At 45.7% G+C, this 72,089-nt stretch overlaps 1 protein-coding gene across 1 annotated transcript; it reads right to left on the reverse strand.

Annotated features, from left to right (window-relative positions):
* Positions 1 to 17,273: 17,273 nt before the first annotated feature.
* Positions 17,274 to 38,114, reverse strand: LOC144590095 (zinc finger SWIM domain-containing protein 1-like). Its single transcript, XM_078394959.1, is given in 10 exon segments — positions 17,274 to 17,326; positions 20,645 to 20,911; positions 20,914 to 21,467; positions 23,268 to 23,389; positions 23,391 to 23,705; positions 27,444 to 27,445; positions 28,255 to 28,495; positions 32,280 to 32,388; positions 35,258 to 35,569; positions 38,013 to 38,114. Coding segments are annotated over 10 exon segments (2,022 nt in total). The 5' UTR covers positions 38,060 to 38,114.
* Between the last annotated feature and the right edge of the window lie 33,975 nt (positions 38,115 to 72,089).

The following is a 72,089-nucleotide window of genomic DNA, read 5'->3' on the forward strand; positions in this document are numbered from 1 at the left end:
CTCGCTGTACAACTCCATTGGGTTCTGGCTCGTCTCGACCCAACCTCGGCAGCTTCTCCACTGGCTCACGTTGAACCTCCAGCCGGCCATCCGCCTGCTGTTCCGGCCACACCTGCGAACCCCACGCTGATTCTACGCCTGGCTTCACCAGATAAGTTCTCTGGAGACTCTGAGAATTGTAGATCATTCCTTGTACAATGCGATCTCCACTTCAAGCATAACCCTGCACACTTCCCCTCAGACCAGGCTAGGATAGCATTTATTGTGTCCCATTTGACGGGACGAGCCGCAACATGGGCCACTGCGGAGTGGTCTCGGGGCTCCACAGTCTGCCAGGATCTAGACCTCTTCCAAAGAACATTTAGCAGTATTTTTGATCACACTTCCTCTGCTAGGGAAGCTTCCCGAGACTTACTGCAGATAAAACAGAACACTCGCCCAGTGATAGACTATGCCATTGACTTCCGAACCCTTGCAGCAGACAGTGGGTGGAATATGCCTCCACAAGTGGATGCATTCATGAATGGGTTGTCGGAGGCTATAAAGGACAGACTTTCAACTTTTGAGTTACCCAGTGATCTAGAGACATTAATTACCAGGGCTACTCGTGTCGATAACAGGATAAAGGAAAAGGAAAGACACCAGGCTGCTGATCGTCCTCCCAATCACCAGGGGCGCTCCTCCGGGTCCTTCACACCGAAGAAGTCATCGTTCCCTGTCCATCGCTGGCCGGAGAAAACAGCGCCCTCTCAGCTGTCGGATGAACCCATGCAGCTAGGACGAACCAGGCTGACTCCGGAGCAGCGACAGCACCGCCTGAAGGACGGAGCCTGCTTTTACTGCGGTCAACAAGGACAACGTCTGGCCGACTGCTCGGTAAAAGGGGTGGCTCACCAGTGAAAAGGAGGACACTGGTGAGTCAATTCCCCGTTTCGGACTTACCTCCTCGACCTCTGACACAGGTAACCCTCACTCTGAATCAGCAAATTGTGACTCGGGGGGGGTTTGATCGACTCCGGAGCCGACGAGAGTCTCATGGACTGGACTCTAGCTCGATCGTGTAAGGTTAAATCTGTGCCCTTGTTGCACCCTATTGTGGCGAGCGCTTTAGATGGACGTCAGTTGTTTGAGATAACTCATCGTACAGAACCTGTCAAAGTCATGTTCAATGCTAACCATGTGGAGATAATGTCTTTTCACTTGTTTGACTCAGCTCAACATCCCTTGGTCTTTGGTTTCCCCTGGCTGCAGAAACACAATCCTCAGATTGATTGGCGATCTGGTAAGATCAGACGATGGGGGGTTGAGTGCACACAATCATGTCTTGTTGATCCAGTGAACAAAGGGGTGAGTTACGGGAAGATCCGGGCGGTTTTGGGAATAAATGTTCTTAAATCTGAAGAAATAAAGATTTCTAATGACGATGATGACTATCGCGATCTGTCGAAGGTTCCACCCTGTTACCATGAACTGAAGGAGGTGTTCAACAAGTCCAGGGCCACCACCCTACCTCCTCATCGACCTTTCGACTGCGCTATCAACCTGCTGCCGGGGGCCCCTATTCCCAAGGGGCGACTGTACTCCATATCCGGCCCCGAGAGGAAGGCGATGGATGAGTACATTGAGTCCTCCCTGAGGACGGGCATTATTCGCCCGTCCACCTCGGCAGCAGGCGCGGGGTTTTTCTTTGTGGGCAAGAAAGATGGGTCACTTCGTCCCTGCATAGATTACAGCCCCCTAAACGAGATTACGATCAAGAATCGTTACCCACTTCCTTTGATGTCTTCTGCTTTTGAACTGTTGCACAAAGCCAAAGTATTCACTAAACTAGACTTAAGGAATGCATACCACCTAGTGAGAATCAGAGAGGGGGATGAGTGGAAAACTGGGTTTAACACCCCTAACGGGCACTACGAGTATTTGGTGATGCCGTTAGGGTTAACCAATGCCCCCGCAGTCTTCCAAGCTTTTATGAACGAGGTCCTCAGGGAATTTCTCAATGAGTGTGTTTTTGTCTACCTTGATGACATTCTTATCTTCTCTCCAGACATACAGTCTCATGAGCGTCATGTCAAGTGTGTGTTGCAGAAGCTCCTAGCTAACCGTCTGTATGTGAAGGCCGAGAAGTGCGACTTCCACGCAGACACAATGTCCTTTCTGGGCTACATTATATCGGCCGACCACATCCAGATGGACCCTGATAAGGTCAGTGCGGTGGCCAATTGGCCCACCCCCACTAACAGAAAGAAGGTGCAACAGTTTCTCGGATTTGCAAAATTTTACAGACGTTTTATTAGAGACTTCAGAGCTGTTGCTGCTCCTCTGCACTCTCTCACGTCTTCCAAGACCCAGTTCCAGTGGAATCCTCAGGCCGAAGCCGCCTTCCAGCGCCTAACAACATTGTTCACCAACGCTCCTGTTCTGACCATCCCAGATCCCCAGAGACAGTTCATTGTGGAGGTGGATGCCTCCAACGAGGGGATTGGGGCGGTACTTTCCCAGAGAGCAGAGAAGGACAACCGGATTCATCCCTGCGCCTACCTGTCACGTAAGTTGACCCCAGCAGAAAAGAATTACGATGTCAGAAACAAAGAACTGCTGGCGGTCAGAGCCGCGTTGGGGGAGTGGAGGCACTGGCTGGAGGGGGCCGAGCAGCCTTTTCTGGTATGGACAGATCACAAGAACCTGGAATATATCCGTAAAGCCAAGAGACTCAACTCACGTCAGGCCAGATGGACTCTGTTTTTTAGTAGGTTCAACTTTTCTCTGTCTTACAGGCCCGGTTCCCAGAACACAAAACCAGACGCCCTGTCCCGACTTTATGACCCTGAACCTGATACCAGAGAACCCGAACCCATCCTGCCAATTAACCGTGTGGTAGGAGCGGTGTCTTGGCAGATCGAAACAGATGTGAAGCAGGCTAATGATGAGACTCCAGCACCGAGTGGCTGTCCTACTAACCGTTTGTTTGTTCCTGTGACATTACGCCCCCAGGTAATCCACTGGGCTCACACGTCCCTGCTCACATGCCATCCAGGAGCCAAGAGAACTGTTTTTGTGGTTAAACAGCGTTTTTGGTGGCCTTCACTTGAGAAGGATATAGCTGAATATGTGGCCGCCTGCCCTGTCTGTGCAAGGAGCAAGCCCTCCAGACATGCCCAAGCGGGCCTGCTGCACCCACTTTCAGTCCCTCAGAGGCCCTGGTCCCACATCTCCATTGACTTTGTTACTGGGTTGCCGGCCTCCAAAGGTAACACAACTGTCCTGACGGTGGTAGACCGATTTTCAAAGATGGTACATTTTATCGCTGTGGCCAAGCTCCCCTCTGCCAAAGAGACGGCAGAGTTAATGATGTCTCACGTTTTCCGTATCCATGGTTTCCCTACAGACATTGTCTCGGACCGAGGCCCTCAGTTTGTGTCCAAGTTTTGGAGTGAGTTTTGTTCCCTCATAGTTGCCACCGCCAGCCTGTCTTCTGGTTACCATCTGCAATCCAATGGCCAGACTGAGCGGATGAACCAGGAGCTCGAGACCTGCTTGCGCTGTCTGGTCGCGCAGAACCAGGCCACCTGGAGCGACCATCACATCTGGGTCGAGTACGCACGCAACACGCTTCCTACGGCTGCCACGGGACTCACACCCTTCCAGTGTGCCTATGGCTATCAGCCACCCTTGTTCTCGGCTTATGAGGGTGAGGTGACGGTGCCTTCTGCCCACGCCATGATCCGACGCTGTCGCCGAATCTGGGACGGAGCTCGGAGGGTTCTACTCCGGGGTCAGTCCTGGATGAAAGCGGCAGCCGACCGCCACCGCAGATCCGCTCCGCATTATCGCCCAGGCCAGAAGGTATGGCTGTCTACAAAGGACTTGCCACTTCACGTCCACGCCAGAAAGCTGGCTCCAAGGTTCGTGGGTCCATTTCCCATTTCGAAAGTCATTAACCCTGTTTCGGTCCGTCTACAACTCCCCAGGTCATTAAGGGTTCACCCTACATTCCACGTCAGCAAAATAAAACCGGTCAAGGAAAGTGCACTTGTGCCCGCCTCCAAGCCCCCTCCACCCCCGGCTCGTCGACGGTGGTCCGGTCTACACAGTTAAGGCACTTCTTGCAGTCCGCAAGAGAGGTCGCGGTCGCCAGTTTCTGGTCGACTGGGAAGGCTACGGTCCTGAGGAGAGGTGCTGGATTCCTGCCAGCCTCATTTTGGACAAGACTTTGATCAAGGACTTTGACAAGACTCATCCTGACCAGCCTGGACCTTCAGGAGTCGGTCCTAAAGGGGGGTACTGTAATGTCCCGTCATATCTGTTAGTCTTGTGTCATGTTCTGTGTTTAGATTCCCATGTCACGTCATGTCCACGTCTTGTCCTTAGTGCGGTTCGTCAAGTTAAAATCACTCATGTCAAGTCTCGTGCTCACTTCCTGTTTTAAGGTGAAACTTTTTTTTAAATTTTTTTTAAAAAAATTTTTTATTTAAATTTTAACAAAACAAATACATATATGAACTCATAGTACGCGATGGTACCTACATTATAAATTCGATTATACATTTAAATTCGATTATACCTGTATTGTTCTGTATTATCTCCCCACCCACAACCCCCTTCCCCCCACCCCCATTTAGAAAAAAGAGGAAAAAGGAGAAGAAGAAAGATAAAGAAATAAAAAAATTAAAAAGGAAAGAAAGAAAGAAGAAAGAAGGGAACCTGGAGACAAGAAGGAAACACTTCCGGCTAATTTCTTATTAAATTCTTTTTAGGGGTATCAAATCAATCCTGAAATTAAATATTTCCAATTCTTAATCCTCGTTTTAAAGTGAATGGGTTCCAAACTTTCAAAAATAAATCATATTTATCTCTCAGATTATAAGTAGCTTTTTCTAATGGGATACAACTACGCATTTCTGCATACCATCTTGCAATTCTTATTTCATTGTGATCTTTCCAAGTGACTGCCACACATTTTGTTGCTATTGCTATTGCTATTTTGAGAAATCTTTCCTGATATTTATCTAAAATTAATCTTGGTAATATTCCTTTAGTATCTCCCAATAAAAACAACCTTGAATCCAATGGTATGGTCTTATTCATCAATTGTTCCAAAAAGTTTTTTAGGTCTTTCCAAAAAGGAGTTACCTTAGGACATGCCCATGTGGAGTGTAAAAAAGTACCCACATCCTGGTTGCATCTAAAACAAATTTCAGGTAAATTTGGATTTAAATTGTTTAATTTTTTCGGAGTTAAATATAGTTGATGTAAAAAATTGTATTGTACTAAACTATATCTCACATTAATAGTATTTTTCATACTTTCTAAACACAATCTTTCCCAACTTGGTTCATCAATGCTAATATTCAGATCTGTTTCCCATCTTTGTCTTGATTTTTGAATTCCTGTCTTTGGACTAGATTTTTGTAACAATTTATACATTGAAGATATAATTTTTTTAGTTCCCTTGCGCTGAATCAGGGATTCAATTCCTTTAATTTGAAATAAATACATTGAATTACCTAACTTTTCCCTTAAATAAGATTGTAATTGATAATAGAAAAAAATACTATTCCCTGGAATTTGATATTTGTTTCTCAATTGAGAAAATGTCAAAAAATTATTTCCTTCGTAGCAATCTCCCATATGTTTAATACCCTTCTGTTCCCAGACTTGTAATATTTGATTATTCCAAGCAAACGGCAGTAATCTATTTTTTACTAATGGAGTTTTAGCTGTTAGAAAAAATCTTTTATCATTAGCTTTAACTGTTTTCAACAATATATTAATTAAATGTTTTAGCAAAGGTGACTCTTGATCCTTAACTAATAGCTTCGCTTCCCATTTATAGATAAATTCTTCTGGGCATAGTTCTTTTATTTTATCCATTTCAATGTTAACCCATGCTGTTTTTCCACCCTGTTGATAAAAGGATGAAATAAAACTCATTTGTGCTGCCCGATAGTATTTTTTAAAATTTGGTAATTGCAATCCACCTAATTCAAATTTCCATGTTAATTTTTCCATAGACACTCTTGGCATTTTACCTTTCCAAAGGAAATTTCTCACAATTTTATTCAATTCTTGAAAAAAATTATTTGGTAAAGGTGTAGGCAGTGTTTGAAATAAATACTGTAACCTCGGGAAAATATTCATCTTAATACAGTTCACTCTCCCTAGCAATGTAATTGGAAGATTCATCCATTTCTTCAAGTCCTCCTCAATTTTTTTAATTAGTGGTTTATAATTTAGTTTATACAGATTATTTAACTTCTTATCTACTTTAACCCCTAAGTACTTCATGCCTTCTTTTTGCCATTTAAACTGACTTTCTCTTTTACATTGATCATGATTACCTTCAGAAAGAGGCATTATTTCAGTTTTATCTTTATTAATTTTATATCCTGATACTTTCCCATATTCTTCCAGTCTGAAATATAATTTTCTTAAGGATTCCAATGGTCTAGTAAGACAAAGTAAAACATCATCTGCAAATAAAGTAATTTTGTGATTTTCCTGATTCACTTTAAATCCTTCAATGTCTAAATCTGATCTTATTAGCTCTGCCAGAGGTTCAATGGCCAATACAAATAAAGCCGGTGACAAGGGACATCCCTGTCTACTAGATCTTTCCAAATTAAATGATTGAGAAGATTGGCCATTTGTCACCACTTTGGCTTTAGGTTGTTTATAAAGAGCTTTTACCCAGTTAATGAAACCATTTCCTAATCCGTACTTCTCTAATACTTTAAATACAAAATCCCATTCTAACCTGTCAAACGCCTTTTCAGCATCTAAAGCAACTGCTACGCTCAATTCCTTTCTTTTCTGTGCTAAATGTAAAATACTTATAAATCTTGCTACATTATCAGATATTTTCCTTTTTTTGACAAATCCAGTTTGGTCCTCTTTAACCAGCTTCGGTAAATATTTTGCCAATCTCCTTGCCAAAAGTTTAGCAACTATTTTATAATCTGCATTCAACAATGATATTGGTCTATAAGAAGATGCATTTAAAGGGTCTTTCCCTTTTTTAAAAATTACGGTTATAATTGCCAGTGAGAAGGATTCTGGTAATGTAGACGTTTTTTCCGCTTGATGTATCACTTCCATATAAATACTGGTAACAACAAATCTTTACATTTTTTATAGAACTCAGGCGGGAAACCATCTTCCCCTGGAGATTTATTACTTGGTAAAGAATATAATACTTCCTCCACCTCTCTCAAAGTAAAGGAGGCATTTAATCCCATCTGCTCCTCAATAGAGATTGTTGGTAATTGTATCTTGGATAAAAAATTATTTATCTTAATTTCATCCTTTTCAGATTCAGAATGGTACAGATTAGTGTAGAATTGCTTAAATACCTCATTGATTTATCTAGGTTTATAAGTAATAATGTTTTGATCTGTTCTAATTGAATTTATTGTTCTTGATATTTGTTCTTCTTTCAGTTGCCATGCCAATACCTTGTGTGCTCTTTCTCCTAATTCATAATATCTTTGGTTAGTTCGTAATATTAGTTTTTCTGTTCTGTAAGTATGTAAAGTATTGTATTGAAATTTTTTATTTGCAAGTTGCGTTTTTTTCGTATCTGAAGAAGTTTTCTGTAAGTCTTTTTCTAATACGGTGATTTCTTTTTCTAATCTTTCAGATTCCTTCCTATAGTCTTTCTTTATCTTAGATGAGTAGCTTATAATTTGGCCTCTCAAATGAGCCTTCATTGCATCCCATACAATAAATTTATCATCAACTGAATTTAAATTTGTTTCCAAAAATAATTCAATTTGTCCTCGAATAAAATCACAAAAGTCTTGCCTTTTCAATAGTAAAGAGTTGAATTTCCATCTATAGACTGACTGTTCTTTATCTGGCATCGTAATTTTCATTAATAATGGTGAGTGATCCGATAACAATCTAGCCTTGTAATCTATTTGTATTATTCTACCCCTTAATTGAGCTGAAATCAAAAATAGATCTATTCCAGAATATGTATCATGTCTATTGGAATAGAAGGAGTAGTCTCTTTCCCTGGGATGACTTTTCCTCCAAACATCTATTAAATTTAAATTTTCCATTAAATTCAAGGTTGTCTTCGCTGCTCTTGTCCTTGTCGTTGTCCTTGATGATCTATCCATTACTGGATCTAAACAAAAATTGAAATCTCCCCCTATCAATATATTTTCATGTGCTTCCGCCAGATTTAAAAAGGTACCCTGCACAAACTTCTCATCGTCTATATTTGGTGCATATATATTCATTAAGATCCACAATTCTGAGAAAATTTGACAATGTACCATTACAAATCTACCTACTGGGTCACTTACAATATTTTGTATCTTAATTGGTAGCGTTTTCTTAAATAGGATAGCAACCCCTCTTGCTTTTGAGTTAAAAGAAGATGCGACCATACTTCCTACCCAATCTCTCTTTAACTTTTGATGCTCTTTTTCCGTTAGATGTGTTTCTTGCAAGAAAGCTATATCTACTTCCAATTTTTTCATCTGTGTTAAAATTCTCTTCCTTTTTATCGGTCCATTTAACCCATTCACATTATAGCTTAAAAAATTTAATGTGTTATCCGTTCATTCCTTTTTTTTTCGTTTCGTTACCTTGATACCTCTTCCGGTATTTACATTGTGCCGTATTTCAGTGTGCTCCCCTCCATAGTCCAGGTATAAAAACAGAAAAGAAATAAGAAAGATAGAGAAATAGACCCTCCCTCTAATGTTGTTAATAAATAGATTAGCAACATTACCCCCCTCTATTATACGAGGTGTGGTCCGCACTACACTTGTGCCCATGATTATGGTGGAGCATCCACATTCTCCAACCCCCCCGATATATCAAGTACTTCTAAAAATTAACAATCCTTAATACAGTTAATCCCCTCTATAGTATACAGATATTATTAATAATCAATCATTCATGAATCTTCTTAAGCATTTCTCGATGGCAATTCTTCCGCATACTCTTCTGCTTTGACAAAGTCTTTTAAAAAATTATTTTCTCCAGTGTTGATCATAATCTTCAAAGTAGCCGGATGCAGTAAAATAAACCTATAGCCTTTCTTCCATAGAATATTTTTGGCCTTATTAAATTCTTTTTTTCTGCTCAACAAGGCATTACTGATGTCTGGGTAAAAGATTATTTTAGTACCTTCATGTTCTATTGGTTTTTCCTCTCTTATATTATTCCCGACTGTTTTGAAAACCAATTCTCGATCTTGGTATCTTAAAAATGTAATCAACACAGATCTTGGCTTTTGATTAGCCGAGGGTTTCGGTCTTAGAGCCCTATGTGCTCTTTCTATTTCCATCGGACCTTGTTTATCTATTCCCAGAGTAGTCACTATCCAATCTTGAAAAAAGTTAATTGGGTCTTCCCCCTCCACTCCCTCTGGCAAACCAACAATTTTAACATTATTTCTCCTGCTATAGTTTTCCAAGGCATCCAACTTCTCCGCCGTCTTTTTGCTTTCAATTGCTGCTGCAGTAATACTGTCTTCATTTTTTTCCACTCTAGATTTTAACATTTCATTTTCCATTTGCATATTATCCACTTTATTTGTCACTGTTTGAAATTTCGCCTCCATTTCTTTCAAAGCCTTACGAAATTTCTTGTTATCTCTCCTCATTAATTGTTATCTCCTTCAATTTTCTTAAGCCTGTTAATAATTTCTTGAAGCATCGTTTTCATATTAGTCTCTGTATCTTCTTGCTTTTCTTCTTCTTCCTCATTTCCACTTCCACTGCTAGTGGGATCTCCCGTTACCTCATCGTCACTCGAGTCCGAAACTCCAGACACAACATCAGCAGCCTCTCGGCAAACAGTGGGCCTTTTTGGTAACTCACGGCGACTCCCTCGTATTTTGACCCGAGTCAAAGAGCGCTTGCTGGGAGTAGCCGACTCCAGCTTCATACCGGAGCCCTCCCCAGACTCACCGCCTGCCGAGGGGTCACCAAATCTAGTCCCCTGCTCCATCAGAGCTGTGGGCCTACCTTCGATTTTTTTTCTTGATTCCTTTGCTTGCTTCTGTGGCAGTTGTACTCCTCCTTTTACTTTTTTGGAAGGCATCTGTACGTTCTGTATTCTTTCTGATTGAATTTAAAGTACTTGATTCCTTTAGTTCGTCTTTTTTTAGCAGTTTAGGGCTTTGTTTTCGGGAGTGCTGAAAAGTTATGTCTACTCAGCCAAGCATTGGACACGTCCCCCCGTTTTAAGGTGAAACTTACCTCTTATCTCATTTCAGGTTCCTTGACTTCCTGCCATTGTAATTGTCAGCTCCGCGTTGAGTGTTTCCACCTGTGTGCCCTTACCTCATGTATATATAGTCTACGCCTCCCTTTGTCCTGTGCCAGTTCGTCTTGTGATTCATGTGCTCTCGGTCATTGATTCTCGATTTACCCGCATTGTTTCCCAGTTCTTGTCAAGCGTAGTATAGTTAGTGAGTATCCTAACTCTTGTGTGTGAGTCGTGCGTTTGAGTCCAGTTCCTGTGTGCCTCAGAACCTAACACACACACACACATACATATATCTATATACTATTAAAACTCAGATGTTGTGTATATATATATATATTCCACTAATGTCGGCTGAATACGGCAATTCCGGCAAAACGGTGAACCGTAGCGCCACGATTTTTGTACCGCCTTAATCAGCATGCGGTTCGCTGCTGGAAAATGATATTTTTATTTAATTCGGACGCATATTTTTTAAGTTACAGAGGTTTAAAAGTGCTGCCCCCCCTGATTTATCGAAGTTTTGACAGAAGGGGGGCGCTGCGGTGCGGATTGTGATGTCACAATGCCCCTGTGAGATGAACTCGAGCTGACCCCCCTTCCCCCCCCAGCGGTATTCAGCGTGTGACGTCACAATGCCCCTGTGCTACATTGTTGCGAAGAGCTGTCAAGTCAAGTCCATTTTATTTGTATAGCACATTTAAAAACAACCCACGTTGACCAAAGTGCTGTACATCTGATTAGGTACTAAGGGAAAAAATGAAACATACAGTGGCACGCAAACAGTTCACAGCGCCTCCTCAATGAGCCTCAAACGCTAGGGAGTAGAAATAGGTTTTGAGCCTGGACTTAAAGGAGTCGATGGAGGGGGCAGTTCTGATGGGGAGAGGGATGCTCTTTCCACCCTCCCCCTCTCTCCCTCCCCCCTTTCCCCCCTCCCCCCTTTCCGCCCTCCCCTTCCCCTCCTCCCTCCTCCCTCCCTCCCCCTTCCCTCCCTCCCCTCCTCCCGGTTACAATGGAATCCCTACGAGGACGGGCCCAACGGGGAAAGTGGGGTACTGGGAAAAGGGGAGAGCCCCCTCCCTCCCCCCTTCCCCCTCCCTCCCCCTCCCCCCTACCCCCCCCCCCTCTCCCCCTCCCTCCCCCCTCCCCCCTACCCCGTTGACACCTCTCCTCTCTCCCCCCCTCTCCTCTCCTCTCTCCCCCCCCTCCTCTCCCCCCTCTCCTCTCCCCCCTCTCCCCTCTCCTCTCCCCCCTCTCCTCTCCCCCTCCATTCTTTCCTCTCCCCTCTCCTTTCCCCTCCCCCCCTCTCCTCTCCCCCCTCTCCTCTCCCCCCTCCTCTCCCCCCTCCTCCCCCCCCCTCCTCTCCCCCCCTCCTCCTCTCCCCCTCCCTCCTCTCCCCCTCCCTCCTCCCCCCCTCCCTCCTCCCCCCCTCCCCCCTCCCACCCCTCCCCCCTCCCACCCCTCCCCCCCTCCCACCCCTCCACCCCTCCCACCCCTCCCCCCCCTCCTCTCCACCCCCCTCCTCTCCCCGAAGCGGAAGTGTAGTCGCCGTCGCCTCTCCCGCTGTTTGATTTCATTTATAACAAAGACATTTATTTTAAATGAGGAATGTGATTTTCATTAAGTTTGATTTTATTTATTTTTAAAAAGCTGCTGCTCTATAGATAAGTTTATTTCCTTTTCAACAAAGAACGCTGTTTATTTTAAAGTAAAAACGCGGTTTTTTTCATTGGGTTTCACCCTCCCTGTTTGCGCCCGATCGGTTGGGTCTTTACGTGGGGTACAGTGATTGGCTCCACCATCCCTGTTAGCACCCGATTGGCTGGGTCTGTACGTGGGGTGCAGTGATTGGCTCCACCCTCCCTGTTAGCGCCCAATTGGCTGGGTCTCTACGTGGGGTGCAGTGATTGGCTCCAACCTCACACTCGATGTGGGTGGAGCAGTTGATTTGAACTGACACCAACTGCCGTAACCAACAGTCCACCGTGCTGCTGCTGGTTGAGGACAGGCTCCAGCATCGCTCAGGAGGGCAGTTTAATCCAAATACAGAAAGAATATTTATAGATAAGTTTCTTATCATTTCCAACAGAAAAATTACTTTTATTTTAAACGGTACGAGATTTCCATTGCATTTAATTTTATTTTAAAAAAAAGATAAAAGACAGAGATTTCATAGATAAGTTTACTTTCTTTTTTAACAAAAGAACATTTATTTCACATAAGTTTAATTTCATTTATAACAAAAACATAAGCTGCTGCTCTATAGATAAGTTTAATTTCTTTTTCAACAAAGGATGCTGTTTATTTTAAAGTAAAATAGGCCCCTCTCCTCTCTCCCCCCTCTCCTCTCCTCTCTCCCCCCCCTCTCCTCTCCTCTCCCCCCTCTCCTCTCCCCCCTCTCCTCTCCTCTCCCCCCTCTCCTCTCCCCCCTCTCCCCTCTCCTCTCCCCTCTCCTCTCCCCCCTCTCCTCTCCCCCCTCTCCCCTCTCCTCTCCCCCCTCTCCTCCTCCCCTCTCTCCTCTCCCCTCTCCTCTCCCCCCTCTCCTCTCCCCTCCCTCACCCCTCCCTCCCCCTCCCCCCCTACCCCCCCTCCCCTGTCCCCCTCTCTCCCCCCTCCCTCCCCCCTCCCCCTCACCCCTACCCCCTCCCCCCCTCCCCTCCCCCCCTCCCCTCCCTCCCCCTCCCCTCCTCCCTCCACACCTCCCTCCTCCCTCCCTCCCCCTTCCCTCCCTCCCCCTTCCCTCCCTCCCCTCCTCCCGGTTACAATGGAAACCCTACGAGGACGGGCCCAACGGGGAAAGAGGAGTTCTGGGAAAAGGGGAGGTCCCCCTCCCTCCCCCCTTCCCCCTCCCCTCCCCCCTCCCCTCTCCCTCCCCCTCCCTCCCCCTCCCCCCTACCCCCCTCCCTCCCCTCCCCCCTCCCTCCCCTCCCCTCCTCCCTCCACACCTCCCTCCTCCCTCCCTCCCCCTTCCCGCCCTCCCCTCCTCCCGGTTACAATGGAAACCCTACGAGGACGGGCCCAACGGGGAAAGAGGGGTACTGGGAAAAGGGGAGGTCCCCATCCCTCCCTCCCCCCTACCCACCTCCCTCCCCTCTCCCTCCCCCCCTTCCCTCCTCCCTTCCCCCTCCCCTCCCCCCTCCCCTCCCCCCTCCCCTCCCCCCTCCCCTCCCCCCTCCCCTCCCCCCTCCCATCCCCCCCTCTCCCCCATCCCTCCCCCTACCCCCTCCCTCCCCTCTCCCTCCCCCCTCCCCCCCTCCCCTCCCTCCCCCTTCCCTCCCCCAACCCTCCCCCTTTCCTCCCCTCCCGGTTACAATGGAAACCCTACGAGGACGGGCCCAACGGGCCCACTTGGTCTAGTATACATATAAACTGTATATACAGTGTATATATATATATATATACTGTGTATATATATATATATATATATATATATACATACACATATACTCGAACCACACACACACACATATATATATACACATATATATATACATACACACACACATACTTAAACAAAATAATAATAATAATAATGTCTTCATCGTTCAGAGCTTATTTGAGGTTATAGTGTTTAATAGCCTGGTGGCTGCGGAGAAGAAGCTGTTCCTGAACTTGGACGTTACAGTTTTCAGGCTCCTGTACCTTCTTTGCCGATGTCAGGGGTGAAATGAGTGTGTGGCCAGGGTAGTGTGGGTCTCTGGTGATGCTGGCTGCCTTTGTGATGCAGCGACTCCGATAAATCCCTTTGATGGTGGGGTGGTCAGAGCCGGTGATGGTCTGGGTAGTGTTCGCAACTTTTTTCAGTCTTTATCGCTCCTGGACGTTCAAGTTGCCGAACCAGGTCATGATGCAACCAGTCAATCTGCTCTCTGCTGTACACCTGTAGAAGTTCAAGAGAATCCACTTTGACATGCCGAATCTCCGTAATCTTCTCAGGAAATCGAGGCGTTGATGTGCTTTATTTATAATTGCATCAGTGTGCTGGGTCCAGGAAAGATCTTCGGAAATATGCACGCCCAGGAACTTGAAGTTTTCGACTCTCTCCACCATATCCTGATGATATAAACAGGATTGTGGTCCTCATCCTTCGTCTTCCAAAGTCCACAATCAGTTCAGTGGTTTTACTGATGTTAACCTTTTTGGAATCCTGCACTTGCACTTCACGATTTTTGAATGATCTCCCCATTTAGAAAAATAGTCTTCTATGTCTTTATTACTACTTTCTCGGGTACTGTGCAAAAATCGCTATATTATATCTGATTGAATAATTCCACATTCTTTATTTTCATGTATCTTCATAGTTCATATATCTGCCCATTCAAAGTTTCGTTGGAATTTAAATTTGTAAGATACCAACACGATATTTTTTTCTAATTCATACAGATTGATTGAGTTTCATTAAAGCAATTCTTACTTGGCTGCATTGTTCTACTTGGCTGCTCTGCCCCGTTTCCAAACCATACGATTATTCTGTACATATAGTTGCTTTAATTCCATAATAATGCATCGAAAATAGCAAATATGTCCTGCTTGTATGATTATTTTCATAAAATAGAACAAGACTCATAGAGACATATAGCATGGAAACAGTCCTTTCATCCAATTCGTTCATGCCGATCAAGATACCCCATCTCAGCAGGTTCCATTGGGTCGTGTCACAGCACTCGAAACGTTTCTATCCATTCATATGATTTAATCCATACCGTTAACGATTTAGACGAAGGAAATACATAGAAACATAGATACATGGAAAATGGGTGCAGAAGTCGGCCATTCAGCCGTTCGAGTCAGCACCGCCATTCAATATGATCATGGCTGATCATCTATAATCCGTTCCGCATCCCTGCTTTTACCCCATATCTGACTCACTCTTGAAAACATCCAGTGAAATGGCATCCCCTGCCTTCGGTGGTAGAGATTTCTACACATTTAGAACTCTCTGGGTGAAAACGTGAAATGTAATATCTCCAAGTTTGCGGATCACACAAAGCTGGGCGGCAGGGCGAGCTGCGAGGAGAACGCTATGCGGTTGCAGGGTGACTTGGATAGGTTGGGTGAGTGGGCAGATGCAGTATAATGTGGATAAATGTGAGGTCATCCACTTTGGTGGCAAGAACAAGAAGGCAGGTTATTATCTGAATGGTGTCAGTTTAGGAAAAGGGGAGGTGCAAGGGGACATGGATGTCCTTGTACATCAGTCACTGAAAGTAAGGATAGAGATGCAGCAGGCAGTGAAGAAAGCAAATGGCATGTTGTCCTTCATAGCGACAAGATTTGAATATGGGAGCAAGGAGGTCTTACTGCAGTTGTACAGGGCACTGGTGAGACCACGGCTGGAGTATTGTGTGCAGTTTTGGTCTCCCAATTGGAGGAAGGACATTCTTGCTATTGTGGGAGTGCAACGTAGGTTCACCAGGTTAATACCCGGGATGGCGGGACTGACATATGTTGAAAGAATAGGTCGAGAGGGCTTATATTCACTGGAATTTAGAAGGATGAGAGGGGATCTTATAGAAACATTAAATTCTTAAGAGATCGGGCAGGGTAGATGCAGGAAAAATGTTCCCGATGTTGGGGGAGTGTAGAACCACGGGTCACAGTTTAAGAATAAGAGGTAGGTTATTTAGGACTGAGATGAAGAAAAACGTTTTCACCAAGATAGTTGTGAATCTGTAGAATTATCTGCCACAGAAGGCAGTGGAGGCCAATCCACTGGATGTTTTCAAGGGAGAGTTAAATATAGCTCTCAGGTCTAACGGAATCAAGGGACATGGGGAGAAAGCAGGAACGGGTACTGATTTTGGATGATCAGCCGTGATGATATTCAATGGCGGTGCTGGCTCGAAGGGCCGAATGGCTTACTCCTGCGCCTATTTTCAGTGTTTCTATGTTTCCACCGTAACTCTCTGGTTAACTCATCCCTTCCCAACCAAATCTTTCCCTGCAACCACAGGAGATGCAACACCTGACCCTATACCTCCTCCCTTGACTCTGTCCAGGGACCCCGTCAGTCGTTTCAGGTGAAACGTACACATAGGTTGAGGTTCACTTGCACGTACTGCAACATCATCTACTGTATCGGTTGATTCAGGTGTGGATTCCCATATATCGGCGAGACCAAGCGCAAACTCGGCGATCGTTTTGCTGAAGACAAGAGGTTGTACATAGTCAGACTGACCAGGGAACACATGGGTCTTGTTCCCATCCTGCAAGGAATCAGCCGATCTCAGTCAGTGCTCCCGCAGAGAAGACAGAGCTGTGCTCAGTTATCCAAACTTGAATCCTGTTTGCTGCTTAAAATTCCAACTGAATGGATGTCATGTTCCCACGGAATGTCAGAACCCGATTCAGGTCCCGTTGAAGAACACCATTAAAATCACTGAATCACAGGGAAAAATGTTGAGATTCATCGACCGCGACCGTCCGCAAACTAATTCAGCTTCAAAGCTCAATCAGAGGCCTACCGACAGTTCGGTGTATGGCAATCTTCATTGCATGCATCTATACATACACACACACACGTGTAACGCACACAGGGCCGACACACACACGTGCACACACACGTTCACTCACACATGTACATACATGTACACACAAATGCATAACGCACACAGGGCCGACCGACAGTTCACTATCAAAGGTGAGCGTTGTATGGCAGTGTTCATTGGATACATCTGTATACACACGTAACATAGACACACACGTACATACATGTACACACACATGCAAAATGCAGACAAGGCTGACCGTATACACACACGGACACTCACACACGTATGATGGATGCACCCGTACACACACACACATGTAACACACACAGGGCCGAGCGACAGTTCACTATCAACGGTGATCGATGTACGGCAGTGTTCATTGGGTACATCTGTGCACACACTCAAACACACACAAGCGTAACACACACGGGGGTATGAAGAGAAAGCAACTTCAGATCCTGACTCCTGGGATCGCGGTGAATCACTGTGACTGTAAGCGGCTCTCACTGTCTGTCGGTCAGTCAGATCTGAAATCAGTTCTTACGCACATCTTCAACTTGCCTCGGTGCCTGGAGACGACGATTCTTGCTCTGTTGCACCAGTCACTGAAAACAAAGGAACACAACTAGTGAGTGATGTTGGAGGGGGCACAGCCGAGAGGGAAACAGAAAGTAATAAATTATTGGGGGACGCACACAGTAATGTGTCCAGAGTACACATGGTGCAAAACAGTAAAACAATATTTGGGAGAACATTCAGTAATAAATCATGATAAGTCCCACTGAGTTGCTCCAGCATTTTGGTCAATAAGCATCAGAGGGCCTGTCTATCAGTGGAAAGGTAATCTTCTGATAGATAAAATGGTGAGAGGGGCAAAGTTTCAAGGAGATGTGCGAGGCAAGTTGTTTTTCTCGTTGTCACTTTACACGGAACGTACTGAGTGCCTGGACTATGCAAGGGTGGTGAATCTGTGGAATTCTTGGCCACAGAAGGCTGTGGAGGCAAAGCAGTGAATATATTTAAGGCAGAGATAGATAGATTCTTGATTAGTGCGGGTGTCAGAGGTTACGGGAGATTTCAATATGCAGGTAGACTGTGAAAGTCAGGTTGGTACTGGACCCTAAGAAAGGGAGTTTGTAGTGTGCCTCCGAGATGGATTCTTAGAGCAGCTTGTACTGGAGCCCACCAGGGAGAAGGCAATTCTGGATTTAGTGTTGGGTAATGTACCGGATTTCATAAGGAAACTCAAGGTAAAGGAAACATTAGGAGGTAGTGACCATAATATGTTTTAATCTGCTATTTGAGAGAGAAGGTAAAATCAGAAGTGTCAGTATTGCAGTTGAACAAAGGGGACTATGGAGGCATGAGGGAGGAGCTGGCCAAAGTTGACTGGAAAGGGTCCCTAGCAGGGATGATGGTGGAACAGCAATGGCAGGAATTTCTGCGAATAATCCAGAAGATGCGGGATCATTTCATTCCAAAGAGGAAGATTCTAAGGGGAGTAAGAAGCAACTGGGTCTGACAAGGGAAGTCAAGGACAGTATAAAAATAAAAGAGAAGACATAACATAGCAAAGATGAGTGGGAAGCCAGAGGATTGGGTAACTTTTAAAGAACAACAGAAGGTAACTAAAAAGGCAATACTGGGAGAATAGATGAAGTACGAAGGAAAGCTAGCCAAGAATATAAAGGATAATAAAAGCTTCTTTAGGTATGTGAAGAGGAAAAGATTAGTGAAGACAAATGTGGGTCCCTTGAAGACAGAAACAGGTGAATTTATTATGGGGAACAAGGAAATGGCAGACGAGTTGAAAAGGCACTTTGGTTCTTTATTCACTAAGAACGACACAAATAATCTCCCAGAAGTACTAGGGTACAGAGGATCTAGGGTGATGGAGGAACTGAAGGAAATTCACATCAGTCAAAATATCACGTTGGGAAGACCGATGGGACTGAAGGCTGATAAATCCCCAGGGCCTGGTCTGCATCTCAGGGTAGTCAAGGAGGTGGCTCTAGAAATCGTGGACGCATTGGTGATCATTTTACAATGTTCTATTGATTCTGGATCAGTTCCTGCGGATTGGAAGGTAGCTGATGTTATCCCACTTTTTAATAAAGGAGGGAGAGAGAAAACAGGGAATTATAGACCAGTTAGCCTGACATCGGTGGTGGGGAAGTTGCTGGAGTCAATTATTAAAGATGTAATAACGGTGCATTTGGAGAGCAGTAAAAGGATCGGTCCAAGTCAGCATGGATTTACGAAGGGGAAATCTTGTTTGACTAATCTTCTGGAATTTTTTGAGGATGTAACAAGTAAAATGGATAAAGGAAATATAGTGTATCTGGACGTTCAGAAAGCCTTTAATAAGGTCCCACACAGGAAATTAGTGGGAAAAATTAGAGCACATGGCATTGGGGGTAGGATATTGACATGGATCGAAAATTGGTAGGTAGACAGGAAACAAAGGGTAGGAATTAACGGGTCCTTTTCAGAATGGCAGGCAGCCACTAGTGGGGTGTCGCAAGGCTTGGTCCTGTGACCGTAGCTATTTACAATATATTTTCATGATTTAGATGAAGGAATTAAAAGTAACATAAGCAAATTTACAGATGACACAAAGCAGGGTGGCAGAGTAAACTGTGAAGAGGCTATGAGGATGCAGGGTGACTTGGGTAGGTTGGGTGAGTGAGCAATGTATGGCAGATGCAGTATAATGTAGATAAATGTGAGGTTATCCGCTTTGGTGGCAAGGACAAGGCAGATTATAATCTGAATGGTACCAGATTAGGAAAAGGGGAAGTGAAACGAGATGTGTGTGTCCTTGTACATCAGTCACTGAAAGCAAGCATGCAGGTACAGCAAGAGGATTTGAGTAGAGGAGCAAAGAGGTCCTTCTGCAGTTGTACAGGGCCCTGGTGAGGCCATACCTGGATATTGTGTGCAGTTTTGGTCTCCAAATTTGAGGAAGGACATTCTTGCTATTGAGGGAGAGCAGCGTAGGTTCACGAGGTTAATTCCCAGGATGGCGGGACTGTCATATGATGCAAGAATGGAACAAATGGGCTTGTATTCACAGGAATTTAGGATCAGAGCAGATCTTATAGAAACATATAAGATTATTAAGTCAAGTCAATTTTATTTGTATAGCACATTTAAAAACAACCCACGTTGACCAAAGTGTTGCACATCTGATTAGGAAAAAAAAAAAGAAACATACAGTGGCAGGCAGCCAAGACATTGGACAAGCTAGATGCTCCCGATGTTGGGGGAGTCCAGAAACAGGGGCCACAATTTTAGAATGAGAGCTAGGCCATTTAGAACTGAGATGAGGGAAAAAATTCTTCACCCAGAATTGTGAATTTGTGGAATTCTCTGCATCAGAAGGCAGTAGAGGCCGATTCACTGGATGCATTCAAAAGAGAGTCAGATAGGGCTCTTAGGGCTAGCGGAATCAAGGGATATGGGGAGAAGGCAGGAACGGGGGAGATTGTGGATGATCAACCATGATCACATTGAATGGCGGTGCGTACAGGCTCAAAGGGCCAAATGGTCTGCTCTTGCACTAATTTTCTCTGTTTCTCTGTTATGGGGAGAAGGCAGGAGAATGGGGTGAGGGAGAGATGAATCAGCCATGATTGAATGGCGGAGTAGACTTGATGGGACAAATTGCCTAATCCTACTCCTGTCACATGATCTTATGAACCATATGTTGCGGTAGAGGTAGATGTGATAATGGAGTTTACGAGGCAGTAGATAGGCACATGGATATGCAAGGAATGGTGAGGTATGGATGATATGCAGGTAGATAAGCGATGGTCTTGGCATCATGTTCATTGTGTGCTGAAGGGCCTGTCCTTGTGCTGTGCTGCTCCATGTTTTGTGTGTCGTTGCTTCACTCTCTCTGAGACTGCGTCGCTACAAACCATTGGTTTCGGTGACTTGCACCTGGCCACCTCTGGCCCAGATGTCGGTGACGGCCGTCATGACCGCCAGGCACCTGCCAAAGTCTTCGGCCGGACACCGGGCGGCGAGGGAGGAGAGTTTGCGAGCTACCTTGAGGGCCTGGCGGTATCGCTCCTGCTGCACCTTGGCCCGCTCCCTCGGCGACGCGGGCGGGAGCTGACCGCCGAGGAAGTGCTCCTGCGTCCAGCGAGCAGCGCAGAGTGAGGGCTCAAAGAGGTCGGAGCCCAGCAGCCGAGCCTCATGGAGGTGCGGAAAGCACACTGGCAGCTGGCCTGGTCCGTCACCAGGGCCCGGCGCCGGCACACGGGCCAGGCCCTCTCGGCCTCCACGCTGAGAAAGGAGACCGACTCCGCTTCCTGCAGCTCCGTCCGCACCCGGCGGAAGGCGAAGTCGGTGAGCAGCGCCCGGTAGGAAGACTCCGCGGAGTTGTCCTCTGGCCCTGCGGGGGGCTCACTCTGCAACACCCGCTGGTCGCACTCGGCCCGCACCGTGTCCACGGCCTTCAGGAGGTCCCGGGTGAAGGAGGTCACGTCGGCGAAGTCCTCGACGACCGCCGCCAACCTCTGGCTCATCACCTGCACCCACTGGAGGGTGCTGGTGAGGTAGCTCTCGTTCTCGTGCTTGAAGCCCTCCACCCACTGGCGGCGGGACCCGTGCCACGTCTTGTGGAAGTAGTCGACGGCGCTCTCCACGTTGGAGTCCAGCAGCTGGCGGTACAGCAGGTCGTAGTCCTCAGTCGACGTGGCGTAACACATACTGTGCAGGATCTGCAGCAGCTGGCTCCTGGCGGGAAGAAAGGGAAGAGGAGACAAGGTGAGGAACCTCCCGGTGCAGCACGGTGGCGTAGCGGTAGAGTTGCTGCCTTACAGTGCCAGTCCCAGGATCCATCCTGTCCACAGGCATTGTCTGTGTGGAGTTTGTACGCTCTCCCTGTGACCATGTGGGTTTCCTCCGGGTTCCCCCCAAGTTCCAAAGACGTGCAGGTTTGTACGTTAATTGGCCTCTGTAAATTGTCCCGTGTGTCGCCCAGAACTAGTGTGAACCAAAGATACTAGAGGAACAAGATGGACCACTCCGTTGAATTCGCCTATACTGAAGTGTAGTGTGTAAAGGAGCGGAACATCCGCCATTTTAGTAAGCAAACCCCGCCGTTCGTTCTGCCTCTCGCAGTGTAATCAGTGTTTTGGGGGAACAGTATGTGTGATGATACCATTAAAATGCAGAAAATAACTCATCTATCAATTCATACATTTTTGTTATTTTTTCTTTTTAAATGTTTCTGCAATTTTCTGCCCACTAAAATGGCGCCATGTCCTTCTACGCTTTTTAACGTCGAGTGGTCTATCTTGTTCCTCTAGTATCTTTGGTGTGAACGGGTGATTAATGGTCAGCGTGGACTCAGTGGGGCAAAGGGCCCGTTTCCAATCTGTATTTCCGAAACTAAACCAAACTCTCACCTCAACAGTTCCCAGCGGCTACAAGAAAAACACCACCGTTTCTTTCCCTACGAAAAATAAAGTGACCTCCTCAATGACTACTGAACAGTGGAGTCAAACAGCACGGAAATAGGCCTCTCGGCCCAACTCGTCCTTGCTGACCAACATGCCCATTCTAATGCTGACCAAGATGCCCCATCTAATGCTGACCAGATGCCCCATCTAATGCTGACCAAGATGCCCCATTTAATGCTGACCAGATGCCCCATCTAATGCTGACCAAGATGCCCCATCTAATGCTGACCAAGATGCCCCATCTAATGCTGACCAAGATGCCCCATCTAATGCTGACCAAGATGCCCCATCTAATGCTGACCAAGATGCCCCATCTAATGCTGACCAAGATGCCCCATCTACAGAAAGGGGAGAGGAGGGGGCAAAAGGGGAAGGAGCAGGCAAAGGGGGAGAGGAGGGTGGAAAGGAGGGAGAGTGGGGCAGGGGTAGACTGGATTGTGCAGACCATGTTGAGGAATGAGTCGCACCCTTATCTGACCCACGCCGTGACAGGAGGAGGAATATTTGGGATAAACCAACCTCCCCCTCCCCCGCCCACTCCGGTCCCAGGATGGAATCACAATGCCAGAGCTTATTGTTGCCCGATGGTGGAGGAGAGGGGAAAGGAGGAGAGTAGAGGGAAGGAGAGGAGGCGGGAGGAGGAGAGTAGGGGGAAGAGGGGAGGACGGGGAAGGAGGAGAGGAAGGGTGAAGGAGGAGAGGAGTGGGTGAAGGAGGGGAGGAGTGGGTGAAGGAGGGGTGGAGTGGGTGAGGAGGAGGAGGAAGAAACAGGAGTAGGGGAAAGGAGAGAAGGGGCGGAGGAGAAGGAGAGAAGGGGCGGAGGAGAAGAGGGAGATGGAGGATGGAGGGGGAGAAAGAAAGAAGGGAAGGAGGAGCGGGTAAGATAGAAGGAAAGAAAAAAGAGAGAGAGGGCAGAGTGGAGGAGATGGGACATGGGTAGACTGGATTGTGCAGAGGGATGAGAGTCACAACTTTAACAAACCAACACAATCTGACAGGAGGAGGAATATTTGGGCCCCCCACCCGCCCGCTCCGCTCCAGCCCCACGAGGGAATGGCGGTGCCAATGCTTACTGTTGCCCGGCGGTCACGTGCAGCTTCTCGGCGGTCACGTGGTCCTGGAAGACGCTCAGGGTGTGGGCGAGGCAGGCCAGCGGCTTGCAGTGGGGCAGCACGTCGGTCACCAGCTCCCCGTCACCAGCACGCCTTGCCGCCGACCACCACCGCCCGCGTTCCCTCCGCCGCCGGGTTCTTCTGCCTGAAGATGCGCAGAAGCTGCCGGACGGTCTCGCGCTCCTCGCTCTGCAGGAACCACAGGCACGCCAGCTCGCTCTCCCCGTTGCCGTCGATGGCCAGCAGCAGGTAGGTGGGCAGCCACAGGCCCGCCCAGCTGTAGGTGGCGCCCACCAGCAGCACCTCGGGGAACCTCTCGAAGGTCTGCTTCATGCGGCCGTCCTGGTAGTAGATGGCCTGCAACACGTTGGCCTTGTTCACCACCACCACCACCGTGCCCTGCAAACAAACGCAGACAAGAGTTATAGAAACACAGAAAATAGGTGCAGGAGGCCATTTGGCCCTTCAAACCAGCACCGCCATTCACTGTGATCATGGCTGATCATCCACAATCAGTAACCGGTGCCTGCCTTCTCCCCATATCCCTTGATACCACTAGCGCCTAGAGCTCTATCTAACTCTCTTTTAAATTCATCCAGTGAATTGTCCTCCACTGCCTTATGTGGCAGAGAATCCCACAAATTCACAACTCTCTGGGTGAAAAAGTGTCTTCTCACCTCAGTTTTAAATGGCCTCCCCTTTATTCTTAGACTGTGTCCCCTGGTTCTGGACTCCCCCAACATTGGGAACATTTTTCCTGCATCTAGCTTGTTCAGTCCTTTTATAATCTTATACGTCTCTTTAAGATCCCCTCTCATCCTTCTAAACTCCAGTGAATACATCCCCAGTCTTTCCTCATATGACAAGAACAGGCAGAACAAGGGACTGACCCACTCTCACCCTGGCCACAAACTCTTTGAAGTAGAAACACAGAAAATAGGTGCAGGAGTAGGCCATTCGGCCCTTCGAGCCAGTACCGCCATTCAATATGATCATGGCTGATCATCCAGAATCAGTACCCTGTTCTGGCTTTCTCCCCATATCCCTTGATTCCATCAGCCCTAAGACCTACAGTGCATTCAGAAAGTATTCAGACCCCTTCACCTTTTCCACATTTTGTTACATTACCGCCTTATTTTAAAATGGATTAAATTCTTTTTTTTTAAATCGTCAATCTACACGCAATACCCCAGAATGAAGAAGCGAAAACAGGTGTTTAGAAACTTTTGCAAAGTAATTTAAAAGAAATAGCTGAAATATCACATTTACATAAGTATTCAAACCTTTGCTATGACGCTCAAAATTGAGTTGAGGTTCATTTTGTTTCCATTGATTATCCTTGAGATGTTTCTACATCTTGATTGAAGTCCACCAGTGGTAAATTAAATTGATTGTACATGATTTGGAAAGGTACACATCTGTCTATATAAGGTCCCACAGTTGACAGTGCATGTCAGAGCAAAAACCAAGACACGAAGAAGAAGGAATTGTCCGTAGATCTCCAAGACAGGATTGTGTCGAGACACAGATCTGGGGAAGGGTAGAAAACACTTTCTGCAGCATTGCAGGTCCCGAAGAGCACAGTGGCCTCCATCATTCTTAAATGGAAAAAACTTTGGAACCACCAGGACTCTTCATAGAGCTGGCCACTCGGCCAAACTGAGCAATCAGGGGAGAAGGGCCTTGGTCAGGGAGGTGACCAAGAACCCGATGATCACTCTGACATAGCTCCAGAGTTCCTCTGTGAAGATGGGAGAACCTTCCAGAAGGCCAACTTTCCTGCAGCACTCCACCAGTCAGGCCTTTATGGTTGAGTGGCCAGACGGAAGCCATTCCTCAGTAAAAGGCACATGATGGCCTGCTTGGAGTTTGCCAAAAGGCACCTAAAGGATTCTGTGACCAAGAGAAATAAGATTATCTTGTCTGATGAAACCAAGATTGAACTCTTTGGCCTGAATGCCAAATGTCATGTTTGGGGGAAACCAGGCACTGCTCATCACCTGGCTAATACCATACCTACGGTGAGGCATGGTGGTGGCAGCATCATGCTGTGGGGGTTTTTCTGCGACAGGAACTGGGACACTAGTCAGGATCGAGGGAAAAATGAACAGAGCAAAGTAAAGAGAGATCCTTGATGAAAACCTGCTCCAGAGCATTCTTGACCTCGGACTGGGGAGGAGGTTCACCTTCCAACAGGACAATGACCCCAAGCACACAGCCAAGACAACGCAGGAGTGGCTTCATGACAAGTCTGTGAATGTCCTTGAGTGGCCCAGCCAGAACCCGGACTTGAACCCGGACATCTCTGGAGGGACCTGAAAATAGCTGTGCATCGATGCTCCGCATCCAACCTGACAGAGCTTGAGAGAAGAATGGGAGAAATTACCCACATACAGGTGTGCGAAGCTTGCAGCGTCACACCCAAGAAGACTTGAGGCTGCAATCACTGCCAAATGTGCCTCAACAAAGTACGGAGTAAAGGGTCTGAATACATTTGTAAATATGATATCAGTTATTTCTTTTTAATTACTTTGCAAAAATTTCTAAACACTTGTTTTCACTTTTTTATTATGGGGTATTGTGTGTAGATTGATGAGTAAAAAAAAAATGAATCCATTTTAAAATAAGGCTGTAATGTAACAAAATGTGGAAAAAGTGAAGGGGTGTGAATACTTTCTGAATGCACTGTATATCTAACTCTCTCATGAAGCCCTCCCCTCTGGGCACATCCAGACACAAAAACAGCCTCTTCCCACGAGTGGTAGGTCTAGTTAACAACCACTCTACACCACTACATTCTGGTCTGTAAGCCAAACACTCATGAACTCTCCAAGTGCACTTTAGATATTTACGCGTGCAATATTTAGCAAAGCTGCCACTTATTACTCTTGCACTTTATTTTTGCATTGTTTAATTAGAATGTTTTTTTAAATTGTCTGCTGTCTCGTGTTTTTACCAGGTGTGAGCAATGCACCGTCAAATTCCTTGTTTGTGTACAAACTAGGACGATAAATTGAGTCTGATACTGAAATGGATTCTGAACAAAGCACTGGTAATGCACAGTGGCAGTGGTGAGGTACGTTTGCCTTCATCGGTCGGTGTACTGAGTACAAGAGTCAGATAGTCAAGATGCAGCTCTATCAAACTCTGGAGAAACAAGGATCTGCAGATGCTGGTTCATGACAAAAGACAAAGTGCGAGAATAACTCAGCAGGTCAGGCAATATCTCTGGAGTTTCCCCTCGCCCCTGACTCTCAGTCTGAGTAAGAGGCTTGACCTGAAATGTCTCCTATTCTTTTTCTCGAGAGATGCTGCCTGACCCGCTGAGTTACTGCAGCATTTTGTGTCCATCTCCAGTGTAAACAAGCATCTGCAGTTCTTTCCTACACATGTCTGGAAAACATGGATACGTGATATTTCAGGTCGGGACCCTTCTTCAACTAATTGTGGCAAGTCGGGGGGGGGGGGTGGGGGGGGGGAAGAAGAAAGCTGGAAGAGAGATGGGGGCAGGATAAAGCCTTGCAAGTGACAGGTGGAGGAAGGAACTGCAGATGCAGCCTGGGTGGGGTGGGTGGGGTTACAGGAGGGAAGAGTCATCTGAAGAGAGCGTGGCACAATCCAAGAGCAATCCCATGAGAAAGTATTGGGGACACAGCTGTAGAGTTGCTGCTTTACAACGCTACAGACCCGGGTTCCATCTTGACTGTGGGTGCGGTCTGTACGGAGTTTTTACTTTTATGGGTTTTCTCCGGTTTCCTCCCACACTCCAAAAACTTCCAGGATTGGAGGTTACTTGGTTTCAGTAAGTTGTAAAAAGAAATGGCCCCTTGTGTGTGTAAGTTAGCGTACAGGATCATCGCTGGTCAGCACCAACTCGGTGGGCCAAACGGCCAGTTTCCGCGCTGTGTCTCTGAAGTCTAAAAGTCATTGACTATCCCAGGGGAGAGGAGGGAGTGATCTAGTGACAAGACAGTGCACTATCATGAGATGGGGGAAGGAGGATCCACACCCAATCCTCATCCATTTATTTGGAGTATTGGGAGCAGTTTTGGCCCCATGTCTAAGGAAGGATGTGCTGGCGGTGGAGAGGGTCCAGAGGAGGTTTACCAGAATGATACCAGGAATGTCAGGGTTAACATCTGATCAGTGTTTGACGGCACTGGGCCTGTACTCGCTGGAGTTTAGAACGATGAGGAGGGGCTTCGTTGAAACTTACAAGATAGTGAAATGCCAGGGTAGAGTGGATGTGGAAAGGATCTTTCCATTCGTGGGAGAGTCTAGGAATCATGGCTGATCTATCTTTCCCTCTCAACCCCATTCTCCTGCCCTCCCCATACCCTTTGCCACCCTTACTAATCAAGAACCTGTCAATCTCTGCTTTATAAATAGCCACAGACTTGGCCTCCACAGCCATCTGTGGCAATGATTTCCACAGATCCATCACCCTCTGACTAAAGAAATTCCTTCTCATCTCCTTTCTAAAGGAACGTCCTTTTATTGTGAGGCTGTGCCCTCTGGTCCATGACTCTCCCACTAGTGGAAACATCCTCGCCACATCCACTTTATCCGGTCCTTTCACTATTCGGTAAGTTTCAGTGAGGTCCCCCCTCATCCTTCTAAACTCCAGCGAGTACAGGCCCTGAGCCATCAAATGGTCATCATTATCCCAATAAAGGGGTGATCCGCATTATTCCGGAATGAAGGAAGGATGCAGGATACCCCAGGACAAGAGAGGGAGTGGTGCAAACCTGGAGCAGCCGGTTAGGCCTGGGACAAGCGAGGACACCTTCACCTACCTTGATTCTTGATCAGTACGGGTGTCAGAGGTTATGGGGAGAAGGCAGGAAAATGGGGTTAGGGGAGAGAGATAGATCAGCCATGATTGAATGACGGAGTAGACCTGATGGGCCGAATGGCCTAATTCTACTCCTATTCCTTATGACCTTACCCTTGACGGCTGCCAGTGTGGGCACCATCATCTCCAAGTCGGTTTTGTTGGTCTTGAACTCGTCCCATTTCTCCTTGCGTGCGGGGCTATGGGCATCCTCATCAGTGAGCACCTTGCCGGCAACCTCCCCCAGCTGCACCTGGACACCAGCTCCATTACTCCGCAGCGAGACGATGGAAGTGGGGTCCACGCGCAGCGCTGTAACAAAGCGCCTTTGGTGCCGGAGCCTCTCCTCCTCTTCCTGTGGGGTACAAGCAAGATCCTAGGGTCAGTTCATCCGGTTTGGAGGTCAATTGTCCTCTGTAAATTGCCCCGAGCGTGTCGGGAGTGGATGAGAAAGTAGGACAACATAGAACCAGTGCACGTAGGTGGTCGATGATCAGCATGGACTAGGTAGGCCTATGTTTCCATGCTGTATCTGTAAACTAAGCTCAGATCCCATATTAGAACACAGAACAGCACAGGAATGGGCCCTCCAGCCTACATTATCTGTGCCAAACATGATGCCAAGTTGAACTGATCTCATCTCCCTGTACATGATACATATCGCTCAATTCCCTGAACTTCCATGTGCCTTTCCCAAAGCCTCTTAAACACCCCTATCGTATCTGCATCCACCACCATCTCTAGCAGTGCATTCCCAGCCCCCACCCCTCTCTGTGTAAAAATCTTGCCTCGCACATTAAACCTCCCCCCTCTCACCATATCACTCTGTCGTCTCGTGTTGGACATTTCCACCCTGGGCACAAGCCTCTGACTGCCGACCTTAACTTTATATACTTCCGTCGAGTCTTCCCTCAACCTCTGACGCTCCAGAAAAAATAACCCAAGTTTATTCAACCTCCCCCTGTAGCTGAAACCCTCTAATCCAGGCAGCATTCTGGTCAACCTCCTCTGCACCCTCTCCAAAGCCTCCACACCTTTCCTGTAATGGAGCGACTAGAACTGCAAATAATACTCCAAATGCAGTCTAACTAAAGCCCTATAGAGCTGCATCATGACTTGCTGACTCTTATATTTAATGCCCCTAGCACAGAAGACAAGCATACCACACGTTTCACCCATACTGGTTAACATATGATGATCGTTTGTCAGCACTGGGCCTGTACTCGATAGAGTTTAGAAGAATGAGAGGGGACCTCATTGAAACGTACCGAATAGTGAAACGTTTGGATAAATGTGGAGAGGATGCTTCCTCCAGTGGAAGAGTGTCGGACAAGAGGCCATAGCTTCAGAATTAAAGGACATTCCTTTAGGAAGGAGAGGAGGAATTTCTTGAGTCAGAGGGTGGTGAATTGGTGGAATTCTTTGCCACAGAAGGCTGTGGAGACCAAGTCAGTGGATATATTTATGGCAGAGATAGATGGATTCTTAATTATTGCTGGTGTCAGGGGTTATGGGGAGAAGGCAGATGAATGGGGTTAGGAGGGAGAGATAGATCAGCCGTGATTGAATGGCGGAATAGACGATGGGCTGAATGGCCTAATTCTGCTCCTGTCACTTATGAGGCCTTCTTCACCACCCCATCTACTTGTGCTGCCTCCTTCAGTGAGCTATGAACTTGAACTCCAAGATCCCTCTGCACATCAATGCTGTTAATGGTCATGCCATTAACTGTATCCTCTCTCCTTGCATTTAACCTGTCAAAGTGCATCACCTCACACTTGCTCAGGTTAAACTCCATCTGCCATTTCTCCACCCCTTTCTGCAGCTGGTCTACGTTCTGATATCTACTGACAGCATTTCTCGTTGTCTGCAACTCCTAATTTTGGTGTCATTAACAAACTTACTCACCAACCCATCTACATTTACGCCTCGGTCAGATATATATATATATAATACAAAATCTCTCTAACTCTGGCCCCAGCCCATTCCTGAACTTTTATCCCTGTCCAATTGACTTTGCCTTCAGCAGCTATTTGGAACTTTCTCCCTCTGTGTCTCTGCACCTCCACAACTACCATGGGGTAAAAACAATCGGACCATATTCCCCATCTAGTTTAGTCTAGTTTCTTGTCACGTGTACCAAAAAGCTTTTTTGTTGCATGCTACCAGTCCATAGAACGACTATCCATGATTACAATCAAGCCGTCCACAGTCGAAATGTGTTGGAAGGAACTGCAGATGCTGGTTTAAACCGAAGATAGATACAAAAAGCTGCTGTAACTCAGCGGGTCAGGAAGCATCAATCTGAAGATGGGTCTCGACCCGAAATTTCACCTATTCCTTTTCTGGTCTGAAGAGGGGTCTTGCCCCGAAACGTCATGTATTCCTTTTCTCCAGAGATGCTGTCTGACCTGCTGAGTTCCTCCGGATTTTTGTGTCTAAGCCGTCCACAGTCCACAGACACAGGATAAAGGGAATAATGTTTAGCATCAGATAAAGTCCAGTAAAGTCCAATTAAAGATAGTCTGAGAGTCTCCATTCTATGCCTCTCATGAACAGATATACTTCTCTCAGATCACCCTCAGACACTCTTGCCTCCTTAAACCCCATTATAAGACATTCCTTGAAATCCACCAACTCCACCTAAGTTATAGGTCATCTCCAGAATCCCTGCTAAGGCAGTTCACATCAATTACTTTGATAATGTCCCTGAAAGCTGGAGATATTTTTAGTGCGTTAGAACTACGTAAATAAAACTTGTTACTGTGAGGGAAATGACTAGTGATATCGAGTGTGACTCTGTTAAACAATGGCAAAGTTGTCAGAGTTCAGAGGCTGGATTGATATCCCAGTGGGGGAGTGTGATATCATCCCATAGAATCACACCGGCTCTTCCACCTACATTGCCGGCAATGACCATCAAGCACCCATCTTGTTCTATTCTATGTGTCGGGGCAGCACGGTGGTGCAGCGGAAGAGTTGCTGTGTTACAGCGCTAGAGACTCGGGTTTGATCCTGACTACGGGTGCTGTCTGTACGGAGATTGTACGTTCTCCCCATGTGTTTTCTTCGGGAGCTGCGGTTTCCTCTCACACTCTAAAGATGTACAGGTTTATAGGCTAATTGGCTTGGTAAAATTGAAAGTTGTCCCTGATGTGGGTAGGATAGCGTTAATGTGCAGGGATTGCTGGTCAGCCTGGACTCGGTGGGCTGAAGGGCCTGTTTCCACGCTGTATGTTTAAACTAAACAGCAGATTCTAGTTTACGCCAATTCTAGACACAAAAAGCTGGAGCAACTCAGCGGTTCAGACAACATTTCTGGAGAAAAGAAAAAGGTGACATTTCAGGTCGAGACCCTTCTTCAGACCAGCCGGGAAGGATCCGAAACGTCACCTATTCCTTTTCTCCAGAGATGATGCTTGACCCGCTGAGTTACTCCAGCTTGTTGAGTCCATCTTTGTTGCTAAGTTATCTTGAGCCAATTCTGCACAAATCCCATTTTATTGCAGGCTACAGCTTTAAGTCCCAACGATATGTGTTGGTGCCACAGGTAACATTCTCTCACGGGCAAAACCACGGGCAGAGAGACAGAGTTATGATAAACTCTTTATAAATAATTACGTGGACATATTCTGGACGGCACGGTGGCGCAGCGGTAGAGTTGCTGCCTTACAGCGCTTGCAGCGCTGGAGACCCAGGTTCGATCCCGACTATGAGTGCTGTCTGTATGGAGTTTTTACGTTCTCCCCGTGACCTGCGTGGGTTTTCTCCAAGATCTTCAGTTTCCTCCCACACTTTAAAAATGTAGAGGTATGGAGGTTCATTGGCTTGGTGCATGTGTAAATTGTCCCAAGTGTGTGTAGGATAGTGTTAATGTGGGGGATCGCCGGTTGGCGCTGACTCAGTGGGCCGAAGGGCCTGTTTCTGTGCTGTATTGCTGAACTAAGATATTCAACAGCCCAGGATCCAAGGCTGGAACCGAGCGTGTACAGGACTAGTCTAATGCTCTCTGAAAACGTGGAGAGGTGGGACAACACACACACACACCCCCCCACACACGCACACACACTGACCCGACAATCTGAAGCAGTGGCAGATCCAACTACTCTACCTGGCTGGTGTGTGTGTTCTGCTTTTACCTGCGGCACTGTGTGGTTATGCGATTCATTCATCTCTTTCACCACAAACTTGTTTCCATCCGCAGAAAGACGGACTTTAATGACACAGGGACACTTCATCTTGTTGGTTCTGAAAAAGACAGTGGGAGGCAGTGTGTAAGCCAACTGGGTCAATCGATAAGGCTACAAAATGCTGGAGTAACTCAGCGGGTCGTGCATCATCTCTGGAGAAAAGGAATAGGTGACGCTTTGGACTGAGACCCTTCAGTTTTGTTTAGTTCAGTTTATTGTCACGTGTTCCGAGGTACAGTGAAAAGCTTTGTTGCATGCTAACCAGACAGTGGGAAGGCAATTGAGCCATTTACAGTGTATAGATAATAATAATAATAATAACATTTAGTGCAAGGTAAAGTCCAAACAAAGATAGTCCGAGGGTCACTAATGAGGAAGATCGCAGTTCAGGACTGCTCTCTCGTTATGGTAGGATGATTCAGACCAGCAATGTATGGCGATCTTTTACAATCATCACAGAATCCAACAGAAATATTCCATTGACATTGGCCATGAAGCAGTGTGAGTGGGAAGACAAGATGGTGTGATGAATGACTGCCCTTTGACTGATAATAAACTCTTTCACAAACTGGGGGGACTTGAAGCAACAGCTGTAACAAAATGTGATTCATGCAGGATTGGTGTAAGATAACATAGTGCATAACAAAGGAAATGGACTCAAAATGCTGGAGTAACTCAGCGGGTCAGGCAGCATCTCTGGAGAAAAGGAGTAGGTGACAATAGGTGCAGGAGGAGGCCATTCGGCCCCTCGAGCCAGCACCGCCATTCAATGTGATCATGGCTGATCATTCTCAATCAGTACCCCGTTCCTGCTTTCTCCCCATACCCCCTGACTCCGCTATCCTTAAGAGCTCTATCTAGCTCTCTCTTGAATGTATTCAGAGAATTAGCCTCCACTGCCCTCTGAGGCAGAGAATTCCACAGATTCACAACTCTCTGACTGAAAAAGTGTTTCCTCATCTCTGTTCTAAATGGCCTACCCCTTATTCTTCTGGTTGGGACCCTTTATCAGACTGAGAGTCAGAGGAGAGGGAACTAGGGGGATGAAGGGTTACAAAGAACAAATGAATGAAAGAACAAATCAAAGCCAGCAACAATGATAAAGGAAAGGTGGAGCCCACAATGGTCTATTGTTGGCTGTGGAGAAGGTGATAACAAGTTGATACAAACAGTGAAACTAAGCAAGACGACAGTGAAATTGATAGAACGCCGAGAGTGGGAGAAACTTCTAGTTTACCTCCCCCCTGACTCTCAGCCTTAAGACGGGTGTCAAACCGAAACGTCACCTATTATTTTTCTCCAGAGATGCTGCCCTCCCCGCTGAGTCACTTCATCATTTTGTGTCTATCTCCAGTGTAAACCAGCATCTGTAGTTCCGTCCTACACACAGTACATAACAAGCTGGGTGCTTGATGGTCATTGAAGGCGGAAGACCCTGTGTGATCTAATAGGATAATATCACACTCCCCCACTGGGATATCAATCCAGTCTCTGAACCATAAAACACAAACTATCAAATTGTCAATTGTTCCAAGTGTGCAGGCAGTGGATGGCAAAGTGGGATAACATGGATAATACCGTGTCCCTTGTGTTAACACAGCAAATTGTATGTGACAAGTGGAATAGATAGGGTGAATGCACAAATCTTTTATCCAGGATAGGGGAATCAAGATCCAGATGACAGTTTAACATGAGAGGGGAAAGATTTAAAAAGAACACGAGGGGTAACCTTTTCTGCACAGTGTGGTGGTAAATGGAACTAGCTTCGGGAGGAGGTAGTTGAGGCAGGTACTCTAGCATTTAAAAGACATTTGGAAAGGCACATGGATAGGGAAGGTTCTGAGGGCAGGTGGGACTGGTGTACATGGGCCATCTCGATGAGCATGGGCAAGTTGGACCGAAGGGCCTATTTCTGTGTGGAATGACTCAACCACTCTATACAATCCCAGCGAGTAGGAATGGGAAAATGTGTGGTGGGGGAGAGAGGAGAGAGGTAAAAAGGTAGAGAGGAGAGAGGTGGAGAGATGGAGAGGGAGAGGTAGAAAGGGAGAGAGATGGAGAGAGGGAGAGAGAGAGAGAGAGAGAGAGAGAGAGAGAGAGAGAGAGAGAGAGAGAGAGAGAGAGAAAGAGAGAGAGAGAGAGAGAGAGAGAGAGAGAGGCGTGGAGACACACACACACACAATCAAAGATGAAAACAAAGAGTGCAAAAGAGAGAAAAAAATGAAGAGAGGGGAGAGAGAGACAGAGAAAAAAAGAGAAAGAGACAGACAGGGGCAGCAGAGGAACTGCTGCCTCACAGCGCCGGAGACTCAGGTTCGATCCTGACTACGGGTGCTGTCTGTATGGAGAATGTACGTCTTCCCTGTGACCACGTGGGTTTTTCCCAAGTGGTTTCCTTCCACATTCTAAAGACGTGCAGGTTTGTGGGTTAATTTGCTTTTGTAAATTGCCCCTCGTGTGTAGAGAGTGGATGAGAAAGTGGGATAACATAGAACTAGTGTGAATGGATGATTGGTGGGCGGTGTGGACTCGATGGGCCGAAAGGCCTGTTTCCATGATGTAACTCCAAACAAAACTAACTACCCGGCTAAACATATTATTAAATTTAAAAGGATAAAAACATCTTTAAATAAGAAGGTAGGAAACAGGAGCAGGTGTCGACCATGTTCCATGTTCTCCCACTTTGTCATCCACTCCCAACACACTCGGGATGATTTACAGAGGGCCAATTAACCAAGAAACCCGCACGTTTTGGATACGGGAGGAAACTGAAGCCCACAGAAGAAACACAGCTGGTCACAGAGAGGACGTGCAAACTCCACACACGGAGAGCACCCGTGGTCAGGATGGAACCGGGATCCCCGGCGTTGTGAGGCAGTGGCTCTACCAACTGGGCCGCTGTGTCACCCCTGCAAGTATTTCCTCACCTCTGGATTGTCCGTTTGCCGGATCCTTTGGTCTTGAATAACTTGCCGCCGTGAATGCACGCGTAGTCGATCTCGGCAAAGTTCAGCGCGTCGTTCATCGGGCGCTTGGGTGCCCGACGCCGCTGCGCCTTGATGGTCCGTGAGTGCCTGGTCCACATCTGCACGGAGCTGTCCCTCTGGTAGCGCCGATACTCCCGGTGCAGCTCGTTGTAGCTCGAGAACTCGGCGCCCACTCGGAAACCCACCACCTGGGACATGGCTGCACGTGCGTCAGATGGAGTTGGCAGACTGATCCCACCTGGAGAGCGGGCACTGAGAATAGACCACAGGCAGCAGCTGCAGGTCAGCCAATGTAGAACGCATCACAACAGCTCATATATAGAGTTCAAGAACAGCAGGGTGGTCCAACTGTAGAGTCACCGCCTCACAGCGCCAGAGACCCAGGATCCATCCTTTGCTCGGATGCTGTCTTTACAGTTTACTTTAGACTTCAGAGAAGAAACAGGCCCTTCAGCCCACTGAGTCCGCGCCAACCAGCGATCACCCCGTATACTAGCACTATACTACATGATAGGACAATTTACAATTTTACAGAAGCTAATTAACTTCCACGTCTTTGAAGTGTGGGAGAAACACAAGATCTCAGCAATGCAATTCTCAGCATTGGGAGGAAAATCACGGGATTGTGGATCGGGGTTGGGGGCAATCCTTGATTCAGGTAGGCTGCAAGTTCCTGGGATTGGGATAATCGCCCGTGTGTGGGTGGGGGGTAATTCTCTGGGTTTGAGTAGGGGCATCTTGCAATGCTCAGCATTGGGATTGGGATAGCATTGGGATAAATCAATCCCTGATTTACATAGGATGCTCATTACTGGGAATGAGATCAAAATTGCCCATGTGTGGGTGGGGGATAATTCCCTGCGTTTAGGGGAGGTGCATCTTGCGATATTCCACATTGAGAGTGGGAACAATCCCTAATTTAGAAAGGATGGATATTTCTGGCATTGCAATAATAATAGCCCGTGTGCAGGTGGGATAATTCCCTGGGTTGGGGGGAGGGGCATCCTGCAATGCTCAGCATTGGGAGGGATATCTGCGGGATGGAAGATCATAATAAATCCCTGATTTCAGCAGATGAAAATTCCTGGGATTGGGGTAATAATCGCCCTTGTGCAGGTATGATGGTAATACGCGAGTTCGGTATCTCAACTGCGCATGCCCAGGTCATAGGTCACTCGCGCTAAACATTCTTGCCGGCTGAGCTGCTGCGCGTATACAGACCTGCTTTTCATCCGTATTTTCCAGTTTTGCTTCTTCGAGGTAACAAAATGCTGCTTTCAAAACTATTAACTAGGCGTATTTACGGTTAATTTGTACAAAACTACGTTGATTTTGTTAGTTTTATTGCTTTGTGCTTCGGTGAGTGAGCAAAGCCATGCCAATTTTTGTTTGCTTGGACCGGTATGTAATGGGCATGCTTACAGGACTCTATTTGACTTAACATATGATTGACTTTATTATATATTTTGTTTTATATGTTACTGGGCAAAGCCATGCACAATTGTGCAACTTTGGGCTGTGGGAGTACCACGTATCACCTGAATAAGTGGATGTAGAATGTGTGTGACAGCCACAACTGTCAATTTGCAAAGGGAAACTGTTTCTGCCCTTCAAACTCTAGGAAAAAAAACTACAGTTGCTAGTTTAAATCGAAGGTAGACACAAAATGCTGGAGTAACTCAGCGGGTCAAGTAGCACTTCAGGAGAGAAGGAATGTGTGAAGTTTCGGGTAAAGACCCTTTTTCAGAAGTCTGAAGCGAGATACCTAACTCGCTTATTTTCCAGACTTCTGAAGAAGGGTCTCGACCCTTCTTTTACAATGCAAAAGAAAATTGTCACTATCTCGCTCACTCACCGAAGCATAAAGCAATAAAACCAACAAAATCATAATAATAATAATAATAATAATGCATTACATTTATATAGCACTTTTCTAAACACTCAAAGACGCTTTACAGGGTTTACTAAAACATAGAGAAGAAAATAAATAGATAAATAAGTAAACGAACAGAAAAGGAAAAAGAAGGTGAGGTGACGGTCAGTGATTGAAGGCAGTGCTGAACAGGTGAGACTTCAGTGATGTTTTGAATGTGGTGAGTGAGGAGGAGTCTCTGATGGTTTGGGGTAGCGAGTTCCAGAGTGTGGGAGCAGCGATGGAGAAAGCCCTGTCCCCCCAAGATCTGAGTTTGGTCCGGATGGGGGGGGACAGGAGGTTAGCAGCAGCAGAGCGGAGGGTACGGGTTGGAGTGTGTCTGTGGAGGAGGTCAGTCAGGTAGGATGGGGCCAGGTTATGGAGGGCTTTGTAGGTCATAAGGATTTTGTACTGGATTCTCTGGGGGATGGGGTGCCAGTGGAGCTTGTAAAGGACGGGGGTGATATGGTCACGGATCGATGAGTGGGTGAGTAGACGGGCAGCGGAGTTCTGGATGTATTGGAGTTTATTGATGATTTTTGAGGGTGAACCATAGAGGAGGCTGTTGCAGTAGTCCAGACGGGAGGTGATGAAGGCGTGGATGAGGGTTTCTGCAGGTGTGGAGGAGAGGGATGGACGGAGACGGGTGATGTTTTTGAGGTGGAAGAAGGCTGTCTTGGTGATGTGTTTGATGTGTTTGTCGAAGGATGTGTTCATCGTAGTTTTGTACAAATTAACCATATATACACCTAGTTAATAGTTTTGAAAGCAGTATTTTCTTACCTCGAAGAAGTAAATCTGGAAATTACGGATGAAACGCAGGTGCGCATACATGCACCAGCGCAGCCAGTTTAGCACGAGCGACCTATGACCTGGGCATGTGCAGTTACGATACCGAACTCACTTATTCTCCAGGTTTGCACTGGGAGCATCCTGCTAGGGCCCGCATTCGGAGGGAAATCCCCGGGATGGGAGGTCTGGGGGGGGGGGGGGGGGGGAGGGGCAATCCCTGATTTAGATAGGATGGAAATAAGTGGCATTGTAATAAAAACCACCCATGTGCGGTTGGTGGGATAATTCCCTGGGTTTGGGGAAGGGGGCATCTTGCAATGTTCAACATCGGGATAGGGGGTCGGGATCAATCCCTGATTTAGATAGGATACAAATTCATGGGATTGGGATGTAAATGCCCGTGTATGTGTGGGGGATAATTCCCTGGGTTTGGGGAAGGGGCGTCGTGCAATGCTCAGTATTGGGATGGAAATCCGCGGGATAGTAGATTGGGATCAATCCCTGAATGAGGTTGATGCAAATCCCTGTGATTGGGATGAAACTGCCCGTGTGGGGGTTAATGAATGGGGACGGGGGGGACGGGGGGGCCGGCTGCAGCTGCAGCTCCAGCCCGGTGGTCGCGGTGCAGGATTTGGACGATCCCGGATCCCTGGGCCCAGGGATGGGGTTTCCCGCGTATTTGGCGGCATCTGACGCGCAGCCGCGGCCCCGGCGCTTTGTGGCGGCTCCGCTCCGCTCCGCTCCGGGGCCGGCCCGAGGTTGGCGCATGCGCTGCCGGCACACGGGCACCGCTCTCAGAGCCCCCGGGTCACCTACCGGTCAACACTGAGCGGCCCCGCCCCCCCCGCTCTCTCTCTGGGTCACTCTCCGCCCCCACCCCTCGACATCCGTGTCCGGGCCGCCCGGTCTCCACTCTGCGGCCGCTCCACATGCGCACTGCCGCCGCCCGCACGTCCCCGGCCCGACCTGCACATGCGCACTGCCGCCGCCCGCGCGTCCCCAGCCGCCATGCACATGCGCACTGCCGCCGCCCGCACGTCCCCTGCCGCTCTGCACATGCGCACTGCCGCCGCCCGCATATTCCCGGCCGCCCTGCACATGCGCACTGCCGCGGCAACTGGTCGGCGCCGGGCACTTTCTCGCTCCCTTTGCATTGTGGGAGATCTCGCCGCCATTGCTGTCCTGTCGCCGCCCCGCCGTGACCGCTGAAATCCGACGCCGAATCACTCCCAAGATAGACACCAAACCCTGGAGGAACTCAGCGGGGCCGGCGGCATCTCTGGATAGAAGGAATTGGGTGACGTTTCGGGTCGAGACCCTTTTTCAAACACACTCTCGTTTTAGTGTTTTTAGTTTATTTAAAGATTCAGCGCGGAAACAGGCCCTTCGGCCCACCGAATCCATGCCGACCACCGATCACCCGTACACCAGTTTGTTCTGCACACTCGGGACGTGAGTCAAGAGTGTTTTATTCTCTAATGAACCAATTAGAACAATGAAATTCTTACTTGCAGCAGCACAGCACAATATGTAAACATAGTACTCTGTAAACAATGTTATAAACAGAAGGAAAAGATTACGTTTTGGGTTGGGTCTGAGAAAGGGTCCTGAACGTCTTTGGAATGTGGAAGGAAAGAAGAGCACCCCCAGAAAACCCATGTGATCAAAGGGAGAACGAGCAAACTCCATACAGAGAGCACACATATTCAGGGTCGATTCCATGTCCCCGGCACTTTTAAGCAGCAACTTTACGGCCACTGTGCTGCCCCATAGTCTTGAACTGAATTAAACATAGCTGTAAAGGGGGACATAGCGTGACTTAGATATTTAAGACTGAAAATGAATAGTTTATTATTTTTAGTAACCAAAGTTACCAACATTTCATTTTCTGAAATCAAGATATAGTGGCACTGCTGGTAGAATTGCTGCCTCACACCCAGAGATCTGTGTGCGATCCTGAAGAAGTGTCTTGACCCGAAACATCACCCATTCCTTCTCTCCTAGATGCTGCCTGACCTGCTGAGCTACTCCAGCATGTTGTGATACCTGTCCTTGGGCACTGTCTGTGTTGAATTTGTACATTCTCCATGCAAGTGTGAGGTCTTCCTCCCACATCCCATAGACAAATTGAGTTTGTAGGCTAATTTGTCTCTGTAAAATTGCCCCGAATGTGTAGGGAGCAGGTGAGGAAAGTGGGATAACAGAACTAATGTGAATGGGCGATCGTTGGTCAGCGTGGACATGGTGGGCCGAAGGGCCTGTTTCCATGCTAAATCTCCAATGGAAATATGCAAGAGACCAAAGTATGAAGATGCACTGAAAACCTAGAGGCTGAAAGATTAGAGGAGGTAGCGTGAATGGTGAAATTCATATTTCTTTTTAATTTACTCTGTTAATCACAAGTTAGCTGCATAAATCGCAAACTGGTTCCTGATTTTATTTTTGATTCTGGCAGTGAATGCCACATACAAAATTATTAAAAACACATAAATCCCCCCACCCTCATCACCCAGTTCCTTTTTACTCCTCCATCCACTCATCTCCCACCCTTCCCAATTCCAAATCAACCATTTTTATGCCCCCATCCTTGTTCATGCCAGCCCTGGTTCTACGGTTTGTGCGCCATTTGTCTTCTGTATTTATAACCTCCAACTAACTCACCTGCCAATTAATCCCTCCTCACCTGGATAGACAAAAAATGCTGGAGTAACTCAGCGGGTCAGGCAGCATCCCTGGAGAACATGGATGGGTGACAGAACATGGATTGGACCGATCCAGGATGGGGAGGAATCTGCCAACAGATGGGAAGTGACACAGCTGGCATCTTGGTGCCATCGCAACAACCTGGAACTCAATGCTCTTAAGACAGTGTAACTAATTGTAGACTTTTGATGAGATCCCCCTCCCCTACACCCACTCACCATCAACAACACCACAATCACATCTGTGGTATTTATTCACAAAATGCTGGAGTAACTCAGCAGGTCAGGCAGCATCTCAGGAGAGAAGGAATGGACATCGTTTCGGGTCGAGACCCTTCTTCAGACGCTCCTGAGAGCGTCTCTCCTGAGATGCTGCCTGACCTGCTGCGTTACTCCAGCATTTTGTGAATAAATACCTTTGATTTGTACCAGCATCAGCAGTTATTTTCTTATCACATCTGTGGAGTCATTTAAGTTCCTTGGAACCATCATCTCCAGGGACCTTAAATGGGGGGGGGGGCACCATCGACTCCACAGTCAAAAAGGCCCAACAGAGGATGTACTTCCTGCGGCAACTGAGGAAACACAATCTGCCACAGGCAATGATGGTCCAATTCTACACTGCTATCATTGAGTCTGTCCTCACCTCCTCCATCATGGTCTGGTTTGGCTCAGCCACCAAGCGCGACATCTGGAGGCTGCAACGGATCGTTTGCTCAGCTGAGGTTGTTGGCTGCAACGGATCGTTCGCTCAGCTGAGGTTGTTGGCTGCAACCTTCCCCCCCATTGACGAACTGTACAGTGCAAGGGCCAGGAAACGAGCGGGTAAGATGATCTCTGACCCCTCTCACCCTGGCCACAAAATCTTTGAAGCACTTCCCTCTGGAAGGCGACTCCGGACTGTCAAAGCAGCCACAGCCAGACATTAAAACAGCTTTTTTTGCACGAGTAGTTGTTCTACTCAATAACCAAAGTCTGTAGTCTCTTTTTTGCTCTGGTTTATTTTCACTTACATGTTTAGACCGTAATATTGTATCCGTACTGTTTCGATGTGTTTATGCGTCATTCTTAATTGTTAAATGTATGTTTGTATTGTCATTTGTGAGCGGAGCACCAAGGCACATTCCTTGAAAATGCACATACTTGGCAAATAAATTTATCCGTTCATTCAGGTTGGATTCCTTCGGACTGATCATCAGGGTCAGCCGATCACTTCCTAGCTCTTATCCCATCCCTTCCCCTCAAATCTTTCTATCAGCTATCTCCCCTCTACGCCATCACTCTGAAGAAGAATCCTGACCTGAAACGTAATTTGTCCTCTACTTAAACAGATGCTGCCTGATCCAATGTTCCTCCAGCAGTTGTTTTTTAAAAAATCTTTGCTTTGGACACTGATTAGGATCTTGACCCCACTCATCACCTATTCCTTTTCTCCAGAGATGCTGCCTGACCCATTGAGTTACTCCAGCTTTGTGTGTCTGTCTTCAGTTTCCAAAGCCCTGCCTTGAACATTTACATGATTCAGGATGGCCCATTTCCTTTCTTTATTTAAAAAATAAAATATATTCAGAAAGATATGAAAAGAAGAAATCCAAAATTGTACATGGGGTTTTATATTCACAATCTTTATCCATGTGTACATTGTGTTGTCAAATCTATATTGGGAGTGCTATCGGCTTAATAGATTCTATTATGACAATGCACTCATGTGGCCTCTGAAAAGTACCCTGATATGTTTGTGGGACTCTGACCCGCATTATCTAATATTGGCAGGGTGTGAAGGGCTCCAATCTGCAACATTCCCTCCAGAGATGCTGCCTGACCCGCTGAGATACTCAAGCACTTTGTGTTTCACTCAGGGTTCAAGTTTTCCAGTTCTCTGTCTCTCTTTAGATACCAGCCCTTCCACACAAAGCCTTTGCATTGACTGCATGACCCAGGCCACTTTAAAAAACTGGAAGAACAGCAGCTCATATTCCCCTTGGGTAGCTTTCAAACCAACAGTATGAACATTGAATTGTCCATTTTCAGTCAATGTCCAACTAACCCCCCCTTCCACACACCCTCTGTCTCTCCCATACCCTCTGTCTCTCCCATACCCTCTGTCTCTCCCATACCCTCTGTCTCTCCCATACCTTCTGTCTCTCCCATACCCTCTGTCTCTCCCATACCCTCTGTCTCTCCCATACCCTCTGTCTCTCCCATGTGCCCCATTGGACTCCCATCTATTTTTCCACACCCCTCTCCCCACCTGTTACATTCCTCCCTCCAGCTTCAGGGTCATATCAGGGTCAGTACAGGAGAAGTGGGCCATAGTCCTGTGCTGGACTGTTGTCTGTTTCCTCTGCTTGCCGGCCTGGTCTGAAGCGGGGTCTCAGCCCAACCCGTCACCCCTTCCTCCTCTCCAGAAGAGATGCTGCCTGTCCAGCTGAGTTACTCCAGCCTTTTGTGTCCATCTTCTGCTCCATCAATGTCCGGCACGTGACGCCCGGCCCCGCCCCGAATCATCAATGAATGGGCACCACGTGACGCCCAGCCCCCCAATCATCAATGAATGGCCACCACGTGACGCCCCAACCCGTCATGAATGAAGATCACGCGACCCTCCCGCCCCAACCAATGAGGGAGTGACTGGCACCTGCCGGCCCCACCCATGCAAATCAATCGACGTCACGTGACGTTCCCATCCCGTCACTGGACGGAGGGGCACGTGACCTCCCCGCCCCGTCATCAGCGCTGCCGCCACGTGACGCGACGTGCCGCCATCTTGCCGCCGCGGGCACGAGGCCGGTGGAGGGGGAGCGGCGGCGGCGGCCGGGAAGCTGCAGGTTTCAGCGCCGCTCCTGTCCGTCCGTCCGTCTGCGGGTCCGGGCCCGGCCGCGGGTCCAAGCGGCGACACCCAGCGGGTCCACAGCTCACAATGGCGGCGTAAAGCGTCGTCCCTGTCTGAGGCCCCGCCCCCCCCCCGGGCGCTCCCTCCTCCCCCCCCCCCCAGGCGCCCCCCCCCGGGCGCTCCCTCCTCCCCCCCCCCCCAGGCGCCCCCCCCCCCCCCGGGCGCTCCCTCCCCCCCCCCCCCCGGGCGTTTCCTCCCCCCCCCCGGGCGCTCCCTCCCCCGGGCGCTTGTCCCTCCCCCCCCCCCGGGCGCTCCCCCCCCCCCCCCCGGGCGCTCCCTCCCCCCCCCGGGCGCTCCCCCCCCCCCCCCGGGCGCTTGTCCCCCCCCCCCCCCCGGGCGCTTGTCCCTTGGGCCGTGTTATGTGAAACACTACTTGACGCGTTCAAACAGGTGGGAATCTGTAAATCGTCCCGCATTTCGCGTTGAGACCAAGAGGGGGGTCGAGGTGTCCCAGCGGTAGAGTTGCTGCCTGACAGCGCCAGTGTCCCGGGTTCGACCCTGACTACAGGTGCAGGCTGTACGGCGTTTGTACCTTCTCCCCACAGCTTCAGACACTGGGGTTTCTCCGGTTTCCACCCCCACTCCGAAGACGTCAGGTGGAGAATTCTTTAGTGTGTGGAAAAGGTGGTGGTAATAGTGAGGCGAGACTTCCACTGCTGAATCACTATCGCTGAATTACAATATGTACTCATTCCAGATTCTTTCATCCTCCTACAGTATGGACAGTAATATCAATTGGCTAATAGAGAAGTGCTACGGATTCCTGCCCTTCCTGTGGTTGTACAACTCCTGATTGAAGAGGAGGATTTACCAGGAGCCCTGCTGCAGTTATGTTGCAATAGGTAGGTTCAGAGGTGCCATGTAATTATGTACCCTATATAAATTGCACAATTTAAAAATCTGGTCATGTACAGAATAAAAGTAGTTTGTACGAGTTGTCTTTGGAAGTGAATCAGAGGGCGTCGACACACTTTTGCCAACGTTTCTGATTTGAATGTTGCCAAATCATCCTCAAAGTTACTGTTAAGCTAAAGTTGACTGACTAAAAGAAAGGAATAGAATAAAGAACATTATGGCTCTTTGGCCCACAATGTCTGTGTTGCCAAGATGTTTGTTGAAATTATGCCAATATAAATCCTCTGCCTGCAGGTGATCCATTCCCTGCATACCCAGGTGCCAATCAAAGGATATAAAGTAATACCATAGAACAGGCAAAATAACCTGATAAATAACTAATTGTTGAGTTCAGCATCTTACATTGTTTTATTCACTCCCCTGACCAATCAAAGTACTGCATTTCAGTTGTTCAGTTGTTGGGCCTTGATGCTTGTTGCAGCACCCAGTGATAATTACACTTCTATAACAGCTGCTGGACTCTCAATTTCACTGCCTATGAAGTTGGACAGCAGTTTTGAGCAAAGATACTAGAGGATCAAGATAGACCACTCGACCCTAAAAACCATAGTATGTCACGGTTTTAGTATGCAGAAACATTTTAAAAGAAAAATCTGTGAGTTGATAGATGAGATATATTCTGCATTTTAATGGGAACATACTGTTCCCCCAAAACACTGATTACTCTACGAGAGGCATAGCGAATGGTGGGTTTTGCCTTCTAAAATGGCAGATCAATAGTCAATAGTCAATAGTCGTTTATTTGTTACATACACATAAATGTGTAGTAAAATGAAACATTACCCGCAGTTAAACAATAAGACCAATAAGATTAATCAATAAAAATGCAATAACACATACAATCACAACTAACACCAAACAAAAAGAAACATCCATCACAGTGAGTCTCCTCCAGTCCCTCCTCACTGTGATGGAAGGCCAAAAATGTCTTTTTCTCTCCCCTGCCGTCTTGTCCCGCGGTCAGGCTGTTGGAGTTGCCACGTCGGGGCGGTCGGGGCTCCCGATATTGAAGCCCCCGCTGGGCGGTGAAAGGTCAACGGCCTATTTCAGGCCGCGCCGGACGGCGAAAGGTCCGTGGCGGGCCGACCCAAGCCCCGCGATTCGGGGCGGGCGAACACGCTGCCGCTGCTGCTGCCGGAGCTCCCGATGTCGGCCCCCATCCAGGGGCCTGCGGGCTTCCGACGTCCACGCGGCCCGCGCCGGAGCCTCCGGAGACGAATCGCAGCTGCTCCCGCAGCATTCGCAGGCAGCCAGCGCCGCAGGTGGTGAGTCCGGGCCGCGGGCTCTACGAACCAGAGCCCCAGGTGGTCCCAGGTGCATGGCCGATGGTAGGCCGCAACGGGAACGGAGACACGACACAGAACAAAGGTCACGTCTCCGTTCGGGAGAGATAATGTTACAGTTCCCGTTCCCTCCCACCCCCCCCCCAAAAAATAACATACAACACTACATCATATTAAAACTACAATTCAGACAAAAACAAAAAAAAACACAAAAGACAGACGGACTGCAGGCAAGCCGCAGCTGCGACGGCAGCGCTGGCTCCTCCGGCCATTCGGCGCTCCTTTGCATACTACAGTTCAGTATAGGCAATTTCAACGAAGTAGTCCATCTTGTTCCTCTAAAATCTTTTGTTTTGAGTGGTGCTAAATATCTAGGCTTTGGATTCATTCCAGAGGGTCCTCGAATGAAATTCAACTGCTGCAGCTCGACTTTCAAGCATATTGTTTGTAAAATCTTCACCCTCTCCTCTGGGTATCTCCTCTTTAAACTCTCAGTCATGGTGCAGGGTCTCGACCTGAGACGTAGATTATTCCTTTGCTTCCACAGTACTTGGAAGCACCTGCTGAGTTCCTCCAGTAATGTGTTTGTTGCAGTACAATTATGCTATTTTTTAATGCTAACAGAAGTTATTTTCCCCCACAGTCAAGTATGGACAGATTGCCTCGTTCAAGAACGTTGAGAGGAAATTCGACACTCGTGCCCTGATGTCCGAGGTAAAATAGGGGAAGGCTTATTATTGGTATTAGTTTTTATTTCAATGTATTACAGGAATACAATTTACTGTGGCGTTGTGTTGCTTTACTGCCCTGGAGCTAACACTTCACATTCACTTTGCCCCTCATCATTTAACCTCCCCACCATCTTTCAAATGAAAGAAAAACATTGTGGACATTCCCAAAACAATAGGAGAGATTAGACAGCAGGTGGTGTAATGTCAATGATGATGAATCGATGTTGCTCATTTAGTGGAAATTACAGACTTTGTAAGTCTGAAAATCTTTGCTTGTTTTGGTCATTGTTCAATTTCTTGTTAATCACTTTGAACAGAAATTTTCAACAACTAGCTTTTAATATTCATAGATCTGACACAAATGGATTAAATTGGCAATAATTTGTCAATCTTGTCCTCTCCATAATAAAAATTGCACAGCACTGGGGTGCAAGGAAATTGCCTATTTGTTTATCTCATTGATAGCTTTGTAAAAGTTGTTTTACTCTTCACTAAGTGGAAAAGTATATTATGTCTAGTCTGTTGACCAAAAACCTTTCCTCAATGTTTTATTCTTTTCCTGATAAGTATAATTTCACATTTTTCTACAAATACTTAATCATTTTTACAGCTCTTCTAGTGTATCCATATTTTTTAAAAATAGCATGGCATCTGAAACACAACTCTAAGTTTTTCAAATTTTGGTATACTTGTAAGTCCAAATTCATTTTTTCCCTTTAGATTCTCAGACAGCTAGCCTAGAATTTTGACACATCAGAAAAACAGGAGTTCCAACGTTGAAAATTGTATTAATGTGACATCATGTAATTTTGCCCACATTTTTGGCACATCAACATCTATCATTATTCGCGTATGATTATTTTAATGGGTAATTTGTTAACCTCACATCTAGCTCAGCAAAATAATGGCAACGCCCAAATTCATTTCCAGGGAGATTTTCAAAGACGTTGGTCTATATAACGAAGGTATCACAAAATGCTGGAGTAACTCAGTGGGTGAGGCAGCATCTCTGGAGGGAAGGAATGGGTGACGTTTCGGGTTGAGACCCTTCTTCAGACTGACCCGCTGAGTTACTCCAGCATTTTGTGATACCTTCGATTTGTACCAGCATCTGCAGTTATTTTTCTAAACAACTTGGTCTAAATAACGAATGCCACTGATCGCGGAGAAGAACCAGCTTTTATTAATCATGAAGCTGAAACTGAATGTCTTTAAACAGCAAGTCTGTGTTCTTGTAGTCTGCTGCATGCTGTCTTACACTATTAGAACCAGCACTGCATATGGCTATAGAACAGTACAGCATAAGAACAGACCCTTTGGGCTATAATGTCAGCCTTGCACATTCATGTGCCTATCAAAAAGCCTCTCGAGTGCCACTATCGTATCTGTCTCAACCCCAACCTTGGCAGTGCATTTGAGGCACTCAACACCCACTGTGTATCAAAAAAACTTTTAAAAACCCTCAATAATTTGCAATCAAAATTATCTCATAGTGCCTCTCTGGCTAATCGTGGTTGTCAATAAGGTAGTCCTCAAGCCAACATAGTTTTGTATTTATTTCTGGAGAGGCTGAATTAAAATTTCAAAGTTACTGAGTTCCGATTGAATTCTGCTTCATATGTGGAAAGACATATGACTCTTCATGGAGGCATTGGAGAGGATACAAACATGATGAACAAGTGTGGGACAAAAATTGTGAATTACTACTCATCTTTTGAACAATGAGTTAATTTGACTGGGAAAAAGAGGAACTTAACAAGATACTAGTGTTCTCCATTTCACCCAGTACCAACCCTTGCAGACAACCATGGCTTATTGCAGACCGAACCATATGTCACTTTAACCACTTCTTTGCTGTGGAGAGCCAGTAGGTTGAGGCCCTATTTCAGGTTCCCAGTGTAGTGATGCGACCCGTGCTAAGTTCCTGACACAGCAGTGCCATCACTAACAGGCCATTCAGACCTTGCAGCCAGAACCACCATTCAATATTATCATGGCTGATCATCCAGAATCATATCCGTGTTCCTGCTTTCTTCCCATATCCCTTGATTCCATAAGCCCCAAGTGCTATATCTAACTCTCTCTTTAATACATCCAGTGAATTGGCTTCCACTACCACTTGTGGCAGAGAATTCCACAGATTCACAACTCTCTCAGTGAAAAAGTTTTTCCTCAGCTCAGTCCTAAATGGCCAACCCCTTACTCTTAAACTATGACCCCTGGTTCGGGACTCTCCCAACATGAGGAACATTTTTCCTGCATCTAGCCTGTCCTATCCCTTAACGTTATGTTTCTATAAGATCTCCTCTTATCCTTCTAAATTCCAGTGAATATAAACCCAGTCTAAATTCCAGTGAATATAAGCCCAGTATCTCCCTCCTTCTGCTTTGCATTTCACTTCTTTTCTCTAATTATCTGACAGTCTTGTGTCTCTTTTTATCTTCACCGTTTGTCCCCCCATCTGCTTATAAAACCCCCTCGCCTGTATCCACTTGCTCGGCTTTGTCCCCTCCCACCTTTTTTTCAGCTTTCTTGCCTTCCCTATTAAAACCAAAACATCACCTATTCATTCCCTCCAGTGATGTTGCCTGACCTGCTGAGTTATACCAGCACTCTATGTTTTATTTTTGGTGTGCTAGTTGTAAATGTGCGCTGGATCTACTAAGTGATTTGGTTTTATGTACCCTGCTACCATATCTTTAATTTAATTTCCCTAATGCTGATGCCAGCCTAACTGATCTGAAGTTCCTCATTTTCTATCTCCCTCTCTCCTGAAATAGTGAAGCGTCATTTGCTCTCTTCGAACTTGTGTGAACCATTCTGCAACCTACGGAATTCTGGAAGATGATGAACAGTGCGCCTGCCTGAAAGGCTGCGGATCAAGTTCTGGAATTTGGACAGCTATTTTCCAGCCGGCACGGACACCATCTTCTATGTCACCAACTCTACGACTACTTGAAACTGGCAAGACCTCTGATACACACAACACCGTGGAAACCTGGAGCGCTCTCCCCAAAAGGCTTTTTGGATGCTGTGGGTCAGTTGGTATTTTCAATGCCATGATAAATAAGATTTTTGGTGGGAGGGTTAATGAGGGATTCGGAGCAAAACGTGCATAAATTAATCTGAGCACAGGCCTTCCCTGACTAACAAATGGATTTGTACAGATGTTGATTTTTGTATTTGTCAGAAAATAGGCAAAAATTACTCTATGGTACCATTCTACTGCATTTTGTAATGAATGGCATTAAAAAAAACACATAATGCTGTCAAGAAGGAACGATTATTAAGAGACAAAACTAGTTCTGACGTTCCTAGAAATGAACGTATGTAAGTACATTGGACTTTTGAATTTAATATTGGAGCTTTTCTGCATGTCTGAGTTTCTCGTAAGTGGGGCATTTGTTACTCTGGGACGGCCTATGTTCTGCTCTGTCATGATTCAATGGCAAGAAAAATATTAGAGAAACTGAATTGAATATGTTTTTTGCTTTGAAGAGGAATGTTATGCAGATCATGTAATTGAGGTAGAGAAAAGTATTTATGGCACTTGGACTATAATTTTATATTCATGAGTGAGGGGCGGAATGCTGAGGCACAACAAATTTGCCATATGCTTGTTTAGTTTCTGTGATGAAAAATGATTTGTAATCTGGCAAGCAAAGTCATTAATGGATTGTCTTGCGATTCCCAGGCATACTTTACACATGCCTGGCAATTTCACGTAAAAGATCAAAAGTATTGCCTTTGATTCTTTTTCACTAAATCAGTATTCCTTGGTTAGAAACCTTTATGCCTTTGGCAAGAACCGTATGTACCTGACTGATCTATGAACTCTCCTTTTAACCTTCTCTAAGCACTACAATCCCACTTTCTTTGGATTTTTCATGTATTTGAAGACTTTCATCTTGATAGCATTCTTGCTGTTTTATGCAGTTGAGCAGACTGATGTAGAAGAGATTTGTAAAAACAGCATACCTGACTTGCTTTTATACTTTGCTTCTCTGTTCCAAAGGTTCTGTGTTCCTTTTTTAAACTGTCTAAACCAACTTGTTCTGCAATTGTTAAAAATTGCCTTTGTACATCTGCAGCAGTCTCTGTCCCAACATCCCCATAAAATTGTACCATTTAGTTTACATGGAACTCTAGAGGTGAGAGCTGGGTTACTGTTCCTTCTCCGTTGTTTAGGTAGCACTCTATGCAGTGCAGCTTTGATTGCAGGCATGAGATGATGTGGAATGCTTGGTTTTAGGTACTGGTGAGTCCAACCAGTGACTGGACTGGGACTCAAGCAATAGACAACTCTCGACCGTCATTAGAGGCAAAAATTGGATATTGAGAACTACTGTAGAATTGCATGCAAACATGGGTGACAAACTGCATTAATATTTCCCATGATTACAAGCATCTGATAATACCACAAAATGGTCATGCCAGAAGTATGCAAAACACTTTCGCTTTAAACTAATAATCCCATTACAGATTGCCTTGCTTGCAAAGCCTGGATGTTTTGGGGTCACCACCAGAGTGGTAAATGTGACTTGTATCCTTCCTGAGTAATCGATTTAAAATGCATTTACAAGTTCATGAGTCATTCGAGTTTAGTTAGCCATTCGCCCCATTGAGTCGACCCCGCCATTCAATCATGGCTCATCTACCTTTCCTCCTCAACCCCATTCTCCTGCTTTCTCCCACAACCTTTGACATCCTTACTAATCAAGAACATGTCAATTTCTGCTTTAAGTAGACCCAATGACATTGCCTTCACAGCCATCTGTGGCAATGAATTCCACAGATTCACCACCCGATGACTAAAGAAATTCATCCTTGTATTTATATGGATATGTCCTTTTATTCGGAGGCTGTGCCCTGTGGTCCAGGACTCTCCCACTAGTGGAAACATCCTCTCCACATCCACCCTTTCCAAGCCTATCATTATTTTGTAAGCTTCAATGAGGTCCTCTCATCCTTCCAAACTCCAGTGAGTACAGGTCCTGAGCGGTCAAACGCTCATACGTTAACCCAATCGCCCTCTGGATCATTCTCGTAAACCACCTCTGGATGTCGGCACAGCCAGCCCCCACCTCCGATGTGGGCCCAAAACTGCTCCAAATGCAGTCTGACCAGTGCCCTCTAAAGCTTCAGCATTATATCCCTGTTTTATATTCTAATCCTCTCGAAATAAATGCTTTTAGATCACTTGCCAGGCTTTGTACCCCCCGCCCTCTTTTTCAAGTTTGCTACGTCACTAGGCCACGCCCAACAGACTGCTCCACTCAAGCTTGCTTCCCTTTTATTTGCTACTCTCTCTCTCTCTCTAGCCAAGCCTATCGGATGCCTGCTTCATACTAATGTCCCGCCCCCACAATCAGCAATTCAGAAAAAACTCTGCTACTCTTCCCGCTGGTTTTTAAAACCTTTTTCTTGTAAAAAAAAAAAAAGCAGATTCTTACTTCTAGCAAGATAGCTCTTCTCCCTCTGGCTTCAGTTTTTGCAGTGGGAGCAATCCCAATGATCCTCTGCTTCCATTGTATTTGATCCTCCCACACTCTGGCCAGGGACCCCATCCAGATCTGTGCTTTTCTGCTCTCGGGAAGTGATCTGGCATCTCCCAAAGTAACTGTTGCAAGTAATTGGTGCAAGTGCATCCAACACTAGTGGGACAAGTGGCATTCCACCACTGACCTCCTGTTTAAAATGCATTGAGTTCATAGGGTTGGGACCCATTGTTGACAGAAATACTTGCCGTTTTTGTTTGGAAGCTGTTGTAATGTGTTAGCCTTGCCACAATGTAGGAGTATCTGTGTCAGTGCTGTGTGGAGGGGGGGGGGTGTGGGTGGTTATGGGGTGGGTGCGAGGTGGATGCGTGAGTGGTTGTGGGGGGGGGGAGGGGATGGTGGTTCCAGCTTGTTTCTCATGTTTCCTGAGTGGATGGCAGCTCCTGGTCAAGGCAAGAATCAGCCACTACATCATGTGGGTGGTTGAGCTCATGCAGTCTGAGAGTTTGGTGGCAGATTCAGACCTGCAGGAATATGAACGGAACTATTATGGTGGTGGCCCGTTGTAGATGACGATAGGATTGTTGTGCAGTCTCATGTCTTGTTGGATTGAGTGTGGCTCACGAGTCCGATGTGCAGCCACACACGCGGGACCAGTGGGAGGCACATGATGGCCGCTGTGGGGGGGGGATTTAGAGCTGCAGCCTTCCTCCTGTCTCTGGCACGAATGAGTCGGCTTCGGCGATTGTCTTTGAAACTGCTGAACGCCTCCCCAGTGGTTGTGCGCCAGCCTGTCCTGTCACTGGCACGAGTTTCCAGTTCTTTTGGGACTAGGCCTGTGTGGCGAAGGTGGTCCGTGATGCAGTCTTTGAACCGTTTCTTTGGGTGCCCTGGTTCTTTAACCCCGTGACAGAACTCCGTACATACAAGGCATGCGGGATTCACCCACCCGGATCACATGGCCTGTCCATCGAAGATGGGCCTTTATGACCATTGCTTCTTTGATGCTTTTAAAGCCAGACTGGCCCAGCAGTTCCTCGTTGGTCACTGTCCTGCCAGCGATTGCCCATCATTGACTGCAGAGAACGCGTGTGAAATTTCTCAAGCTGCTGGGCGATAAATATTATTACAGTTATACTTGGTGCTATACTTGCAGGTAGAAAAAATATTTGGAAGTGTAAAACGATTTTATCGGATGATAGTGTAACTTCCTCTGGGAAGAGCACGCAAAGAGTTGCCACACTGGTGCCACTTATCGATCAGATGGATGGCAAAATCATGACTGGGGCTGGGTCAGACGGAGGGTGTGAGGAGGGTAGGATGGGGGGGGCTCAAAGAAGGTAGTGTGGAGTGAGTGATGGGTCAGGGAGTAGAGAGGGTTGTGCGGGCGGGGTGGTGCAGAAATGGGCAGATAGGAGGAACGTCAATGGGACCCAACAGTGCCGGTATTAAGGAACCCAGGGCTGGAGGTGGCAGAGCAGTAGGACCCAGCAGTGTCAACACGCACAGCTTGTCAGGAACCGGAAAAGCTGTAGGAGCCGGCACTCCCGCCTTGAAAGTAGCCATAGGATCTGGCAAACTCAGTGGTGCCAGTCTGTGCACGACCAAGGATAACGTGAGCAATGAGTTTAGTGGAGCAGGAGGTGGCCAGAAACAATAGGTCCGCCAGCGTAGTCCTGTGTGTGTATTTGGGATAGCCCACAGCTGGCCGTTGAGGATGTGAGAACAGGTGGATCCAGTTGTCCGAGCTTCGGGCTGGAAGGATTCCATAGCGTCTATGGCCCTGCTCGATCCGGCAGCGATGACATGAGGGACCTGTCCTGGAAGTGTTTGGGGGCAAGGTGCAATCATGCCGTGTGATCTATGGTCTGGGGGCAGTTAGGAGTGAGGTGTGTCGTGCAGTATCAGAGGGAGACCCCGTCTGGCGGCAGGTGAGCTTGCAATCCTTGGTGGATGTCAGGCAGAGCAGTGGAGTCGCTGCCCAAAACACCCGACTCCAACTCCTTGATTTCCTGTGTATCCGACTCTGACCCCGACCCCTGGGTATAATAATTTTAAATCTGCTGTGATGACGTTACACAAGATGCCGTTTCAGAACTACATGAATCATCAGGCTACCTTTTAAACCCACGTCCGTAAAGTTTTGAGTCTAATTTTTGTAGCTGTGCTATTGTGGCTTTTTTATTGTTTAATAAACAATAAACACCCGGGTGCCGGTGTCCGGGATGTGTCTGAGCGTGTCCAGGATATCCTGAAAGGGGAGGGAGAGGAGCCAGAGGTCGTGGTACATATAGGTACCAACAATATAGGTAGGATAAGGGAAGAGGTCCTGAAAGGAGAATTTAGGGGGCTATGAAGAGAGTTAAAAAAAAAAGGACTTCCAAAGCGATAATCTCAGGCTTACTGCCTGTGCCACGCGATAGTGAGAATAGGAATGGAGTGAGGTGGAGGATAAATACGTGGCTGAGGGACTGGTGCAGGGAGCAGGGATTCAAGTTTCTGGATCATTGGGACCTCTTCTGGGGGAAGTATGACCTGTACAAAAAGGACGGGTTGCATCTGAACCTGAGGGGAACCAATATCCTGGCGGGGAGATTTGCTAAGGTAATTGCGGAGACTTTAAACTAGTACGGTTGGGGGGAGGGACTCAAACACAGATAGCTAATAGGCAGTGTGTGAGGCAGGAGGCAGAAAAGGGAAACACTCAGACCCAATATGTAGGAGAGAAAGAAGTGAAAATAAATAAACTGAGAATAAGAAATGATGGGTCCCTTAAATGTGTATATTTTAATGCTAGGAGCATTGTAAGAAAGGTGGATGAGCTTAGAGCCTGGATTGACATCTGGAAGTATGATGTTGTGGCGATCAGTGAAACATGGTTGCAGGATGGTTGCGATTGGCAATTAAATATTCAAGGATTTCATTGTTTCAGATGTGATAGAATCGGAGGGGCAAGAGGTGGGGGTGTTGCATTGCTTGTCAGGGAGGATATCACAGCAGTGCTTTGGCAGGACAGACTAGAAGGCTCGATTAGGGAGGCTGTTTGGGTGGAACTCAGAAATGAGAAAGGTTTAGCAACACTTATAGGGGTGTATTATAGACCGCCAAATAGGGAACGAGAATTGGAAGAGCAAATATGTAAGGAGATAGCAGATATTAGTAGTAAGCACAGAGTAGTGATTGTGGGTGATTTCAATTTTCCGTACATAGACTGGGAATCACATTCTGTTAAAGGGCTGGATGGTTTGGAGTTTGTAAAATGTGTGCAGGATAGTATTTTGCAGCAATACGTAGAGGTACCTACCAGAGAAGGGGCAGTGTTGGACCTCCTGTTAGGAAATGAGACGGGTCAGGTGACGGAGGTATGTATTGAGGAGCACTTTGGGTCTAGTGATCACAATGCCATTAGTTTCAATATAATTATGGAGAAGGTCAAATCTGGACCAAGGGTTGAGATTTTGGATTGGAGAAAGGCTAATTTTGAGGAGATGAGAAAGGATTTAAAAGGAGTGAAATGGGACATTTTGTTTTATGAAAAGGATATAATAGAGAAATGGAGGATATTTAAAGGTGATATTTTGAGAGTACAGAGTCTTTATGTCCCTGTTCGGTGGAAAGGAAAGAATAATAATTTGAAAGAGCCGTGGTTTTCCAGGGAAATTGGACACTTGGTTCGGAAAAAGAGGGAGATATACAATAAATATAAGCGGCAGGGAGTAAATGAGGTTCTTCAGGAATATAAAGAATGTAAAAGGAATCTTAAGAAGGAAATTAGAAAAGAGAAAAAAAGATATGAGGTTGCTTTGGCAAGTAATGTGAAAGTAAACCCCAAGGGGTTCTACAGATATGTCAATAGCAAAAGGATAGCGAGGGATAAAATTGGTCCATTAGAGAGTCAGAGTGGACAGCTATGTGCTGAGCCGGAAGAAATAGGGGAGATATTAAACAATTTATTTTCTTCGGTATTCACCGAGGAGAAGGATATTGAATTATGTAAGGTAAGCGAAACAAGTAGAGTAGAGATGGAAATTATGAGGATTAAAGAAGAGGAGGTACGGACACTTTTGAAAAATATAAAAGTGGATAAGTCTCCAGGTCCTGATAGGATATTCCCTAGGACATTGAGGGAAGTTAGTGCAGAAATAGCAGGGGCTATGACGGAAATATTTTAAACGTCATTAGAAACGGGGATGGTGCCGGAAGATTGGCGCATTGCGCATGTTGTGCCTTTGTTTAAAAAAGGTTCTAAAAGTAAACCTAGCAATTATAGACCTGTTAGTTTGACGTCTGTGGTGGGAAAATTAATGGAAAAGATACTTAGGGACAATATATATAATTATATGGATAAACAAGGCCTGATTAGAAACAGTCAACATGGATTTGTGCCTGGAAGGTCATGTTTGACTAATCTTCTTGAATTTTTTGAAGTGGTTACCAGGGAAATTGATAAGGGCAAGGCTGTGGATGTTGTCTATATGGACTTCAGTAAGGCATTTGACAAGGTTCCACACGGAAGGTTGATTAAGAAGGTTAAATCGTTGGGTATTAATAGTGAGGTTGCAAGATGGATTCAACAATGGCTGAATGGGAGATACCAGAGGGTAATGGTTGACAACTGTATGTCAGGTTGGAGGCCAGTGTCTAGTGGAGTACCCCAAGGATCTGTGTTGGGTCCACTGTTGTTTGTCATTTACATTAATGATCTGGATAATGGTGTGGCAAATTGGATTAGTAAGTATGCAGATGATACTAAGATAGGTGGTGTAGTTAATAATGAAGTAGAGTTTCAAAGTCTACAGAGAGACTTGGGCCTTTTGGAAGGGTGGGCTGAAAGATGGCAGATGGAGTTTTATGCTGATAAGTGTGAGGTGCTGCATTTTGGTAGGCCAAATCAAAATAGGACGTACAGGGTAAATGGTAGGGAATTGAGGAATGCAGTGGAACAGAGGGATCTGGGAATAACTGCATTGTTCCCTGAAGGTGGAATCTCATGTGGATAGGGTGGTGAAGAAGGCGTTGTAATGTTAAAATTGTACAGGGCATTGGTGAGGCCGAATCTGGAGTATGGTGTGCAGTTCTGGTCGCCAAATTATAGGAAGGATGTCGACAAAATGGAGAGGGTACAGAGGAAATTTACTAGAATGCTGCCTGGGTTTCAGCACTTAAGCTACAGAGAGAGGTTGAACAGGTTGGGTCTTTATTCTTTGGAGCGTAGAAGGTTGAGGGGGGACTTGATAGAGGTTTTAAAAATTTTAAGAGGGACGGACAGAGTTGACGTGGGTAGGCTTTTCCCCTTGAGAGTGGGGAAGATTCCAACAAGGGGACATAACTTTAGAATTGAGGGACAAAAGTTTAGGGGTAACATGAGGGGTAATTTCTTTACTCAGAGGGTGGTGGCTGTATGGAATGGGCTTCCGGTGGAAGTGGTGGAGGCAGGCTCGATTTTATTGTTTAAGAGTAAATTGGATAGATATATGGATGAGAGGGGATTGGAGGGTTATAGTCTGAGAGCAGGTAGATGAGACTAGGTCAGAGAGAGTGGTCGGCGTGGACTGGTAGGGCCGAACGGGCCTGTTTCCGTGCTGTAGTTATATGGTTATTCTTTTAAAAATAAATTCATTATGCTTAAGAAAAAAAAAATTACATAAAGGACTGCGACAAAATTAAAATTTCATTGAATTAAATAAAAATTATAAAAGCATTACTCCAAAATTTATTGAACTGAGGCCACAGGTATGAGCTAAATGGTTAAATTATGACAAAAAATTCTCAAGTGCAAAATAAATTAAAATTAAATGTTAAGTTTGCTACAAATGTACATAGCTAAAATGTATTAATAACTTGTCCTTAGGAGCAGAATTGCTTCTGCCAGATCCTCATTGAAGCCCTTAAATCTGCTGTTTATATTTTATTTCGACCATGTGAAACAAAAAAAGATAAAAACAAAACAAAATAACAATAAAATGAAATGAATGATACACATCTCAATGAATAAATTCTCATAAACAACACAAATTAAATCTTACATATTCAAAGGAGTAGGAGGAAGTATACATTTATATTTTCCTACACCTCCTCGTCAACTAATTCACAAACTATCTCATCTGCACATATATATATGCACACGTGCAAACATATGCATACAAACATATATCCACACATATGCCACATACAGATATACACATATATATATATGCACACGTGCAAACATATGCAGTTTACAAACAATTATCCAAATTCTATGTACAACACTAATATCACTGTTAATAAACGAAAGCTTAACCTTCATCACAGCCCTTCCTCATTCTTATACCTCTGGAAAATATATATTTTTGTACAATTCTTGAACTGCGTAATGTTTGAGCTTTACTTGAGTTCCACATCCAATGATCTGATTTAATTATTTTCAGTGGAGAACAGTCTCTCCACACTGACCTGAGTGGGTGGAATGGGAGTTACTATCATAGCTGCAAATTTTACTATTTCTGGATAAGCTGGGATGACTTCTTGTACCGTAAGTTTAGATGAGCGATCATATTTCTCTACTTTTAAACCAAGAAAATCTTGCTTAAATTCCATTAGTTTAACATCAAAAGGCTGCCTTCACACATTTAAACGGAAAAGCTTTGCTCTCGACTATTCAGTGTTATCTAAATAATTTTAAAAATCTGACTTCATCATTTGAAGAGGATGAGAAGGATTTGGTACTCCCATCTTCAATTTGTGGTTCTGAGCTTTCAGGTAGAAGCCTTTTTATCTGAGCTGCAATATCACAGAGAGCCTCTTTTGCGTTAGCAATTTGATCTTCGCTCAACAAGATTTGGTTTGAGTTTCAGCTTCTGCATCAGATATCTCCCTTTAAGTAGTGACATTTTCTTCAAACTTTAATCTTTTCTAATGCACTTAGCATATTTGAAGCATTATCAGTGACGATGCATAGAATCTGGTCTTTCTTATTTCCAAAATCTTTCAAAATTTCTTCCACTAAATTCTGGGGATAAATGCTCTCATGATGTGCCTTGGTGTCCTTTACTCCTAATGTCCAAGTTACTATTTTATTGTTTTCATCAACAAATGTAGCATTGATGGCAAAATAGTTTACTCTGTGATGAGTAGTGGCATTCATTTTAATGAACATGAACATTAAGAGTTTTTCAAAGCTTTTCCATTTCATTTTTAGCTTCTTCAAGTATAAGTTTTCTGATTCTCTCTATCTTGCCAGAGAAACTCTTAGTTTCTTAGCCATTTCTCCAATTAGGCCTAGAAAGGCTGGTTGTGAAAATAAAGTTAAGGCTGCACCATTTCGTACAACGTTCGATAAGGTGTTTCTTAATAATAATAATAATAAACATTTATTTTATATAGCGCTTTTCCAAGTGCTCAAAGATGCTTTACAAAAACAGTCATGACATAAAAACAAACAGACGAACTATCCTGACGGAGAAGCGGCGAACAAATAGCGCCAGCGTCCTCTCACGTCAGGGTCCGGCAGTAGACAATAAAGAACACAAGACACACAATTACAATAAAAATAAAAATAAATGTTTATTTTATTAAAAAAATTATTTAATTGATTACAGTGCATATAACAACAACAGTAAACCCCATCCCTCCCCTTCCCTACATAATCATGAAAACAAAGAAACAAAAACAAACAAATAAATAAATTAATATAAATTTTAAAAAAAACATAACTACAATGTGACAAAAAGAGACAAAAGCACAAAAACATGAGGCAAGGTAATTTTCACAAGTCAAATATTTCAGTATTTTCACTGCTGGATTCAAAGAAGGTACAAAAGCATGTGGCATTGAGGGGATAGTTTTACTTGTCCTTAATATGCTGCAGCACTGGGTTCCATATGTTGAAGAACTTTTGAGGGTTGCCAGACAATTCATATCTCAACCTCTCTACGTGTAATATGCCCATTAATTCTCTTAACCAAGTCTCAAACTGAGGAGCAGAGTCTGATTTCCATAGTTTCAAAATACATCTGTTGGCAATTACCATACCATAAATCAAGATTGTGCGAGCATTATGGTCTAGCTTCTCAAGTGTTGTGGAATACCCGAATAGAGCAGTTTCAGGGTCCGGAGTTAAAGTGACGTTTAAAATAGTAGAGTACCATTGAAATAAAAGACACCAAAAGTTGTGAAGTTTTGGACAAGTCCAAAAGTGGTGAGCGAGTGTACCCTTAGCGGTCTTGCATCTATTACACAAAGGTGAGAGATCAGGAAAGATTTTATGCAGCTTAACCTTAGAGTAGTGTAATCTGTGTATAACCTTGAATTGAATCAGTTGTAGCCTAGAATTAATAGAACAGGATTTTATACTTTTCAGTACTACCTTCCAGACATCGTCATCAATTTCAATGTTAAGGTCTTCTTCCCAAGTTTGTTTTATTTTAAAAGTAGATTTATCTAGTTTGTTTGAAAAGATACCTACAAAAGATGAGATTAGGTTCTTTGCTTCCGGGGGACCCAGCAAAATTTTGGACAATGAGTCGTCTTCGGGCAGGGACTCAAAAAGCGAATTGTTTTGTCGAACATAATTTCTCAGCTGTAAGTACCTGAAGAATTGAGTTTTGGGCAATGAGAACTTGGATTGTAGCTGATCAAATGATGCAAAGTGTCTATTTATGTAAAGATCTTTTATTGTAACTATCCCTTTACAGCTCCATTCTCTGAACGCAGTGTCTGTAAATGATAGGGGGAAAGCGTGGTTATGCCAGATTGGGGCGTGCATTGACGTATTCGGAAGCTCACAAGCTTTCCTAATTTGGTGCCATATTCTCTGAGCATTGGACAGAGTGAAGTGATCCTCTCTAAGAGAGGTGAGAGATCTGGGTAATGAAAAAAGGAGAGCAGGGAGAGAAGTTTTTGGGGTTAAGCTTTTTTCAATCGCCAGCCAAGGGGGCAGGTCATATCCAACTCCCCGTTCATATGCATACTGCCAGTATACCATGACTCTAACATTGGCCGCCCAATAGTAATATAAAAAGCACGGTAACCCCAGTCTCCCATGTTCCCTCATTTTTTGAAGATATCCCCAAATAAATGGCATAATGATAGAATCGATTAACTTAAAGTAGGATTTGGGGATAAAAATAGGGACATTCTGAAATAAATACAGAAATCTCTGCAGGGAGACCATCTTTACTGCATTCACGCGGCCAATCAAGGAAATAGGCAACGTTCTCCATTTCTCTATGTTCTCCTTTAACTTGTTCAACCTTTCGGTAAAGTTAATTTTAAAAAGGGTCTTGGGGTTTTTAGATATTTTAATGCCCAGATATTTTATACTGTCCGGATTTGTTTTAAACTGCATGTTGGCTAAGAATACAGGGTCTAATTCTGCTGTTATCGATATAAGTTCACTCTTCTGCCAGTTTATAGTGTAACCTGAGACCTCACCAAAGGAATTAATAAGCTGGAATAGGTCAGGGACAGAATGTTCAGGGTCAGATACAAAGATGGCAATATCATCCGCATAAAGCGAAATCTTATGTTCCACCCCACCCAGTATTACCGGTTTTATAAGAGCATGCCCTCTTATGCCGATTGGCAGCGGCTCAATGGCTAACGCAAAGAGGAGCGGCGAAAGGGGGCAGCCCTGTCGCGTACCCTTCTGAAGGGCAAAGGGGGGTGACCTATCCTGGTTTGTGAGTATGGAAGCGGTGGGATGAGCATATATAAGACGTACCCAGGAAATAAAAGAGGCACCAAGACCAAACTCTTCCAGCACTCTGAGTAAATATCCCCACTCAACCTGATCGAAAGCTTTTTCTGTGTCTAAACACAGAATGGCTTGTTTGGAAGAACTGTCGAATTTGTGATACATAATATTCATTACTCTTCTAACATTAAAGAAAGAGAACCTATTGGGGATGAACCCGGTCTGATCCGTATGGATAATGGATTCTATACACTTATTTAGTCTAGTCGCCATTATTTTAGTAAAAATTTTGAAATCCAACTTAAGCATAGAAATTGGTCGGTATGAGGAGGGATTGGTTTCATCCCTGTCTTGTTTCAATAAGAGAGAAATATTAGCATTGTACAATGATGGTGGGAGCTTTTTCAACTCGATTGAGTGGGAGAGCATCCTGTGCAGGATCGGAGTTACCTGGTCAGCAAACTTCTTATAAAATTCGACTCCAAAACCGTCTGGCCCAGGGCTCTTGCCGTTTTGCAACGACCTAATTGCATCCATGATTTCTACAGAGGAGGGTTCTGAGTTTAAGGCCACACAAGAGGCACTATCTAATTTTGGTACGTCCAACTTTTTTAGCCATGCATTGATATCACCGTTAGCTTTGGATTTATACAGCTCTTGATTATACTCCTTAAAGCGTTCATTTATTAATTTTGGATCGGTTAAAACAACACCCTTGCCTGATTTTATTATATGTATGGCCCTACTTGCTTGTTGCCCTCTAAGCTGACGGGCTAACAATGTATGCGGTTTGTCCCCTAATTACAATTTTAACACAAACAGCCATCACAGTGATTGCTCCAGGCACACCCTCACTGTGATGGAAGGCAAAGAAAAGTCTTATCTCCTCCTCATTCTTCTCCCGTGGTGCCACGAGGCGATCGAGGCTCCCGACTTTTGAAGCCCCCACCGGGCGATAGAAAGTCCCAGGGCCGAGCCGAGCAGTCCGATGAAGGTCCTGAGCCCCAACGGGCAATGGAAAGTGCTGCGGCCAGGCCACGCAGGGCGATGAAGGGCCTGCGAGCGGGTCGATCAAACCTCGCGCTCCGGGGCGGTCGAAGCTGCTACGGCTGGAGCTCCCGAAAGCCGGTCGCCAGCCAGGGACCTGCGAACTCCAGATGTTGCAGTCTGCAGGGCCCACGGCCGAAGCCTCCGAGATGGTAAGTCCAGGCCCTGCGACCGGAATCTTCAAGGTGGATCCCAGCTGGAGGCCGCCGACTCCACGGTGTTAGGCCGTAGTGCGAACGGACATACGACACGATAAAGGTCGCATCTCCGCTGAGGAGGAGATTGGAAAAAAGGTTTCCCCCACCCCCCCACCACCCCCCACATAAACAGAGTTAAAAATAGATCAAAACGTACATTTAAACGATGACAATAGACAAAAACCAAAAAAAGACAGAGAGACTGCCGGTGAGCCGCAGCTGCAGAACACAGCCACGCCCCCTTCTTAAACATTTCTGTGGATGTTGTTACAGTTACTTTGTAGAACCTCCAAAGAATGCATACTTTGAGAAGATTTGGCAGTGGAGCACTAAAATGGAGACAAGAAATTTCTGGTGGTGGATTCTTGAGCAAAACACAAAAGTGCCGGAGGAACTGGGTGGGTTCAGGCAGCATCCTTGGAGGGGGGGAATGGACAGATGATGGGTCAGTTCAGGGTCCTTTTTTTTATGAGCCTTTTTTCGTTTGGTCAAGTTTCCAGCATCTGCAACTTTAATTTCTTGGTGGCTTTTACCAAATTTGGTTTATCATTGGCAAGTGTGAGACACACCTTCAGTTCAGCTGATTGTCTGACTACATTTGTTTCATTGCATTGTCCTCTTCCTACTATGCATCAACCGTGTTACAATTGTACCATCCACAGTCAAACACAGTGCAGCTGCTTACTTCTCTCTTAAGTTAGTCATCCTATTAAACAACCCATCGAGTGGAACTCGATTGTTAACTTCATGGAAAATCTGTTCATGCGCTTTCCACTGTCAAAATCTAGCAATAGATTATGGCAAGGTATTAGAGAGCAAATCGCTCAGTTTTTCCACAGCGAGCCCCTGCCCACTGAGTTTATGTGAACCATACTCATTGAGTTAATTAACAGGCCTATTCTTTTGTTTGAAGCAGGCTTTTACTATTGTATCTCATAAGCATCTTTGATGGATTTGTTGAAATCACTCGGCATCATTTCTGGGGAAATGCTTATAACAATTGTGATTTAATTGTTGGATCTTTGATGGTGTTGTTCCAGGGCTCTCAGGTGCCTGCTGTAGGTGGTCCATAACTGGGCTCCATACAACATGGTGGGGAGAACAACGGTTCTGTAGACCAGCAGTTTTGTTTGAGCCTTTAGGTCTCAGTGTTCAAAGATTCTTCCTGTGTCTGGCGTAGGCTCCACTGGCACAACTCAGGCGATGGTTGACCTCAGAGTCAATGTCAGCGTTTGAGGAAAGAATGGTGAGAAGAGAAAAGGAAATGTACAATGTAGAATATTGAACTGTTTCATGAATAACAAATTTGAAGAGTGAAATATGTAAAACAGCAAGACTTTACAACAGCTGTGGAAAAGTAGGACAGCAGAGGCTATCTCTGGGATGAGGATACCACCTGTGGGTCATACATAGAACATAGAACAGTACAGCACACGGACAAACCCCCTCAGCGTACAATGTCTGTGCTAAACATGATGCCAAATCCATCTCACATCTACCTGCACAGAAAGGAAAAAGTTGCCCAGTACATCTCCTTTAAACTTTGCCCCACTCACCTTAAAGCGATGCCCTCTAGTATTTGATTTTTCCATCCTGGGAAAAATGTTCTAACTGTCTACCCTATCTATGCCTCTCGTAATTTTATATTCTTCAAATTGAATTGAATACTTCATTGTCACATGTGACTCATCACAGTGACATTTTTTGCTTGCATTCACAAGGTGTGGAAATAGCCGCCCGTAAAGGGAGCTTACAAAGTTACAAATCCCCCCCCCGTGCATGGTCCCCCTTTGTTCTTCCTCTCTTTCCCCCCCTCCCCCTCCCTCACGGTGTGTCCCCCCACGCCGGATCCCCATTGTTCTTCCCCCTCCCTCACGGTGTGTGTCCCCCACGCCGGGTCCTCCATTGTTCATCCCCCTTGTAAGATTTGAGAAGTTTTCCCTCATTTGGAAAGCAACACCAAACCAAAGAGCTGCAGTTTGGACATTTTAAACGAGAGACTGTGGCTGATAGCGGAGAAAGGCTGCGGTCAGATTAACAAAGGATGTCACAATCTGTGGGTCCTAAAATGGCCGCAGGACCTCGTGACCAGCCACAAAAAGTAAAAACCTTACAACCCAGTCTCTAGGTTTCTGCAAAGCTACGGCCAGAACAAAGGATGGGTATTGGCCATGCAGAAACCTACGAAACCAGGTCGGAGTCCAGACACTGGGGCGCTGACATCAGCATACTCACAATGCCCCAAGCCGACCTAAACAGTTCATCTCAGTGAGCGGGCACAATAGCCCATAGAAAACTACCTGGTAGGTGATGGGAAACTAGTTAACACCCATCACCTCACAATGAAATCCCAATTTACACCGTCTGGCCATCCCCGGTATCCCCGAACATAAGCGCAGATCAGAAGAAAACCTCATACATATCTTTTTGAACATAGATTCCAAGATCTGGCGGGAGATAGGACGGGTCAGAAACAGTATAACTGGCCACTACTTTTGGGTGAAAAAGTTAAGTCAACTCGAGAAGAAAACCTGCAAGGAACGCAAGCAGGCAAGTCAGAAGGAAGTAAAACGAATACAGGAGGAAGAAACGACAGGCAAGAAGAACAGATGCAAGAGAGAGGAACAGGCACGCAACTCGAGAAGAAATACTGCAAAACGAACAGCCAGTAACCCCAGTAATAGCCCCATGGTGAGCATGCACTCCAAATCCTACATATCCTGGACATAGTTTAGTGTAGAGGGGAGGGTGGTTGTTAATAAACGTTGGGTGTGTATTGAAATATGTGTTGGTCAATGTTGCGATGCGTCGTACGTTCCCCATCTTACAGTCGTGTATATGTCTTGTAGAACTGTGTGTTTTTAGAATTCAGAGAAAAAGGCATTCGGGTATATGTCCTGTGGAATGGTGTGTGTTTAATGATTCATAGGTATAAGTATTCGTGTGATTCGATATGTGTTTCATAGACATGTATTATAGAACTGTATAACTATTCGTGGACAATAGTCCCAAGTGCTGAATAAAAGCCTTTTCATTTAAACCCTGGTTTTCAAATCTGGTCTGGTTGAATTTTTTCTGCACTATAAGAGCTCCTGCACCTAAGTCCAGTGTCTAGAACCGTAAGGGGTGAGTGGGTCGAACCACTCACGGGGAACCAGTGTGCACGGCCTGGTCAAGGGATCAGAACAAGGCACGGGGACCTTAGGTCGGGCGAAAGCTCGGCGCAGAAACCCCTTACACCCTCCCTCACATGGGTCCCCCCAACGCTGGATCCCCATTGCTCATCACCCCTCCCTCACGGCATGTCCCCCCACGCCGGGTCCTCCTTTATTCCTTTCCTCGGCAGAAGCGTCCTCACTTCCACGTGTCCCGGTCAGGTCTCCCCGCAATCTCCAGGGTTCTGGCACCATTCTGGTAAACCTCCGCCCGTTTTCCAAAGACTCCACATCCTTCCGGTAATGGGGTGAGCAGAGCTGTACGCTATCTCAAAATGGAGCCTAACCATAGTCATATAAAGCTGCACCATGACTTCCTGACTCCTATTCTTAATGGCCCGACCTAAAGTAAACATACCATAAGCCCTTTTTACCACTATCTACTTGTGTTGCTACTTTCAGGGATTCATGGGCTTGGACTCCAAGGTCCCTCTGTACGTCAATGCTCTTAAGAGTCATGCCATTAATTGTATATTTATCCTTACATTTGATCTGGCAAAGTGCAACACCTTGCACTTGTTCGAATTAAACTCCATCTGCCATTTCTCCAACCTTTTCTGTCACTGATCTATACCCCATTGTACATCTTGGCAGCCTTCCTCACGGTCCAGACCCCAGCAATCTTGGTGTCATCTGCAAACATACTAAACAACCTGTCTATGCTTGGCTCCAAGTTATTTTTATAAACAGCAGAGGTCCCTGCACAGATCCCTGTGGAATGCCACTAGTTGCAGACCACAGCCTAAATATAGTCTTTCCACCACATCCATCTTCTATCAGTAAGCTAGTTCTGAATCCATACAACCAAGTCACTGTTAATCCCATGCATCTTAATCTTCTGGATCAGCCTACCATGGGATACCTGATCAAATGCCATTCTGAATGCCATGTAGGCAGCAACACCCACTGCCCTACATCATCGATCATCTTTATCACCACCTCAAAATCCTTGGTTAAGCTAGTACGTTGCGACCTGCCGTGTACAAAGCCATACTGACTGTCCCTAATTCTTTTCCAAATGGCAGTAGATTCTATCCTGAAGACTCCTATCCAGTACGTTTCCTATCATTGATGTGAGGCTCACTGGCTTATAATTTCCCTGAATTCTCTCTACTTCCCGTCTTAAATAAAGGAACAACATTAGCTACTCTCCAGTCTTCCGGGACCTCGTCTGTGGTTAGACACAAAGATATTGTCAGCTCCGACAATCTCCCCTCTTGCCCCTCTCATTGACCTGGGATAAATCCCATCAGGTCCTGGGGATTTATCCACCTTAATGCTCTGTAAGAGCCTCAACACCACCTCCTCCTTAATCTCAAACTTCCCCAGTATATTAGTGTTCTCCAGACTGTTCTCTCTCCTTATTGGTGGCAACAAATAAAGTGCTTGTTTAGTTCCTTGTCCACATCCCAAACTCCAAGCACAAATTCACTCCTTGATTCTGAGTGGTCCCACCTTTACCCTGGCTACCCGCTTGTTTTTAATTCTTTAATCCAAGGCCATTTTGTGACCTATTTTGGCCCTTTTACTCGCTCGCTTGAGTTCTTTCCACCTTAATTTATATTCCAAAAAGCTGCTGTCTGATTCCATCCTCTTAAACCTTGCATGTCCTCCCTTTCTCCTTTTTTTTTTTGAACAAAGTTTATTTCTGATTTTTTATTAATACAGCTTTGACAATTCAATGCATGAACACATTAGTGCTGATAGATATCCCCCCACCCACAATACCATTCAGAGGGTATACAACTTAAGATATGCAAGGAAAATAAGTAAACAAGTAAACATAAACATAAGCATAGAAAAAGACAAAGTTAAAAAAAAAGTTTTAAAAAAAAAAGAAAAAAAAAAAGATGATTTTAAAAAAAAGATAAATTGTTAGAGGTTTAACACCATATTATCTAGGGCACTAACACGCATAAAAACAGATGAGGGAAGCAGAAAAATCGGCATGTTAAGCCCATTCTAATACTTCAATTCCATTCTTAATTACATACACACATATGAAAGACTCTACTCAACCATAAAATTATCAGAGCCTAAAGCATCAATACAACTAAGAAAAGGTTGCCATATCAATGTAATCTTGTCAGCTGATTCCCTAACAGTATACCTAATCTTCTCCAATTTAATAAAATACAACATATCCCTAATCCACTGTGCCAATGTTGGAGGGTTACAATCTTTCCATCTGATCAAGATTTGTCGTCTGGCCACCAGCGTGGCAAAAGACAATAGATTTAGTTTATTATTATTTAATGCAACATTTTGTGTTCCCACACCGAGTAAAGCAAGGGGAGCTGATGGTTCTAAGGATTCATTAGTAGTTTAGGAGAGCATATCGAATATTAATTGCCAAAAATTAGATAATTTAGGACAATCCCAAAACATATGATTAAAGTGGTTTAGTTCTGCCTGCAGCGGTCACACATGGAGTTTATATTGGGTGTGAATTGGGCTAGCTTAGCTTTGGTCCAGTGCAGTCGGTGGAAAATCTTAAACTGCATAACAGTATGCTTCATGCATATGGAAGATGTGTATATACCCCCAATCATCTTTGACCAGATGGAATCTGAAATTTTCATACCCAGATCCCCTTCCCACTGCTCTTTTAGGGAGTTAAGACTTGTCATGTTTTCTCTCGTTAATCATATCATATATGTCACCTATTTTTCCCTTTCTGAATGATGTGATGTCATTAATTGAGTCTAGGAGTGTTTCTGAGGGCTGTGAAGGGAATTGAGTGATATTAGAAGATATGAAGCTGCGGATTTGCATATACCTAAAGACGTGTGACCTAGAGATATTGAATTTCTGAACAACTTGCACAAAAGATGCAAACAAACCATTTATAAACATGTCTTTAAATGAACAGACCCCATGATTGAGCCAAGCACTGAATGAAGCATCTGTCGAAGGTGGCAGGAATGCATGGTTCCTTACAATAGGAGCGAGTATTGAGAATTTACAGACATCAAAGGATTGTCTGAATTGCTTCCATATTTTTAAAGAATTAATAACAACTGGGTTAGTAGTGTATTTGGTAATAGGCTCTGGATATGGCAGACCTGAACATAATAAGGCAAATAATAAGGTGTTCTTACAAGAGTCTCTCTCTAGAATCAGCCAGTCAGGTACAGTGGTTAACACATTTCTTTCCATCCAATAAGAAATACTTTTAATATTTGCTGCCCAATAGTAGAACTGAAAGTTTGGCAGTCCAAGCCCCCCCGGCTGATGAGGTCTGTGTTGTATAGCTTTGCATATACGTGGATTCTTTTTATTCCAAATAAAGGAAGAAAGCTTTCTTAGTAGCTAACAATATTAGCTACTCTCCAGTCCTCCGGGACCTTGTCTGTGGTTACACACAAAGATATTGTCAGCTCCGACAATCTCCCCTCTTGCCCCTCTCATTGACCTGGGATAAATCCCATCAGGTCCTGGGGATTTATCCACCTTAATGCTCTTTAAGAGCCTCAACACCACCTCCTCCTTAATCTCAAACTGCCCCAGCATATTAGTGTTCTCCAGACTGTGCTCTCTCCTTATTGGTGGCAACACATAAAGTGCTTGTTTAGTACCTTGTCCACATCCCAGACTCCAAGCACAAATTTGCTCCTTGATCCTGCGTGGTCCCACCTTTACCCTGGCTACCCGCTTGTTTTAAATTCTGCAGTTGTCAATGTAGCGGAGGTAGAATTCGGGGATAGGGCCAGTGTACGTTTGGAACAGTGATTGTTCGACATACCCTACAAAGAGGCAGGCATAGCTGGGGCCCATGCGAGTGCCCATAGCTACGCCTTGGATTTGGAGGAGGTGGGAGGAGTTGAAGTTGTCAAGAATAAGGACCAGCTCTGCTAGGCGGAGGATAGTGTTGGTAGAAGGAAATTGGCTGGTTGTGCGGTCGAGGAAAAAATGGAGGGCTTTAAGACTTTCCTGGTGGGGGATGGAGGTGTAGACTGAACATCCATAGTAAAGATGAGGGAGTGGGGACCTGGAAAATAAAAGTCATTGAAGAGACGAAGGGCATGTGAGATGTCTTGGACAAAGGTAGCGAGGGATTGGACATGGGGGGGGGGGGAGGATGGAGTTGAAGTATGTGGAAATTAATTCAGTGGGACAGGAGCAAGCAGAAACAATGGGTCTGCCAGGGCAGTTGTGTTTATGGATGTTGGGGAGAAGATAAAACAGCCGTACGGAGCTGGGGAACGACAAGGTTGGAGGTGTTGGAGGGCAGACAGCTGGAAGTGATTAAAATCTGAAATGGCCTGTGAGATTATGGCCTGGTGTTCATCTGTGGGATCATAATAATAATAATAACTTTATTTATATAGCACTTTTCATGCTATTGAATGCAGCCCAAAGTGCTTTCCACAAAAACAAACACTGGTCTAAACAAAAATACAATTTAAAACAGTAAGGGATAGGCAGTTAATAGCATACAAAACACAGATTTTATAAAAATATAAAATGTAAAATTGAAAGTGTAAAAGGACAAAGGAAGTAAAATCAGTTAAAAGTTTGATTAAAAAGATATGTTTTTAGCTGCCGTTTAAAAATGTCAACTGAGTGGGTGTCTCTCACGACCCTGGGGAGGATATTCCACAGCTTGGGGGCGTTATTGAAGAAGGCTGCTTCACCAATTTTCTTGTTGGTACGGCATTGAGTGGCTAACAGGCCAGCATCAGAAGACCTGAGCGCTCGAGTAGGGGCATAGGGGAGGAGGGACTGTACGATATGCTGCTCCTAAGCCATTTAGGGCTTTATATACAAGAAGGAGGACTTTATAGTCTATCCTGGATCTCACAGGGAATCAATGAAGGGAGTATAATACTGGGGTGAGATGTTCCCTTTTCTTGGTATTTGTTAAAAGCCGGGCTGTGGCATTTTGAATAGCTGTAACTTGTTGGTGGATTTTGACGGCAGACTGGCAAGTAAGGCATTGCAGTAATCAAGTCTGCTTGATATGAAAGCATGTATGAGTTTTTTACAGTTATGTTGAGTTAAGAAAGGCCGTATTTTAGCAATATTTCTGAGGTGATAGAAAGCACACTTTGTTACCTTATTTATGTGAGATTTAAAATTAAGATCACTGTCAATTATTACCCCAGGCTTGTGACTTCTTGTTTGACATAGGCAGTCAAATTTCCCAGTTTACCGAGTAACATCTCTCGGGGTTTGATCCAACTAATACAATTTCTGTCTTGTCATCGTTGAGTTTAAGAAAGTTGCCATTCATCCATTTTTTAATGGAAAATAGGCAGGAGAAGTTAAGGCATTTGCATCAGTGGGTTTGACAGAGAGTTATGTCATCGGCATAACTTAGAATATTTACATTATGCTTTCTGATAACTCCTCCTAGCGGCAGCATATAAAAGGAAAAGAGAAACGGGCTGTTGTGAGACAAATGAGAATTCCAATTTACTTAAACTTTATTTAAGCTTTAAGCAACTCATTTCAGTAATACATCTCTTCGAAACGCCTGGAAATTATCACTGATTCCACAAGCCTCGCCCGCCCGAGAATCCCGCGCATGCGCACATTACCGCACATGCGCACATGCGCACACTTCATTCTCCCCTCCTATTTATAAGTTGAGACGGTCAGGGGGTTTAGAATGTCTTGATGACCGTCGCAGCACTGGAGCATCAGGCGATAATGGTGTTTCCATAGCTGGTGGTGCATATATTGCTTGGTCATCAACTTCACTCATATTGTTATTTACATTTTCAATTTTAGAATTACTTGTAGAAGTTTTCATAGGGAAAGATGGGAGTGTTGAAGGAACTTCTCGATTAATATTATCAAGGAGTGATGGAGCTGATGGAGAAGATGGACATGGTGCAAGGTCACGAAGTGAGACAGTTGACTGACATCCATCCTGATAGTTAATAGTTGCATAAGAAGGGTTGAC

The sequence above is a fragment of the Rhinoraja longicauda genome, unplaced genomic scaffold, assembly GCF_053455715.1.
Source record: "Rhinoraja longicauda isolate Sanriku21f unplaced genomic scaffold, sRhiLon1.1 Scf000128, whole genome shotgun sequence".
Lineage (NCBI taxonomy): Eukaryota > Metazoa > Chordata > Chondrichthyes > Rajiformes > Arhynchobatidae > Rhinoraja > Rhinoraja longicauda.